This window comes from Strigops habroptila, chromosome 3, assembly GCF_004027225.2.
Source record: "Strigops habroptila isolate Jane chromosome 3, bStrHab1.2.pri, whole genome shotgun sequence".
NCBI lineage: Eukaryota > Metazoa > Chordata > Aves > Psittaciformes > Psittacidae > Strigops > Strigops habroptila.
The window spans coordinates 3917910-3978857 of record NC_044279.2 but is presented as its reverse complement, the minus strand read 5'-3'; the positions used below and the strand labels follow the sequence as shown (position 1 = coordinate 3978857).

Below are 60948 nucleotides of genomic sequence, written 5' to 3'. Positions count from 1 at the left end.
CAGACCTGGTGGCATGGCCTGTTGGGCTTCCTTCTAGCAACTGGAACCACTTAGAGCTGCTGGTTTCTTCCCTGCCCCTGGAGAACATGGCAGGATAGGCCAGGGCTGGATCTCTGCCCAGGCAAATGGAGCAGGCAACCATTTCCATGGGGAAAAATCATCCAGAAATGGAATTTCTCAGGATATTTGAATCCTGATTGGTTTGTATTGACCTTTCCCAGCCGTGTCTTGTTAGAAGCTGTCTCTAAAATAAAAGCATAATAATAACATTTTAGACAAATCATATTTTAGAGCAGTTGCCCAGTTACAACTGACCCGGCAGAGAGTCCTTTTACTGTTCTCCCAGGTTTAAACCCCTATTTTATGGCTGAGATGCTGTGACTGCAGCCCTCAGCCTCATCCCTAACCCCAGAAAACCCCTCTTTGCCCAGGATGGAGATTTAACTTGCCTGGCACTGAATCAATAGGGGTGCACAACCAGGCTTTGTATCAAGGGGTACAGGAGAGGACCCACATGGCTCAGCACTTCTATATGTACCTAAGGGGAGGCATCTATATCTATACAGAGAGGAATGGATCTTCTTGTCAGTGATTGCCCAGCCAGGAAATCAGTATTGAACTGACCTCCCTTTCCAGTTAGTGGTGAGATAATGGGTGGTAGCAGTCTGTGAGACTGGGATGCTTTGCTTGGGCTGGAGCCAGTGAGTCCTTTCAGCCTGAGCATCACTCACGGGATCTCCTTCACTACAAGCAAACCATAATGCAAACAGCTCATTTCAAATATTTATAACCTTCTGAATGGCTTGCATGGCACAAGCCCAAGAAGGGCAAGGATGCTGGTAACTGCTGGTGCTGGGATGTCGTGGGACACGCTCACACCATCGATCCAGCTTGCATAATCCTGGCTTGTCCTTTATAAGATGTTTGAGTGCTCAGGCAGGCTCTGAGTCTCACCCCTGGGTCACACGTTGCAGGAAGGTGCTGCTCCCCCAGCCAGCATCATGCCCTTAACCCACTGCTCGGCTCTTTTCTTGCTGAGATGATGCGGTTACAACTAAGCCAGTCTCTCAAGGCTGCACTTCAGTGACCATCAGCAAGTTGTTTATAGCCCTGAGGCTTCTGTTTTGAGCTCATGGCCACCTTTCCAAGGCCTTTGCTAACCCTCCCACAGCCCGAGACACCCGGTACCCAGCTCTACGTGTTGATCACCAGGCTGATGCTTCAGTCTTGCAAATGTAGAAGGGAAAGTTGGTTTGGAGCCTCTTGTTTGCAGTGGCAATGCTGTTTCTGCTGGGAGAGCAGGCAGCGCAACCAGGTCATCAGGGCTTAAGATGTAGCAAGGACTGGGAATGATAAGCTTTTGGAAGCTATAGCCAACCTCTATGACCTAGACAGATTACTTTTCACTAACCTCTGGTATTAGAGCTGGAGTCTTCGTATCACAGAGATTAAGTGCTGTATGAAGGTGTCAAGATGAAATTGGATTAGAGACATGGAGGTTAAAGACTTAGAACTAGGTGCTCTTGGTCCCTTGCAGAGCTCTGGATCCTGCTCTCCTGTTTTGCTCGGGTATCAGGGTTTTGGAGAGAAAGAAGTAACCGAACAGCATTCCCTGGGAATGATCTGCACACAGTGAATACTGCAGCAGCACCACCCGCTGTCATGTACCTCAGGGGCTTTTCTACAGCAGGTTTCTAACTGTGATGTTGCTCTTTCCATCCAGAAACCTCAGTCTCCATCGATTTCCATCCTTGAACTTTTGAATACACCCACTTGGCACTGAGGGGGAAATATCACATTTGGAGAAACATCTCCATCCTCCTTCTGATGCATCCAGAATGACAATCAATCAATGCTATTTCACACTGGCAAATCCTTGCCATGTAGTTAAACCCTTTTCTTTTAAATCAGAAAAAAACCCAACAATGTATGTATTGATTTTATGATGCCATAAATTCATTCTTATGGTGTCCCTCCTCTGGACTTGCTTGAAGTGGGAAGATGCTTAAAAACTGCTTTGGAAAAAACCCACATTCTTCCTACAGAAGGAATAAGAATCAGGAGAGAAGCAAGGAAAGGGTTATTCATTCTCCTGGAAAAGATCCTGTTTTCCATATAGCTGGGGTTGTCTTGGCCTTTAAGCATGTGCTGCTGGAAGCATCCTTGCAAAATCTCTGGTGCTTGCTTTAGGCATCCCCAACATCAGCTGGGTTATCTTGTAAAGCAAATGCAGTGCTGGAGAGATGGGCAGGCAGGCACCAGCCTTCAGGCCTGCCACAGCAAGGCAGTGAGGTGTCCCGCACAGGAGATATGGTCCGGTGGGAGCAGAGCTCCGGTCCTCTGTCCCCTACTGCCCACATCTATGGGGCTGAAAGCTTAAGGTCTGTTAATGCTGCTTGGACATAAGACATGAGGCTGAGCTCTTAAATTTCTGTACTAGCAAGAATGAAACGCAGCTTGAATCCCTGTGCTTTGGGATTTCCCTATTTCCTGATGCTAAGAAGAAAAGGAAAAGAAAGGAAATTCCATAAAGCCACAATCATGAGCTCAGCAGGGATCAGAAAACACAGAGATGAGAGGAAAACTGTGCAGAAGTAACACACCATCCCTTCTCCAACTAACGGCAATGCTTTCTTTGGCTCTCACTTCTCTTCCATTGCAGCTTTTCCACCTCGATGTCTACTTCCCCCCCATACAAATAGGACTTTGCTCACTGCTATGGAAAGCTGTGGCTTTGCTCCTGTGCACAGAAAGCCACGAGCAACTCTCAGTCCCACCACATACAGAGAGATCACTCCTGGAGCACAGCTCACTGCAGAGTCACCTTTGTATTTCTTATCAACCACTGCATAGCTCTGGGTAAGCTATCGAGCACATATGGACTTTGGCATCCATTTCTCTTATAAAAGTGGAAGACTTTAGCATTGCCCACCTTTGTTTTCCAGCAGTTAAGTCCTGCACTTTCCTGCATTTTCTCCTCTTTGCCACTAACTTATTGAGTTGATACAATAGGTTTTTTTCACAGCAAATAGGAGGTAAAATCACAGCACATCCAACCCTCTGACCTGCAGGAAGAGAAGGGTGACCTTACCAACCTAAGTGCTCATTTAAAGTAAGTCTCAGAGTTCAGAGATACTTTGTTGAGGAGGAGAAAGGAGCAGCTCCTCATTTGGACACAAGACATGAATATCTATAATAACATCTAGAGCTGCCCAGGGGTTAAGGCCCATAGGCTGTGGAGCTGGCTGACGTTAGGAGCAATTCCTATAATTGCCAGGTTTTGCATCCTTGGAAGATCCCATCATCCTCTATGAGGTATGGAATGTCACCACAGTCCTTTGAGGAAAAGGTTCATTTTCCAGCTCACTCTGCAGTGTGTGATAAGAGCCTTCCCACAAGGTCTGTTCCTCTCACACACAGACCAGTTATTAACACCTCAAAATACCCACAATCATTTCTCACGCACTACTCTGAGCACCAGCACCCCTACACCTCCTTAGCTCAAACTCAAGGACACTGCAGTGAGCAGACATTCAGAGAAAGAAAAAGCAAGTGTTTTCATCCACTAAAGTACATTGCAGGTGAAAACCACCTGCCTGAAATGCAGTTTTGGACCAAAGGAGGACAGAGATGATGTTCACATACTAAACACACAATCAAGTATCATGGGGCCTTCCAGGAGCTGCCTGACCTTCTCCAGCTGGACTTTATGAAGTCTCTTCTACAGCCATAACTAGAAGTCAGTGGTTGTGTGTGAGCAATGTTCTGTAGGAATTGCTTTGTTCATCCATGGTCACACAGCACCAGGGTTGCCCATGCTTTGTCCCACTATATGAATAAGCACAGAACATTCATGTTTGAAGATAACTCTCCCCACGACATCTGGATCTGGTGTACAGGGTTCAGGAGAAACCAGTGCTGGAGTCTTGAAGAGCAGAAGCCTCTATTCACAAAGCAGATAGAAGGATCAGCCTGTGTTTCTGCTGCCTTGTAGTCTCCGTCATACTCTGGAGGAACAAGCTGCCCATCAGTGCCTCCCTGCCAATGGGTTTAGCACTAACCTCAAAGTCTTCACAGTTCTGAAAGTCCCCGGGGGGATTTCAAAGGAGAGCACAGGCCCTGAGGACATTGGGAAATAATGACGTTCCTCATAAACTAAACTGATCAGATGATGAAGGCTTTGGGATGCTCTTTAACTGCTACGCAGCTAGAGTAATATCTTTAGCATCACAGGGCAAGAGGGAAGTTCTGTATTACCAAGGCCACGTTCTACTCACAAACCCATCTGTGCAAACCCCACTTTTCACAGCACAGCAGAAAGCCACATCTCCTGGCTGACAGATCCAGAATTCCACAGAAGCTCCATTCTTCCTTCTGGCACAGAGTGAAGCTTAAACTCAGGCACTGATTGCCAAAGAGCAGTAGCTGGAGCCTGGCCAGTGGGCGGTTCTAGGAGCAGTGGTGTGACAACGCACCAGACGCCTGTCTCTTGAAGGGTCTCCTTCCTTATAGAGATGCTAATGGAGGTTTGGAAATCCAGACAGCACCTGAAAAACCACGAGGGTTTTCAAAGCAGCAAATAAAGCCTCCAGCTGCAGACAGGCTGCATCCTTTCATTGCTCAGCTGACAGCACATTAGCAGACAGAGCTCTGCTAACACAATCAATCCCTCTTCCTCTCTTCAGGACAACTGCCTCAGCACCTAAAGGCATGGATTCTCTGAAGGAGTCAACCATTACCTCACAGTACTGCAGCCACTGGTACAGAAAGTACTTGTAAGCAATATACTAAGTTCTCTTTGATTACAAGCTCTTTATTGGGAAATGGAACAGGGTTGCAGTTGCACCCAGTCAGGAACACATCATCAGTGCTAGATGCATCTATAAGCTGTCCTCAGCTGGATGAATACTCTTGGTCTTTTCCAGTCTTTAGAGAGCTTTGGTTTATTTCTATGATTCTGGAGCAGCTCATCCTGGAACCTGTTTTTATGAAGGACAAGAGTATCACCAGTAGTAGTCAGCATGGATTCACCAAGGGGAAGTCATGCTTGATCAACTTGATAACCTTCCACAATGGAATGACTGGCATGGTAGACAATGACAGAGCAGCAGATAATGTCTACCTGGACTTCACAAAGCTTTCAATCATTGTCTCCTGCAAGATCCTTCTCATAAAGAAGCTGTTGAAGTATGGGCTGGATGAGCAGACACCAAGGTAGACTGAAAACCAGCTGGTCCCAGAGGGTGATGGTTAGCAGCACAAAGTCTAGTTGAAGGCCAGTAACTAGTGGTGTACCTCAGGGGTCTATACTGGGTCCAGTCCTGTTTAACACCTTCATTAATGACGTGGATGATGGGGCAGTGTAATCCTCAGCTGGTTTGCACATGACACCAACATGGGAGGAGTGACTGATATTCCAGAGGGACCTTGACAGCCTGGAGAAATGGGCTAGCAGGAACGTGGTAAAGCTCAAGGAGAAGTGCCAAATCCTGCACCTGGAGAAGAATAACCCCAGGAATGGGATTTGATTTAATTTAACATGAGATGAATCCGTGTCTTGCTCAGGGCCTCTTGCACCAAGTGCTGTAAGGACAGAAAGTACTCCCTCATTAGACTTTTGCTTGAGAAGCAAGACAGATTTAAGAGGTTTAAGAACCTCTCTGAAGGTTCTTTGAAGGTTTGAACCCTTCCACATTTTTCCTTCTTTATGAAAACTGCATAGGTTTACAATGCACATTTCTTCCTGCGAAGGGTAAAATACCCCAACACATTCAGACAAACCTACCACAGGAGCCTGTTTTCAGATAAGCACCTCAAAAGCCAAGTGCTTACAGACTGCAGCACACAAATTACATCTCCTTCCTCTCAGCTGAATCTGCTTCAGAATCAAAAATTCAAGGCCAAGAGCACATTGTCTATGGTTAAAAATAAAAGCAACTCCTTGAGGAATGTGGGTTTTGGTTGCATAGTTTCAAGTATGGGGCAATAGGGTGTAATCCCAACTCTCCAATCAACCTTCTGCATGACCTTGGGCAAGATAGATACTTTCTTGTACCTGCCTCCCTCCCTCTTTCGCTACTCAGACAGCAAGGTTTTTGGAGCAACAGCTCTCACTTTTCATTCAACATTGGCTAAGCAAGCTTAGATTTTAACAGTAGTGATGTTAACTTGCCCAGAGAAGCTGTGGCTGCCCCATCCCCGGCAGTGTTCAAGGCCAGGTTGGACACAGGGGCTTGGAGCAACCTGCTCTAGTGGAAGGTGTCCCTGCCCGTGGCAGGGGGTTGGAACTGGAGGAGCTTTAAGGTCCCTTCCAACCCAAACCAGTCTGGGATTCTATGATTAAAAACGTCCCCTGCGAGCTCCATCTCATCAGATTTCTTTAGTCTGACATTGAGCAGGCAAGTGAGAAACTGACATCTGAAATTCAACACAGGTTATGTGCAGAACAGCATATGTACAAAAATACACTTATAACCTATGTATGTAACGATGGGCTCCGAAATAGCTGCTACCATTCAGGAATGGAACCCTGGGATTGTAACAGTAACAAAAGCAAAGTCAATATTTCCCTACTGTTAAAATAGCAGCCAGTGTTATGAATTAGGAAGAAAACAAGGCAGCAAATGGTTATGCCACTACGCAAATCCCAGTTCCAAGAGACCAGGGTTAGTAACGCACTAGGGACACCTCATTCAGCTCAGGCTGACACGTCCTACACATCCCTCTCAGCTTGCTGTTAGCTTCAGGACACTTTCAAATCTCTCCTAAGTACGCATCTAATCTAGATTCCCAGAAGTAATGAACAGCTCATACTTAGCTCAACAGTAGACTCAGGTATTCAGAGAACCAGAGTATTTATGTGGGTCCTTAAAACACGGAATTAAAGCTTAACGTTAGGAAATCAGGCTTGAAAAATACCAAGAGCTTTGTCTGAAGCAGTATAACCAATCCTGTACTGCCAATAAGGCAAATTTATCTTAAGAGGCCACCATCCTCTTCATTTCCTTCACTTTTTAAGGCAGCACACAAAAAGAGAAACTAAAATATTATTGCTTCAGGCCACAGTTACAAGTACAAACCTTACAGAAAAAGGTGGCTGCACAGTATCAAGTATGAAAAGACAAAGAAACAAGTAAAACTTTGTAGCTGCAATGAAGAACTCCAAATTAAGAGCTGCTGAGCCTTTTGAGAGGGCGCCAATGAATCATGGAAGGGGGAAAGAAAAGGATGTGTAAGCAGGAAGAGCTGGAGGTGTTAATTTGAGAATCTACTAGAAATAGATATAAGTCAGTGACAAGATTCCAGAGGAGGGAGGAAGTAGAGAAGTAAATTCAGAACTCGCTTTTCAAGGCATGCAAGATACAGCCATACCCAAGAAAGTCTGAGCCAACACATCAACACAGGCCAAGTGGAAGAATGTGCATCTGCAGAACCATACTTCCCAACTACATTATCCATGACATAAAAGGTCTGACTAAAGACCTCAGCCAGTATGTCTGATCCTTTCCAGGTTTCCACATCCCTTATGTGTTGGCATGTCCTGTGGAAAAACCTAAGGATAACTGTTCACAAACCTCCAACTGCCATGTACAGCACCCACAAAGAGATGAAAAGTACAGCAGTGTATGTCTACTAACACTTCCGCTGTCCTAGTGAGCCCATGGTACAGAGAAATACTTTATTTATAGCATGAATCTCCTACACAAAACACTAAATGAACCAGTCTTCTCTCCTACATTCCCAGGGGTAAACTTTACCTGTAAGTCTTCAACCACAGTATGGGGTTTTAGAACTAAATGGTTTAAAACTTGCAGGTAGAGCAATTCTCAGCAAATGGAAGAGCTCCATCTCATCAAACTGGAAGCTCAGAGGCTGGATTACAGAGAAAACTGCAGGAACAGCTGGTTAGGAGACAAAAAAGTAGCCTGTATACATCAGGAAATGCTTATAGTTAGTCATTCAGAACAGAGGTATTCACTGAAATAAGAGCCATAAATAAATCATGTTGCTTAAAGCTGAGTTATATTTCAAGCTAAGTTCAGATCACACTAAATCTGTTATCAGTGCTTAATTTTCTACAGCATGCCACCCAAGTTATTTGACTCTTACAAGTACATCTATGCTAATTTATACTAGGTAATTTCTTTGTTTTACTACATAGAAGAAGTTCTTTACTGTGAGGGTGCTGAGGCACTGGAACAGGTTGCTCAAAGAGGTGGTAAATGCTCCATCCCTGGCAGTGTTCAAGGCCAGGCTGACAGAGCCTTGGGCGACATAGTCTAGTGTGAGGTGTCCTTGCCCACGGCAGGGGGTTGGAACTGGATGATCTTAACGTCCTTTCCAACCCAAACCATTCTCTGATTTTATGATAGTAGCAAAGGCTTTAAAATGTTGCTCAAAGTCGAACAGAAAACTAACAACAGAGCTAATAACAGAACTGAGATTCTGTTATTGCCAAGTCCTGTGGTTTTAGTATTAGTCAGGCTGGTTCTTCCCCTCTGCTGCAGTGAGGTTGTCTAACGGTGGATCACAGCGATTGCCAACAGCAGCAGCGAGTGACTCTGTGGAGAGGCCCTGTGCAACACAAGAGGGTAGTAAGGGAGCCAACACACAGTAAGTAAAATACAAGGTTTTTTTTAAAAACTGATTTCTGTTTTACAAGCAAATGTTTGTACAGAGGTTGGTGGAACACAAGCAGACAAAATAAGTGAAACACAAGACCAAGGGTTTCTCATATAGATCTGCAGCCCAAACTTAATAAAAAGGCCAATAACTGGAGATATTCACAGCATTGATCAACTACAGGTCTATACCCCCTCCCCCCAATACATGTGTATAACAGGAAGAAGACATCAGCATCAGCTTTCAAACAGCTAAAATGCCCTCAGAGCTCACTTCCATCTCAATATCTGCACAATCCTAGGTGCAATGGAGCACAGAGACAACTGCCATCATTGCATAGCCACCCCTTGCCAACTCTTTGTCACATACTGTTCCCAAACAAAAAGCAAACATCAATCAGGAGCAGAGTGCTAGGTATGATTTTACATTAGATTATCAAAAACTAGTGTTTAGTAGTTTAGTTTGTACTCTTCAGATTTACATATGAGAACTCTCCTCCATCACCTCCTCCTTTGAAATGTTCCACTGGCACTCCTCAGAAGAAAAAAAACTAACTCTGGTCTTATTTGACCTCACATATAGAAATATAGAGAGATAGCAATGGCCAGGTTAGAAGCAATGAAACAAATAGTTAGTTATGTGTGATGTTAGAGGAACTGAGAATCTGAGACACAAGAATGAGTTTCCCTCAGTTCTACCTATGGGATTTCAATAACAACCTGTAATCAGTTAACCCTGGATATTTCTTCAAAGACTGACAGCACAAAGCTCCTGCTAACAGTCCAGTCATTCAGATTCAAATGGCTAAGCAGTTTAAATTCCTTCCTCCTTCCATTTCCCTGGGTTAAACGTGTATATTCTTTGGATTTGGGAAGAAAAACAGACTCATTCCTTGTTACTTTAGTCTCCATAGAAAGTATTGTCCTGGAGTCAGATAAGAACAAACTAGCTGCCAACTGTCCAACGACCCCAAATCACTGGTGTGCAGAGGACTTAGAAGAGCAAGGCTGTAATGCAACTCAGAGAGATACCATCAGGGAAGAGAAGCATGACAGCACATAGTCCTTTTCCAAAGCTTCCCACTTATTGTGGAGGCAGCACAGGGACTCCGTGATGAAGCACCAGAACAAGGAAAGCAGGAATACAGACAAAGCATCTCCTCAGCAGTGGGTTTTCAAAAGAACCACGTCGTCTGAAAGCTCCAAAAAAATCCAGATCCCCAGAGCAATAAGCAGAATTGTGCAATTCAAAACCACACAGACGTGAATCTGACTTTCAAAGGGCTTTATATTACAAAAAAGAAAAATGTTAAGTCACAACGAATGTGAAAAATCCATTCAATGAGGCTTGTTTCCAGTTTGCTAGGAAAGCTACTTTGCTCTTCCTTATTCCCAGCCTACTGCTGAAAACATGATTGCCAAAACAGTGCCACCTCGAGCTAGGTTTTTAAAATCAAACTTGCTCTGCCAGATCCAGTACTCGGAACTTGTCCAGGTTGTAGAAACAAGCCTTCACAACTCTGCCTCCAAAGTATCTTCCATTTAGATCCACAACAGCTAAAAGTGAAACCAACGACAGGTCAGCAAGCAGCAATTCAGTAAAATCACCACTTTAATCAGTGAGAGTATTCAATGTCTCTACAGGAGTTAACTCTGAGGTTCACAGGACACAATTCAGTAGCCTACCTTTGATGGCAGATTCAACCCGTTCAAACTCGAGGAATATTCTTACAGCTTCATCATCAGGGGCACCAGGAATCTGAAACAAACCAGTAAACAAACAGAACAACCCAAGATCAGAATTAGAACAGTAGCAAAAATACTGTTATAAATTGCTGTTCACAGAAGCAGTGGAAAGAAAACACTAAAAAGGTTCCAAAAGCACAATACCCACAGATTTTTGCCCAGTTTCTGACACTAAGTTTGTATTTTACAGACACAGAAAATGCAGGCTCACAACACGGGAAAGGACTCTGTGAGATCTCCTAATCTACACCCCTTCTCCTAGGCAGTAACAAGCCAGTTGTGAGGGACAAGAGCCCAGTTTGCTTTCAGGGCAGCCAAAAAGAGACAGATTATCTCTTACCTCAAAGATGACACATTTCCCAACCTTGCCATACTTCTCGCATTCCTCCTTAGTCTCCACTTCTAGGTCTTCATCCACCTCCCCAGCACCTACCATGTTCTGAAAGTTAAAAGAACAAACCCAACTCACTGGATGTAGTCAGTACAGACCATTATGTAGACAAACCACAGATGCATGCAACTGTGACCATAAATACTTTAAGCTTCTGTTTACCAGTCAAGAGCCTCAGAAGCAGGAAGTTCCCTACTACTAAGACAAGGTAACTGTATAATCTAAAGCACTATTGATTTACAGTCACAGGTTGTATCTCTGAAAGACACATATTTTCTCCAGAACACAAAGTACTGTGTAGATGCTGCCCGAAACCACTTCAACTGTACAGAGTCATTGTAACAGGAACACAGACTTAAAACAGTTCAACCAAGGATGCTGCGAGCACCAAGATATGTTCTCTTACTCCCAACTTACCCTTAGTAAGACCACTTTAGTTGGGCATTTCAGTATCTCAGTCAACGGGTTAGAATCCGCTTTCTTGCCCGTTTCTATGAAGATAGAACAGTGAATCAGGGAATAACTGAAGATTAAAGCTCACTTAAACTTATAGGGGGGATTTTATCAGAATCTGTTATCAAACAATGGAATAAAAGCCACAAGATGTAGTTTCATTAGTGAGGAATAGTCATTCAGAACTTGTAGCTACTTGGAAGGACAATAAGCAGAAAAATCACTTCTGCAGAGTGTGAATTAAGCTGAACATTGACAATGTATTATTTCATAATAATTCATTAGTTCAGAATTGTATCAGATTCACTAAGAACTAAAAATCAGATCTCCTGACTTCCAACACTTGTGCTTAGGCAGAGCTGCTGTTCTAATAAGCCTAGATGTTGTCTTGTCTCTAGATCAGACAAGGGAATGAGAGCAGTATCTAAAGCGTGTGACAGGGAGGAAGCCAGGAGGAACAGAGCAGGATCACCTCTTGAAGAGAACACTAAACTTCCAAACACTAAAGGAGGACAACTGATGGAGGAAGGGGAGGATGAGCTAAAAAAATGAATAGAGGAATACATTAAAAAAGATTAATTCCCACAAGAAGGAATATGAGTCATTCTTCCAACTCTATAACCAGTATTTTCTGCAAGGACAGATGGTAAACTAATAAATCCAGGAGCTTGCACTGAGCCTGAACTATTCTTTTTCCCCTGACCATTTCTCACAAACTTATTGGTGTAGGACAAAATTACCTTTCTCTGTAGAATCGCCAACAATGATCTTGCCACCCCTCTTGCTTGTTTTCTCTACGGAGAGTGCTGTGCTCAGCCCCTGTTCATGCTTTCCCAGCCCCTGGCCCTCTCTGAAACCATACTTCTGCATGATTTTATGAGCCACTGTCCCACTGCAAAGAGAAAAAGCATCAGTTAGGAAAGGTTTCTTCCACAAAACATTAACACTGCTTTTTTCCCAAGTGCTTGAAGATTCTACCTCCTAAAAATCTCATTACACAGAGACTGAAAACATAAGAGGTTCTATAGGACTTTACAACCTAACAATTTGACAGCACCCTGTGAGGATGAAAAGTGTTTCCTCTGAATTGGATGGAAGAGTTGTCAGAGAAATTGACTAAAGAAAATTGTTCATTTTATTACAGATACAACCCAGCTTCCATTTACGGTGCAAGTCAGCATCATACACTCAATACAATGGTTTGGGTGGGAAGAGATGTTTAAACACCATCTAGTCCAACCCCACTGCCATGGGCAGGGACACCTTCCACTAGATCAGGCTGCTGACAATAGATCACAAATCAGATTAGATGAAGGTCTATTTACTCCAGTTTCTTATCTTTTTCAGTGGCTGGTATCAAAAGCTTGAGAGAAAAGGCAGATGTGGAACAATCTAATTCCCACATTGATCAGATTCCACTGTTAGTTCCAAGTTGGCGTTAGCTCCAGAAGACATAGCTTTGCCAGCCCTTCCTATAACAAATCTGGATATCCTCAGTATTAATTTAAACACATCTCATCTTTATGAATTTTCAGGAATATATCGAGGCAGTAAAATCGCAGAGTGGTTTGGGTTGGAAGGGAGCTTAAAGCTCATCCAACTCCAACCCCCTGCCACGGGCAGGGACACCTTCCACTAGAGCAGGTTGCTCCAAGGCCCTGTGTCCAACCTGGCCTTGAACACTGCCAGGGATGGGGCAGCCACAGCTTCTCTGGGCAACCTGTGCCAGCACCTCAGCACCCTCACAGGGAAGAATTTCTTCCCAATATCCTATCTGAATCTTCGCTCTTTTAGTTTAAAACCATTCCCCCTTAAGTACCTTACAAAAAGCATCTCCACTAACAGGTTTTGAAACTCCCACTGAATGAATGTTCAGAATCAAAATATACCTACACATGTTGACATTTCTTTGGAGACCATAGCTAAAGACACAAAAAGCATGCCATGGTTTACTAGTTTAAACCACAGTAAATATTCTATGCTCAGTCACCCCCATTTTATCAATAGGCACATAAGACTGCACAGACAAAGCAGGATCAGTGACTACATGACTATTTTCCAAGCATACCACATGAAACATACAAAGACACATTAAAAAAGGCCACAAAGTCTGGCTATGTAATGCTGAAAGGTTAAGACACTGAGTCACAGAACTAACAGTAGCCAATTGTGTGATCAAAGTAAGGCAGTTTAGGTCTTATATTTAGCACTTCCTTCCATGAAGTGAAGGTATGAAGGTCCCAGGGTATTGTTAACTAGAGGTGGTAACAATGCATAAAGTGGTCCAACAGTCCTGACTTTGGTAATCCTTTTGCTGCACAAAGTGTTTCTATTAAAAAATGCATTAAAAATCATCTCCAAAATGGAAATGCAGTGTAATAACCTTTGATTACACTGAGGCTGCATTTCCACAGCACCCAATGCAACTGTTGAGAGTACCACAGCTAACCGCTCCACCTTTCAAATGAGATCTCAAGATGCTTTTAGCTATAAATTCGACTTCTCCTTGTTGCCACAGTGGTAACACAAAAATGACACATGATGCTAATTCAAGGCAGCAAAGTAACTGGACAGATTTGCAGCCACAGCTGCTACATTCCTGCAAATATGCTCTGAATTTTTGAACAAACAAAGCAGAGCTGAAATGATTTGCCCCCTGGTATGTAGCATATTTAAGACAAAGCTGGAAAAGAAACCTAGAGGAACTAACATGCCATCTGTGATTTCCTGTGTACTGTATTAGCTTGGCTTGTAAAAGCCATAAACACTTTATACCAGAGTGTGGCTCCAGAACTCGCTTAAAAGCAAAGCCTTGAACACAACCACCTCAAATGCATTTCTCTCCATCAAGTAAATCCACAGCTTTTCCTGTATCGTGCCAGTTAGGACTATATGCACTCTGACTTGTGGTGGGATGTGTTCTTCTCTATTGACAAACTATTTTAACTTTTGGTTTCCACCACCTTTTTCCACAAAATGAGCATAAGTCAATCATTTACCCCATGTTAGCAAGGAAAGAGTTGCTAGGTCCTGTGGGGGAACGAGGTCTTTCTGGCTCATCATACACTGGAGGAGGAATAGCTGCTTTGGAAGATGGTGGCCGTGGTCTCGACTCCTCTTCATATGGAAATGATGATACAGCTGAAGAAAACAGAGACATTTGGGTTTTCAGTAAAATACTTTGCATGAACTACTTTACTTGTTATGAATACTGGAGTACTGTGCCTTCAGTTTAACACATTTACAGACAGCTCTTCATCTGCAAGTTGTACTTTCTTCTGCTTTAATACTAACAAACAAGAAAAGTCTTCTACATAAATCCACATCAGAAGAATGTTTGCTTTGCACATATTGCTTTAACATCCCCTCACCTCTCTCTTTCTCAGAAACAAAAGTTATCCCAATTCTCCTCATTGGATATAAAGTGAGTTTGTATCCACAGGTCTATAATGCATTTATTAACCTCTTATCAAATGGAGAAAAAAGAAACATTAAGAGGCCACCTGCACTATGAGTTTATCCAGACGGAGGGCAAGCAGACTTAAAAGCCTCATCCATCAGGAACAGAATTACAACAAAAATGGATCAATGCACACAGCTTGGGGCCTTAGGACTGTGAAGAAAAGTGCACTGGAGATGTACACAAAAGAGAAAGCAGTCTTAAAAAGAATGAATGTAACTCAAAGCAAAGTATTTATATAATCTTAAGAGATCTGTCAATTTCTGAACTGAAACTTCTATGATGTTGGGATGACTATATATATATATATGCATCTCTACACAGGTATCTCAATCATACTGATGAGATTATTAAACTACCTTCCACTGACAAGTCACATGTAAAGAGAAAAACCAGGAAATATCAGGAGCACACTTCTGAAAGTACTTATGGACTTTATACTGACATCATTTCAGATTATTTTCTGCTGATCCAGTAGTTGTCCCTTACCAAATACAATGTCAGATGTAACATTTGGGGATGTTGTATGAGCAAAATCCAATCCCTGTTTAAGCAGCAGATCCACTGGACTATGGGACTTCTGCTACAGCAGGATTTTCCTCAGGTTTTTCCAGCCCAGCTTTGAGCATCAAGTAACAAACTGCACAAAGGATTCCTTGTGAGATCATGTCAGATTTTTAAAAGCTCTCTCCCTCAGGATACTTCTACCATTTCCAGCCTCTATTTACTTTTCCTTGACACCACTCAATTGCTCTTAATTATTTATTCAAAACAACCTCTTTCTGTTTTGAATGTTTGCACACTTCAAATGCTTTCACTATTCTATCATTCGCTCACGCTGCCAAGCTTCGTTTTTGGTAAACTTGAATCTTCCCATAAATAAAAGCAGGACTCCCAAAGGAAAGTTTGTGTGCACAAGATTCTTTTTCCTCATTATTTCTTAACGCACGTCACATACTGTTCCATATTTTAATTGACAAATTTAAGACCATTAAGCAAGCGAAAAGAGGGAATGGGTTTGTTCTTACAGCGAGATTATGCCATCTAGTGGTTAAGAGAAACCTGGTGCACACACATCTTTAGCAAATACTGTGTCCCTCAAAAACTTACAAAGTTCTGTCTGTGGTGTGTAACCCCTTCAGAAAAGATATTCATAAAGTACCTCCTAAAGCAAAAGGTAACAGAAAAAATCCCTCTCCATGCTGTGGAGGTTTCTAGTCTACCCAGAGGAACCTGTCTGCAACGTTTCTTCTTTCACATCTGAAATGAGTAACTGAGCATGGTTAGAACAGACCAGCTTGCCAAACCACTTCTCTAGCAATACAGAAGGAATCCTTTGGAACAGAGATGTGAAGCACAGTAGCGTTGCAGGTTTCCCACAGCTTCCCCCATCAACAAAGAACTCTGCCACAAAGAATTGTGTGGGAAGAACATCAGGATGACTGAACAGAATAAACACTAAGTTTTAGAGAACAGGATTCTGATGTACTCACGTTCTTTGTCCTTCTCAACAAGAGAAGTGGGTGGTGCAATGGCAGCTCCTCCCATACCTATAAGCAAAATGGAAGATAACACCATTTGTATGATTATGTTCTACTGCTCGAAATAGCTTCACCGAATCTCAAGACAGCTGCTGGCTCCTGACCAGCCAATTCTTAACACACATCTCTATCAAAAGAAAAGCAGCAAGAGACCAGTCTGAGAAGCTTCAACGCTGGTGAGCTAGAACTGAATGAAAAGCACATCAAGGGAGACAACATCAGACTGCAGTGATGTACTACTACATGTGGTGCCTATCATAAACACATTTCACAGGATTTCAAAATTAAAGACTACAGTGAAACAAACCTTCAGTTCTAAAACTGTTCAAACCAAATGAGAAAGATGCTCTGTTCAAGATTGACTACACTTTCAAAACAATAAAGTATAAAGCCTCTTCTATATCTTAATGAGCAATATTCTAATGTAGTCCCATAACTTTCGAGGCAGAGCAAATGTTTTTCATGTCCCCTGTCAGAAATTTTCTTTTTTAGAATAACACCAGACCTGAATTATTTACTGTAATTTTGCTGCTGAAAGAGAATAGAATTTAATTTTGTTTATAGAATCACAGAATGATTTGGGTTGGAAAAGAGCTTAAGATCATCCAGTTCCAACCGCGTGCCATGGGCAGGAACACCTCACACTAGACCATGTCACCCAAGGCTCTGTCCAACCTGGCCTTGAACACTGCCAGGGATGGAGCATTTACCACTTCTTTGGGCAACCCATTCCAGTGCCTCACCACCCTCACAGTAAAGAACTTCTTCCTTCTATCTAACCTGAACTTCCCCTGTTTCTGTTTGAACCCATCACCCCTTGTCCTATCGCTCCAGTCCCTGATGAAGAGTCCCTCTCCAGCATCCTCGTAGTCCCCTTCAGACCCTGGAAGCTGCTCTGAGGTCTCCACGCAGCTTCTCTTCTCCAGGCTGAACAAATATGCAAAGACACATCTCATCACCCAGATCCACATCATCTAACTAGTTCTAAGGGCACTGAAATAACAAATGCAGGAACAGTCAGCTTTAGTAGTAGATTAACAATGATCCTCACAGCCTGATTTTCTCTCATGCCTCACCCCCTTCCTGGAACCTACACCATGCAGAAACTTAAACCAGGTTATCTACAAACTAATGTAAAAAGAGGTCTTTCCACAAGTAATTTAGCCTCCATGGAAAGAACAGTTTTCTGCATAACAACAGTTATGGTTGTAATAAAATGCAAGGGTTATTCTAAAGGCTCAGAAATAACAGTACACTCCTCAGCTGAGAACAGAGACACAAACAATCCATGGAACAGGACTGTGAATTCCCCCCATCTCTTTTTCTCCTCTTTCCCCATCAAAAACCCAAACAGCTCCCTTACTTCTTTTTCGTCTCTCCCTTTCATAATCTTCATCTTCATCAGAATCTGGATCTGGTCGTCTTGAAAAGCCACTGGCTTCATGTCTGTCTTTACGTCTTCTAGGAAACACAGTAAGTTAGAAACCATCAAAGTTAACTCTTTGCTTTCATTTGTGATACCACCTTTGCAGTGTGAATTATACTGCTCCATTTCAATGGGCATTTTATAATGTTTTCGCTTACACCTTCACGGAAAACCTTCACTTTTTGTTTCTTTGCTTTTATCCTCATGGAGTACTTGCTGTAAAATTAAGATAGATCCAAAGCAAGATCATTTTCCACTTGCAAGTCAGCCAAGAAGAATGTATGGAAATGAGGAAGCATCTGAATAAATCTAGTCCAAAGTGACTATGGTGACTGAATGACTACAATGGAAGAGGTGTTGGATGGAATAGATTACAAGGTAAGAGACATTAATTAATCACTCTGCTTTGAACAGAATCCCTTTTACATTCCCCATCACAGGCTATACAGATCATTTACTCAGTCAATTGAAGAAAACCAAAACAATCAGGTTATTGAGTAGCTTGGTGATTAAATAAGATTCCAGCAAGTCTATTAAAACATATTTAACATTAGGTGAGAAATGCTTCAAGAATCCTTTGCACGTCAGCTGTTATTTATTGTGATCGTGAAATTACTCACTTTGATACTTCAGGAAAAGGAAAAGTAGTTTTCCCAAACTGTTAGGAGCACAGTGTGGAGCATAAATCAGATCTCATTGCCAGCACAGCCACCAAAACTGTGCTACAGGATGCTAAAAACAGCTCTACTATTCTGAATCTCTGCACTGTGAATTTAAACCAAACCTACACTCTAACACCCAAGTTATTACAAAGCATCCAGCTGACGCAGCCTTGGCTAAGATTGTTTCCCCAATTTCAAATCAGAGTGTATGATGTGTTTTTCACTTCCTCTCTCTAATGTTATATATAAAGATTACCCTTTTGGCCCACATACAACAAGCACGAGCATGACTGAAGAGCGATCAACATGGAAGCTGTGGAAATGACAGCTCGGATTTACTGACATCCTGACAGAGCCTGAGGCATTCCTCCTCCACCAGATCAACAAAGATAGAACCAAGAGAGAACAGAGAAGGCCAAATGGCTAAAAATATCAATTTCCATGATCTAAAAAGGGTGACAGAATAACCCTCTTGTAATTCCATAGACTTGAGATGAATCATACCACGATGAAGCTGGCTTATTTATTTCACTTAAAATAGGCAAATATAATCTCACTGCCTGGCTGGCAGATGTTTTCCCACCTATTTCAATAGGACACTGAACCTGCATTCAACTTCTTTAATATGATTAGACAGATTTCTTATTCCGTGGAAATGGTATTAAAGTAATTAAAAGTGAGTAGTGTTTTCCTTTGTACAGAGACAAAGAGGTAATAAATACACAATTAACTCACTTGAAGTGAATGCAGACTGTTAATAAAGTGTAACTATGCCTCTCGTAGGCTGTGCTAGCCACATCTTTAAAACTGGATGCATTATGTATCATTTTGTAGTATTTAAACACAGAAGTGATGGTTCATCACTGAATGTTGGAAGGTATTTCTGTAGCCAAGTTATACTGACAATACTCTAAAGGTCAAAGTCTGATAATGATGCATTAAGTATTCAAATCCTACTGCTACTGTCAAAATAAAGAAGATATAGAGAAAGTTGACATATATCTTTCAGCCAAAGAGGCTGTTAACATGATAAATGTTGTAATTTTTGCACTGCCAGTCGATTCAGCAAGAGTATTACAACATACAACGCACTAAAACATTGTGCTTGTTTCTAAAAGCACAGTTTTCTTCACAAAAGCTTTAAGAATTTCCCTGTTTAGAGGGATAAAAATAAACAAATTGATGCGTCAGTTCTTTATGTAACTGTCAATATGTCATGAGTTTAAACAAAAGTCTTACTTTTCTCTTTCTTCAATCTCCTTCTGCCTCTCCAGCTCACGCTGCCTCTGTCGTTCCTCTCTTTGACGTTTTACCACTTTTTCATAGTCATTTGGGAACATGGGATCATATTCATCAGCCAAAGGAATCAACACATCTCCTGCAGAAAAACCGCTGGGTACAGGATCCTTAAAGAAAGAAAAAGGACTTTTTCAGCTGAGATCTGAAAGCATCCAGTTGGAAACCAGTAATTTAACACTTCCTTCTCACTCTCAACACCACAAACCTCAGTTCCTGACTTTAATAATGGCAGGTAATACCCTAATCCCACTGGTACCAGAAGAAATCTTTGCTTCACTTAAAATTAAGATTCCACCCAGGCTTTCACTATCTCAAATTTTTCCATGAAGAAAGAATTGCCCCCACCTCTTCCCCTACCAAATACAACGCAGCAGCACATCAGCATGGACAAGAATTTTTCAAACCTCCATAATTCACTACTAGAAGTATCAGGGCAACTTGCTCTTGCAACCAACTGCAAGGGGTCTTCCCACACAACCTCATCAGTCTTTTTCATCACCTGCTATTAATATAACACAGATAGAGGTTCACACACTGTTCCACCCTCATCTGAAAGAACTATTTAGTGCCATGAGGATGATCAGGGGCTGGAGCACCTCCCCTATGAAGACAGGCTGAGAGCACTGGGGGTGTTCAGCCTGGAGAAGAGAAGCTGCGTGGAGACCTCAGAGCAGCTTCCAGTGTCTGAAGGGTGCTACAAGGATGCTGGAGAGGGACTCTTCATCAGGGACTGGACTGATACGACAAGGGGTGATGGGTTCAAACATGAAAGAGGGGAAGTTCAGGTTAGATATAAGGGAGAAGTTCTTCCCTGTGAGGGTGCTGAGGCGCTGGCACAGGGTGCCCAGAGAAGCTGTGGCTGCCCCATCCCTGGCAGTGTTCAAGGCCAGGTTGGACACAGGGGCTTGGAGCAACCTGCTCTAGTGGAAGGCTGCCCCTTGGCATGGGTTTGGAACTAGATGATCTTAAGGTCCTTTCCAACCCAAACCATTCTACAGTTCTGTTTCAGAACCACCATGTTTGAAAAAGTTTCAAGGAGAAAGTTTCTTTTGATTCCTTACCATGAGAAATCCATTTTAAAAGGTTAGGTGGCTTTTCTTTTTAAGTTGATTGATACACAGGTCCAGTTCCAACACTGGTGCAATCACAATTACATTCATTATTTACCTGACCAAACTTGCAAAGTACCTTCAAGCTCATCAGGGGAAATATACCAGGGACACTGTTTTATTTTAACTGCACCTTAATATTGGTAATTCCATGTTGTAGCACATGGAAAGTCTGTATGAAGCTGAAATGTTAACTAATTAATGATGCTCTGAGCAGAGGAAATCAATTTCAGAACTAGGAAAGATGATGAAAAATAAAAATACAGACTGCAGCCAAATAATTCAAATTCTAAACCATTAGTTAACAGATGGACTTTTTAGCTGCCTTGGTCTTACCTTTAAGCCAGCTGCTACATGAGGTGGTGTATCCACAATCTGTCTCTCATCAGAAGAGCCTCCTCGTTTCAGGTCAATCACTGGAGCAAGGACTGTGCTTTGTTTTGTTCTCTGACTCTGAAAAACATCACCAAAACACAAAATGTCTCAAACAGATAAATCAGCAGCTAGTTTTATATATTTGTAGCTGGTATCTCTGATTTTTTTGGTAAAAGTATGAAAACCACTGTCTCAAATTCTTCACTGTGCAAAGCTCAATAAATCATTTCTCTTCAGTTTACCAAAATACAGTAATTCTCAACATTTCTGCTCTTTTGAGACCCCACTTGGACAATGTGTGCAGTTCTGGTGTCCTCAGCATAAGAAGGACATGGAGTTGTTGGAGCAAGTCCAGAGGAGGCTATGAGGATGACCAGGGGCCGGAGCACCTCCCGTATGGAGACAGGCTGAGAGAGTTGGGGCTGTTCAGCCTGGAGAAGAGAAGCTGTGTGGAGACCTCAGAGCAGCTTCCAGTGTCTGAAGGGGGCTACGAGGATGCTGGAGAGGGACTGTTCATCAGGGACTGGAGTGATAGGACAAGGGGTGATGGGTTCAAACGGAAACAGGGGAAGTTCAGGTTAGATATAAGGAAGGAGTTCTTTACTGTGAGCATGGTGAGGCACTGGAATAAGTTGCCCAAAGAAGTGTTAAATGCTCCATCCCTGGCAGTGTTCAAGGCCAGGTTGGACAGAACTTTGGGCAACATGGTCTAGTGGAAGGTATCCCTGCTCATGGCAGGGGGTTGGAACTAGGTGATCTTCAGGTCCTTTCCATTCTATGGAAACCATTCTGTGATTCTATGATTTCTAATGGACCTTGACGTGGATAACTAAGTTTATGTCATGTTTTAGTGGTGGCAAAGGCTCTCAGTTCCGAGTCAGATTCTTGCCAACTATGGTTGAAGAGCTGCTACACAAATACAGATCTGATGGAATATTTCAAAGAAAGCTTCCATGAAACCAGTGTCTATCTTCCTCTTTTCAAGCGAGATCAAACTTTGCTTGTGTGTGCACTTGAACGTACAATGGTAGGTGAATGCTTCTAGGTTTGGACTAGGACCAGAAAGACACCTTAAAAATTCAGACAACCTTTTCAGATGAGTTTGAACCAAATGGTTTTTTTAAGAAGGGGCTGAGACTTATTCCAAAAATACACTGGTTTTCATATTCTATCATCTGATAAAATGTCTTAATCTATTCTGAACTCTGAGTTTTCAAATCTTATTCTATTCTTCTATTAGTTTATGCACACACTGCATATAAGTTGAGACAAAGAACAGAATATATCTAATAGTCATTTAGATTTCATTCATGCAGGTTGTTCCAGTTATCAACTAAATCCTGCTCTCAATTTCAGCAGCATAAACCAGGAGGAATTCCAGGGAAAAAATGCTGTGCCTACTGAAGTGTTCAGTACCTATGCTGCTACTTATTTTTAATCAAGTAATCTCACTCTAGAAGCTGCACACCACAAAGAACACATGTGTCCTGCCTGAATCAACACTGCTTGAAGAAAAGAGGATGAAATAGTATAGGAATAAAAAGAGAAAATGGCTCTGTCACAGTTTAGGCTCAAGGAATTAGTTTGCACTCTTTCTCCCTTTTATGTATATTGGAAATACTTTCTGCAGACATTTCTAATGCAAAACGATTTGCACTTTAGAACCAAAACCTTTAAATAGCATAAAAAGCATAAAACGATGGAGTATGGCCAACCATCAAGCACAGCATGACCCTTACTTTAAAAAACCCCAACTTAATATCATTATCTTTAAAGTCAGATCTGAATTTCAGCTTTTAGCTCTGCTACTTAAAAGATCTGCATCACTTCTTCATTCAATTTTAATGTTAATTTTGCAATTTGCCTCTAACAGACTTTAAGAAATTTGCATCTTGCCTCTCCTCCCCTCAGTTTTGCAAGGCTCCTTGCTACAAACTCATAGCCAAATCGCAGCAAAAGTACCCCAAACTGGTATTCTAAGGTGACAAACCTTCTTCAGCGCTCCAAACAGAAAAGAAGTTTGAATAACAGAAAGCAAAAAATACACAGGGACTATACCTTTGCTTGTGTGAGAGCTGCTTTCTTCACCTGCAACTGAGACTGTAGTAGTTTGAAGTTTTTGGACCAGCCTTCTGTTTTAGAATCACTGGTCTCAACTCCCAAGTCATCGTAAAGTGACATTTTCTCTTCAATTGAAAACTAGAAGACAAAAAGACAAATTCCAGATGACACAACAAACTCACGCCAGGGCTTATTTGCTACTAGTTTGTTTGTACACCATATTCTGATATTTATTTGTTTTTCAAGCCAGAGAAAATCTGAAGTAATCAAATCTTACTTAGGCTAGTAGCAAATACACGTAACTACAGTAAGGCTGCTTAAAAGTAACTGTTTGAAAAGTAATGAATATTGTTTAAGCATTACAAATGTTGGGAAGTTCCTAAAATTACATTTGTAGCATTAGATATCCGTAATTTCAGGCTTTAGAGAAGTGACACTCTGTGCACCACACAAGCCTCAGGACTTCAGAATCAGACACAAAGGAATTATTGTCTCTGCTGACCTTAAAAACGTATCAACATTCCAATCATCTTATTAAATGTCACTAATTTTTGCATCACTGTAAAGGAAGAGCTTTCTTATACCAAATACCCTTGTCATAATATTATTAAGCCATTATTTCCATGTATTTGAGAGGCCCATTTAAAGGCCTCTCAAACACATAAAACTTACATCTGCATATACACACACATCCCACACATATATATATATATATAAAATTAGCTAGATAACTACATCAGAAACATGACATGAAATGCATCATTTTGATACTGCACCTTAGGTGAACAGAAAAAGAGAAGATGCGACTGCAATGAGAGGTCTATCACTTGTGGAACAAGCTCACTTACGGGGTTTAAAGCCCCTTTTTAAAGCTCTTTATTTAATCTCCGATAGGCCTGGATTACAGTATCCTTACCCCAAAACTAACCTCTTAATTTACTGCAGGATCAAACAGGACTTATCAATAGTCTTGCAATGAAAGCTTATAGATTCATCAGCAAGATCTTGATCCCACAGGTTTGACAGACACACATATTTGAGGGAACCTGCCTCACGTATTGGAGATGATGATTGCTGCACATATAACTTACACCCATTTAAGCATTCTGTAGAAAAAAATCTTAATTGCAGCAACTATATCATAACTCCAAACTTAAAAAAACCCAACAATTTAATCCTGCAGTGGGATATAACAACCAGGACTCAGCAGAACAGAGTTCACTGCAATAAAACGGAGGCTGCACTTGTTGATTATTAAACATAGGGGCACACGGGTGAAACATGCAGAGGCACGTTATAACAACATGGGCACAGGATGAGAACAAGACACGGCACAAGGAATATAAAGTTAACGCGGTGGGAATGGTGTTATTCCAGGGGAGATACGCTGCACTCGGGGTACATGATGCTGCGCGCATGGATATAGGGAATACAGGGGGGATGCTGCCACCGCGGGAAAGGGACTTTGTGCCTCAGCGCCTGCAAGGGTGCAGCGGGGGGGACACACACAGCGAAGGGACTGTCCCCGCACCGACACAGCGACGGGCTCTTATGTCCCCCCTCAAGCGCGGCCGGAGGCGCCCGAGGCCTGGGTCGCTGAGCGGCCCCGACCACCCCCTGCAGGCCCCGACCCCTCGGAGGTGGGCAGCCGCACTGCCGAGCCCGCTGCACAGGGGCCAGCCGCGCTCCTCCCGCTCCGCCCTGCCTCCGCACACCCTCCCGGAGCCCGGGGCACCCTCCCCGGGCTGGCACCCCCGGCCGCGGCCCGGGACCCGCCACTCACCCGTCACCGCGCCGCCGCCGCCATGAGCCGGCCGCTGAGGCAGCCGGGAAGGAGCCGCACCTGCGCATTGCCGCCCGCACGCCCCCTCTCGACCAATAGGAGCTGAGAGACAGAGCCGCTATTGTACTGCCCCCTGGCGGCGGGCGCAGCACAAGCTCTCTCCCTCCTCCCTCCCTCCCGCTCCGCCCAGTGCGCACCAGTATGGGGCGGGGGAAGGGGGGGGGGCTCTCGGTGGGAGCTGTGGGGTGGGAGAAGGCGCTCTAAGCCCCAAAAGAAGGGAATGGAGGAAGCATTCGGAGTGCTGACCTCCCCCTGCAGCACTATTTAAGGTGTCAGACCCACAGCAGAGCCCTGGCTGCTGCTCCTCACGCTCCGTACAGCTCAACTTCCTAATGCAGCAAAGCAGGGTATGGGGGTGAATTCGGTCAGTGCGGAAAGATGACAGCTAGTTGCACACACGGCTTTTCACCTTGGGTAGGAGGTTTGGGCTCCTGGCTTCCTTAGTCCCAAAGAAATCCGAATTCCTTTTGGTTTTCACAACGCATGTCGAGTGTAATCGGCACTTTGAGCTTTATTTCCTTCCTCATGCCTGGAATCCAGTCCCTGATGTGAGCTGGGGGTCGTGCAATGAGGCAATACAGTGATGATGTGGGGTCTGGGGTCTCCCGCAATGGATAACCCCCCCCCCAGTTCTGAGTCCTGTGTGGTGGTTGGGGAACACAGACCCACTCTTGAAAAGATGATGTGAATCACTCATTTCATGGTCTGAATGTGATATTTGGCTCTATAATGACCCCCTGCAATAACCTTTTTTGAAGGTGCATGTGACCATGGAAATAGAGACAAACAGCAATAAACGCAAAGTAAACTTTATTTTGGCAGGATGGTTTAACACCAAACAGCAAACACTATCGGATGATCCATGTAGCTCACATAAAGAAAGCCACTTTAAATCCCAGTGGCAACAGCAATACCAAATCCCCACGTTAATTCTGCACTCACAATTTGATCATTAAGAAGTTATTCAGGTTTAAGAGCCTTTGTCACTGATCAGGAGAGAAGAAACTATCATTATAGCTGAATCGTGAGGGGTTTGGGAAAGAGAGTTATGTCGCTGCAATATGATGAGCTGCCACTGACTCTTGTTTAGTTGGAGCTAGGCTGGAGTTTGAAGCAGATTTAGGAATTCGATCGGCAGAGGGCAGGACTGTATTTCTGCCCAACACTATTTTCCCTGTATATCACAATTCTCTATGCTGTATTTCTAACTCATTAAGAAATTGTGATAACTTACTCAATGAGAGCTCAAGCTTGCCTCCTTCAACATTTCCAATTACCTAACAAGCGCACCTTAATTTTGGGAGAAAAAATGGACAGAATAATATGAGACTCTCCCGAGTTTGACAACACAGTCATAGTGAAAAGTTAGGAACAAAGAAAACTTATAGTCATTTCACATCAAGTGTATTCCAGACGTCCCCATCTATTATTCAGGCATGCTTGTTACTATTGCACTGTACCATCACTGAGGTCACTGGGTAATCATGTTATTGCAAAGTGTCTGGCTATTAGAAGTATTTACCCATTATGTCATTTGGGCCTAAAGTGGGCTGGATTGGTTGATTTTTCTGATCATTTAGTTGCAGAAATTAGTTTTGTTTTCCAAAATAATCCCTAATAATCTGTATCTGCCTGAACCTGGATTTTACCCAACCACTCCAATTTCCCATCTCTCCCAGGTAGCTCACCCCAAAGGCTTGCACTAATTATTCTGTGTTTTCTCTTTGACAGTGGCAAGAGTGGCTTTTCTTTTTTGCTTTTATGGGCAGGTGTATCTCCAGCTCATACCAGTGTCAAATTGGATGAGCTGTGATTTCTAAGAATTCTGGCCACTTCAACCACGTGATAAAGCAGTGGAAATAAACATGTGACACTGTCTGAAAAGCAAAACACAACCTCCAACCCCAAAACAGATAGCATTGTCACTTCAACCTCCAAGCACTGCAAGAACTATCTTTGTGTGAATCAGAAAGTCCTTATCTCTAGCTTTGCTTTTGACAGTGCTACTATGCAGTTTCCTCATGGCTAGCTAGCTGAAAAGTGCTGCTAGTAGATAAAGCTACTACTTAAAAACGATCTGATTTAAAGTTCTGGGCTATACCAGAATCTTCCCCTCCTAGTTATGCTGCTTTGTACTAAGGCAACCTTTCTAGGCAGTGCATTTAGAGATGGGTCTATATTCATAATAACAGTGAAAGCTTCTTAAAGGAGGTGATCCTGCCCCTCTACTCTACTCTTGTGAGACCCCACTTGGAGCACTCTGTGCAGTTCTGGTGTCCTCAGCATAAGAAGGACATGGAGTTGTTGGAGCAAGTCCAGAGGAGGCCACGAGGATGAGCAGAGGCTGGAGCACCTCCCATATGAAGACAGGCTGAGAACAGTGAGGCTGTTCAGCCTGGAGAAGAGAAGGCTGCGTGGAGGCCTCAGAGCAGCTTCCAGTGTCTGAAGGGGGCTACGAGGATGCTGGAGAGGGACTCTTCATCAGGGACTGTAGCAATAGGACAAGGGGTGATGGGTTCAAACTGAAAGAGGGGAGGTTTAGGTTAGATATAAGGAAGAAGTTCTTTACTGTGAGCATGGTGAGGCACTGGAATGGGTTACCCAAGGAAGCTGTGAATGCTCCATCCCTGGCAGTGTTCAAGGCCAGGCTGGACAGAGCCCTGGGTGACACGGTTTAGTGCGAGGTGTCCCTGCCCATGGCAGGGGGGTTGGAACTAATTGATCTTAAGGTCCTTTCCAATCCAAACCATTCTATGATTCTGTGATTCTGTAAGAATGAATTGTCTTCACATTATTTATGAAGGATCTTCCATGTATCTTCCTTTGCTCTCTTGACATAGCAATGCCTGCATTTTTAAAGGAAGGATTTATACTATGTGTATATATATATATATATGTAACTTTGTGGAAGAAAAAGTCAGCAGGACACTTGAATACTAATTCTACAGTGACAGAAGAATTAGTATTCTAATTCTGTTTTCTCAACAGAATCCTGTTGAGAAAAAAAATGGTATCCTATGTTAAAGGAAAGAATCAAATAGTTAATTGCATCAAAAAGTACTGAGAGAAATCACTGTGGATTGAAATGTCACAGAGCAATAGCACAGCATGACAGACATTGGGAAAAACTAAAAGGAGGTTAGAGTCTGCAAAGGTGGAAAACATCATAACAATGGGAGATTGCAGTTCCTCCTAGGAACAAGTCACAACAGGGAAGGCAAAGGCTAAATTATTAGACCTATAAATAACTGCTTATTAAGGAAATGAATCAGATAATTCACAAGTAGAGAAGCACATCTTGGTTGAGTCTGGAAAGGGCGTTAGGCATGGATCAAAATTTATCCACCACAGCAATAATAACCATAATATACTTGTACACACCCATATAGGAGCAATGAAGCCAACAAAATCCATCTCATTAAATTCAGGAAGGCTGCAGGCAGGTAGAGAAATCTCACCCAGCTGCCAAGTGTAGAGGTCCCATACAGGCTGGAAAAGGGGGAAGACATTTGTGGAGTCATCCCCAGCGCTACGCATACTGGTAGGTAATAACTGGCTGAAATCTCCTTTTTCAGCTATATCTGAAAAGGTGGGGAAGCATTGGCCAGCACTGTGCCCTCCAACAGACCCCCAATGATGCTGAAGCTGGATCTTTCAACTATCTTTATTTCTTCTTTTAGGATTTTAAACCTTTCCATGTTGGTGTTTTTCCTTTTGAATCCCACCAATGATCACTGCTTCAATAGTCCTACCTCTATACCTTCTTTCTTATCTCATCTGGCTCTGCTCTGTACCTTTTCTTGCAGCTCTTTCTCCCAGCTTGGCAATTTTCTCAGCAGTTTGGTGCAGCTGGGTCTCCTGAACTCCTGGGAGAGGAGAGGAGGGGGATTATGGAGATGGGGTTATGAGCAGAACCAAGAAGCTGTGAATAAACTCCTGATTTTCACACTGTGAAAAGAGCCACCAGCCTTGGTCGGGACCCCCTTGTGGCAACCTGGAAAAGGTGGACAGCCAAGGTGATAAAACTTGCTGTGGATTCCATCATTATTCAGAGTAATCAGCCAAAAGCTGAAAGCAGAAAGTTGCAGAAGGATGGCATAACGCTGGCTGGGTGATGAGATGGCAGATGGGACCCAGTGTTAATGAATGCAAAGCAATGCACACAAGAGAAAATAGCACTAACAAAACACACACACAGCGGCAAGCTCTAAATCAGCTGCTTCCATTAAGGAAAGAGATGCTGCATTCATTGTGGATCATTTTCTAGAAGTGCCTACTCAGTGCTCTGAAGGAGGCAAGAAAGCAATGCTAGGAAGCATTAAAATTTAAAAGAAAAGGAGAAAACCTACTCATAAATCTAACATTCATATGAACCTTTTGGTGGCCATCTGCACTCCTGGGCATCTCATCCCCTCCAAGAAGCAGAAATGTAATACAGAAACTTAAAGAAATCAGATGTGTTGAGTGAAAAGAGACAGCTGAAGGGGACCTCAAAAGCATCGAGCATCCAAAATGGAATAGAGAAGGTAAATAGGGAGCTCTTATTTTTCTCCCTGATCATGACCTCTAAGAAGGTGTAAAAAGAAGCAATGCTGGAGAAGAAAAAACAGCCTGTAGAAATGCCTTATTTCTTATAATTTCCCTTAAGCATTGATAGCAATTTTTGCTGGATGTGAGTCATTTCCACTACATATTACAGATCTCTGCTGAGGATGAGGGTTGCTAATATGCCAAAAAGGCATTAGAGGGCAGTGCATTGCAACCTAAGTGGAGGTCTTTGGGGTGGCAATCGTGATTGCAGAAACCCCCCCCAAAACCACTGGGGATCAGGAGAGCAGAGCACTTCCAACCCACGCAGGTGGGAAATGGTGGAGACCACAATGGGGCACAAAAGCAACACATCAGGGCTGCTCAAAGAAGTGTTGATTGGGTTAAAAAGTGGTTAAATTCCATGGGATGGTGGTTTCCAGTCAGTGGTGTTGATCCCAAGCAAAGATCCAACCCTCCTGCACACCACATATATTGTGGTGGCCCTGGCAGCACCTTCAAACCTTGCTGGACTGTTTTTTTGAGACAATACCTGTTTGATTATCACTGCCTTCTTCCCAATGACCTTCAGCATTGCCTATGTGGCAAAATGAAATGTAAAGAGGAAAGTGCCAAAACAAAATTTATCCTGGCTTGAGAAGATTGGCTTAGGTTTGCTGGCTCGAAAATACCCCAAAACTTGAAGGAGTAGCAACCTAAAAGAGTTGAATATAGTTAGAAAGGCATTTGAAATATTCCTTCTTCTGCTAAGGGAACAGCTGAAAATGCAACTATGAAAGCAATGAAGAAAACGGTATATTTTGCCATATATAGAATGACCCCAAGCCCCAGCAAACTGCGGGTTTTTTTCACCTAGTTTTTATTTACTTCACGTTGTTACCTAGTTTCATATTTTGGCTGAGTTCCATAATGAAAATGAGTAAGAAATGTCTCAGAACAGAAATATTTCATCACAGATGAAGTTTCCGACACCCATATTTCAATATTTTTAATCCGAACTAAAGAAAGCTCCGTTGCTATTGACACTGCACCATGGAGTGTTTTTTGTTTGGCCAGCAGTGGGGAATAGAAATGCTATAAATGAGGAAATGACCGTTTTGTCCCACCGTCACTGTCTCAAGCTTGTTTGAAGAACTGAGAAAACATGTTGAAAATGTAACAGTGAAAATATTACACATGACTAGACTTGGTACAGATGGAATGTCTGTCGTCACCAAGGGAAAAAAAGGGTTGTGCTGCTCTGCTAGAGGAAGGATTTGGATGAGAAGTTATTCCGATCCCCCTGCGTTAGCCATAAAGAGGGTCTTTGTGCCAAAAAGGCTGGTTTCTTACATGCTTAAAATCCCATTGTTTGGGGCATCAATAAATTGAAGGGATTTCAGGATGTTTATGTTTGCTGGGAGTTGGACTTGACAATCCTTATGGGTCCCTTCCAATTTGAGATATTCTGTGATTTTCTGATGAAGAGAGGAGGAAGGAAAACTTAAACCTCCATCGCATTGGTCATCAGCTTTAAAACTAATAGCTTTGAGGAAGATTTTGGAAGCCAAGGCAAACAGTGAGGGAGGATTTGGAAGAGAAGGAGAAAATCAGCTTTACGAGCTGGCTCGCCTGCTTTCCCAACAATTACTGTGCATGCCTGCAGTGAAAGCTTTCACTCTAGTGTTAACACCTTCCTTTTAGCTTTCTCTTATATCAGAGCCAAACCTTGGCTGAACCATTATTGGTTTACCCCCAGATTTCAATAGCTTCCATTCCTTTTTGAATATCGTGATGATCCTTTTTAAGGATCAAATGATCCTTTTTAAAGATCAAGTGGAGATCCTTCGCTATTAGACTTGTGTCCAGGTTTGAAGATTTTATGCCAGGAAAGACCATTGGTTAAATTCACTGAACATTTTGCCATCTAAAAGAGCTGGTTCCCTTTAGAATCATTTAACCCCTTCGATTGTCCTCCCTAATGCATTTCCTATGGTTGTGAGAGCCCAGTTTAAGACCGTTTGAAGGATTCCAGGCATCTGTTCTCTGTAAATGAAAATATCTTGAGTACTCAAAACAGAAGGAGTCTCAGACAGCAATTTTCACTGTCAGTTAAAACAGCTGAATGAAAGCTCCTCTCGTATTTACAGGTACAGTTTTTGAACTGAAACACAGTTCTGGATTTGAAATTAAATTCTGGGAACTGTGGGTTGTTACCGAGTGATACAACATCTCTCTGGAAATGCATCTCTACTGATGATTTACAGATAGGCAAGGTTACCCTTTCACTTGCTGCAGGTTTACATCAAATTCTTATGAACAACCTTAGACCTAGGGCATCACTTGTCATGCAGAGTTGTAGGCATAACATAGCCTAACCTATTTGAATTCTGTTCTTGACTAGCCTAGTGTAGTCTGTTCCATTCTGTTCTGTTCCATTCCATTCCCTACGCTCACCCAAAGCTGAATAACAATGAGACTGATTTCTCTGCAACGTCAGGGGGTTTCAGCTCCAAAAACACTTTCAAGGACACGAATCACAAAGCTTTCAAGTGGAAACAAGATTTTATTTTATATTATTATTCCATTTGATTTTGGTTTGGTTTCTTATATTTTGTGTTATTTTAGAATCATTAAATCCTAGAGTTATAGAATGGTTTGGGTTGGAAAGGACCTTAAGACCATCTAGTTCCAACCCCCTGCCATTGGCAGGGACACCTCACACTAGACCACGTTGCCCAAGGCTCTGTCCAACCTGGTCTTGAACATCTAGAAGCTAAGATGAAGCTGTGATATTCAGAGCCTGCTGAATGAAGAACTGCTGGTTTAGAGTAGTCCTAGAGGACTTACACATCAGCCCTACAAGATTGTCTCTACCACAGAGCTGCTCGATGCAGAGACAGGTATATTGGAACATCCTCATCCTTGCTGTTCCGAATGGACCAGTCTGGTCTAAATGGTATGACTCTGGTTTAGGATTCTGACCTTCAGCAAGCCCCAGGCAGCATTTTCCAGCTGTTTAGCAATGATACTTACCATGTCAGAATAGGACTCTGTATACTGGATATATGAATATATAAGATCAAGTAAGATGTTTTATACAATTCTAATACAGTTAACTTCATCCAATTTTAGCTGTCTAAAACTGAGGTGCCTAGCAAGCTTTCAAGCATGAGCTATGACCAGGTGGTGAATCATCTCTAGGCAACAGTTCAGGGAACAGCACTTTCTTAATTTATTGGGGCAATTTCAATATTCTCTCTTATGTCCTAGGAGATATTTTTGTTCATAGTTTTAATTTCACAAAAAAATTTGTCTCTCTTGAGGTTTTTGGTAACTCTAAATTCACAACATACTGCTGTAGTAAGAAACAAGGAGCTGTGTGTTTATTCAGACTATGCCATCTCCTGCAAGAGAGAAAAACCTTTATCCTGTATGCTATAAACCAACCCAATGACTGGAAGTTAAGACAAGATTAAGGACAAGGTATGATTAATCTGCATTGGTCTAGATAGGATTTCTTGCCTCTTCCTTTGGAAACAGAGTCCTGATTATTGAAGGGCCTGATACGGAACTAAATTAGTGGGTAATCTAGTCCATAGAACCATAGAATGGTTTGGATTGGAATGGAGCTTAAAGCTCATCCAGTTCCAACCCCCTGCCATGGACAGGGACATCTTCCACTAGAGCAGGTTGCTCCAAGCCCCTGTGTCCAACCTGGCCTTGAACACTGCCAGGGATGGGGCAGCCACAGCTTCTCTGGGCACCCTGTGCCAGCGCCTCACCACTCAAGTCCAGTCTGTCAACTCCTGTCTTTCTTATGAAAGAACACTATAGCCAGAGATGAGTATCCCAAAGTCCTTAATGACCTGGCCCTATAGCTTCATGGAAGGCACATGAAGAAAACTGAACACTGAGCTCTCATCTGTTTAAATATGACAATGTTCACCACCTCTCTTGTTTTCCCTTCTACAATCTTTCCAAGTGTCTTTCCAAGGCCTTAACTGTAAGTGAGATATGGCCAGGTGTGAGCATAGTCCGTCCTTCTGTTCCTGAAAAACAAGGAAGACATCATTAAAAAAGCACCAAGCTCTCTTCAGGTAACAGCCTTGTAAACAGCATTATCTCCACCGTCAGAGCAGACCACATGCGCATAAAAGGATGTGTTATCAAAAATATCTATAATGGTGACCTTAAAAAAGTACAAGAGGTGCTAATGAACTTCTTGTTATTTCAGAACGGGACTTTCTTCTCCGGTACGGAGAGCTTCCTGAAGCAAAAACAAATGAAGCTCTTGTCTCTTTCTTTTTAAAGATAAGGTTGAAAACTAAGCTTCTGCTCAGTTGTTTTCTAGCTGTTCAGCATTAGGAGGTGATGGCCTGAATGAAGACTTTTAAAGTACTGTCTTTACTCAAAGGCTGCATGACATTAAGCAGGAGAACATAGAGACATCTCTGCAGTTGCAATCCTAGAATCATAGAATAGTTAGGGTTGGAAAGGACCTTAAGATCATCTCAAGATTGTTATCAACAATTTATTGTTATCAAGAGCTTACAGGTGTTAGGCGGGGAGGAAGCAGGGAAGTGACATCCTCAGGCCACATTTGGAGTTAGTGGAGGAGCCAAAATGAGGATGAGGTGCTCTTAGCTGTACTCTCTGGGCTCATCCTTCTGTTACTTGGTGCCTTCAGCAGCAGGTCCTTCTCATGAAGCTCTCCCTCTCTTGGCTTATCTGGTTTCTCAGTTATGTTTATTGGTTATGATTTTAAAGCCTCGTGTTGAAGCTTGAAGTTGCTGGGATGGAGCCTTTCAAGGGCAGAGCCAGGCAGTGCCACCATGGGGAGCTCACGGCAATGCTTGTGGTGATGACTCCATACCAGCAGCTCTGCTTTGACCATGTCACTTTTTAGGGAGCATAAGAAGCTGAGGTTTGGCTGTGCATGGCCATTTGGGATGCCACAACAACCAGAGTGCAAACCCAATTGCATACAAGAAGTGCGGTTGCTTCCTCCCTCCTGAAACACAAAGAATTCTTTTCTTCCGAGTTTCTTCTGCTAAAAATTACACCTTATGTTAACACTGGCTGACACTGCTGGTCACACTGAGCCACAGTGAGAAGAGGTGCTGGTTTTGTGCCAAAGCAAAGCAAGCCATATCTTTGGTACTTGTCCAGTTTCACCATGTAATCTTCTTTCTTATCCCTCTATGATTGATTTAGCAAAGCTCTAAGTCAGTGCCCATTGGAGACACAGCAGAAAGACTCTGTCACACTGCAAAACTTGATAAAGTAAAAATAGGAGCAAGCTATACATAACAACATGCAGGCCAAGAACTGGGAAAGAAAATATTCTTTTTTAATGTCTTCATGCAAACCTTGGATTTCTTAATCTTTATTCCCCTGAAGAGAGATGATACAATCATCTTGGTGGACATGGTTGGAACACTAAACAGCCAAGCAGGTAGATACTATCCTTCTATTATAAGTTATATTATCATGTTATCCTTTATCTCTTTCTATAGCATCTGAGCTGCACATATCTGACATAGCATCTGGAGTACTTTCCTCTTCTAACTTTAAATGAGCTGACAAAACACTCCAAATTGAGGAGGATCAGTGTCTGGCTTTTATTAGTCATATCAAATATTTCAGGCTTTCCACTTGCTTACCATGAAAACAGCTAATGAGGTTTTGGGGGGTTTTGAGGATTTTTTTTATGAGTGCTGCCCTTTGTATCATCAGATGTGATGAAGATGATCATGAGGGCATCTGAGTGAGGGGCAATTAGAGCCTGACTGATAGGAAGTAAATCAGCCCTGTGAGGTTTTGTCCTCTCTTCACTGCTTCAGCTCAAGTGACATCAGCCTCTGTGTAACATGAGGCCATGTTACACCCTCCCAAATCCTCATTTTTACAGAATTCTTACTTCTACCTTGAATAAAAGAATTTTGAATAATTTCCTATATTAAAAGAAAGTTGCAGTTGCAAGTCAGGATCCCCAGATAGGAAATGTTGATCTTTGGAAATTAGAAATGAAGAAATTTAGGAGCTTGGAAGCATGAAACTTAGGACAGAGCTTGTAATTGTAAGACTGTTTAATACTTTCTTCATAGGACCCTGTTCTCTTATAGGGCTGTCTGCAGTTATCAACATGCAGTGATCAAAATCAATAGGACTTCAGAAGGGCTGAACTGTGATGATCAGAGGTATCAATAGAGAAGAGAGTGTGTCTATGTCCGGAAGAGATAAAAAAGATCCCACATGTTGCTTTTCCATCCAATTTCTTGCCTGCAGTAGGTGTCAACATACCTTTTGAAGCGGGAGACCATCCCACACGTGATGGGATTATGTGGGATGAAAGTGGTCTCCAGCAAAGTTTGCACATCTCTTGTGTGGTTGGGTAATGCAATCAGATTCAAAGCCAGTCGCAATTGCTCTCTGAGCCTGGAGTTGGGGGGTGAGGACCCTTTTTCAGCACTGAATGCTCTCTAATTACAATGAGCTGTGTCCTGGCCTCAGGGAGAAAGTTTGAGACCATTTGCCCCACTTGAATGATACCTCTGCAACCTCCAAAGCCAACCACCAGGCAGCTGGTTGGATGGATGCAGATGATGAATTAGGGTGTGGTTATAAAGTGTGGACAGTTCAATTTATGAGGATCAGAGGAGAACTTCCTCAGGGTAAGCGTAATTCTGTTGAGCAGCCTGATGAATAGTTGCTGTTTTATTGGAAGAACAGCTATAGGGCATGAAATATGAACTGCTTTATGGAGATAACTCCTGCACTTCATTACCATGTTTTACAGTCAGCCGCATCTTGTCTAGGTCACCTTTCTCCTTCCTTCTCCTCCCAAGCACAGGAGAGGCACTGACCATCAGAGGCCCTGAACAGCACAACTATTAGGTCTGGTGTGGACATTTTGGTCCTTTCAATGCTACAGATTTGCCAGCTGCAGTTCATTGCTTTCACCTTTAACTACATTCAGCTTCAATAGTGAAGTTGCCCAGAGCTCAGCCCCAAAACTTGTGCTCCCATGTTTATAACCTGTGCACAACATCACAGAGAGATGGCGGGGTTGGTGGTAGGGTCTGGATCCAGGACAAATATGTTAGCTCATCTGAGTGAAGGGGATAAATCTGATGGTATGGAGGTGAATTTTGCCAAGGTCCCTAAGCACTGGGGAGCAGTTATAGACACCAAGGCAATGAAGGGCAATTTTCACTGCTAATTACAGGTTGTGGAGTGTGTTTGTGACACTCTTAAACGAGGTGGGAGGTTTAGTGGGTATCCTCAGACCAAAAGTGCTATCTGCAGCATCTGGGCATTTGGCTTGTTTGTACCCAGGGCAGAGAAGCAGACACTTCTGTGGTGGAGTTCATCTCACCCATATGCAGGCATCTAAAATAGATGTATTTACATGTAGGCACATCTCAGCTGTGCCTACCCCTCTCTGTTGACTGTGATGGCAGATGAGTGACTAGCTCCAGAGTCTGCATCTATACCAACACCTAATATTAAATGAGAAAAGGTGAAAACCACCTTGTTGATCCCAAAGTGTTTTCTTGTCTGGCAGTCACGCTTCCCTCTAAAGAAAAAGATGGAGTGTTCTGAAATCCTCAAGGTCTTTTGGGTTACTCAGAGCTTTGCACCTCATACACCCACCATTGCATGGTCATTTGCTAATCCCAAGGTCTCCATCCCAACCCCACCTTTCTCCGCTGCATGAATAATGCTTGGTCCATGCAAACAGTACTAGGGTAACAGCAACAAAATAGGTCATGGAGATCTAACCCAATGGAAAGGATACCCACCAATATATGCTATTTATTTAATATTTCACCCATAAGTTTCTCTCTTCCAGCTCTGTTGACTGGCATCAGTGCTCCCTTCTTAGCCGTTGCCCCATTTTAGATGGCCTTTGTCTACAATCTTTGGTTGCTGATTGCTACAATCCTTGATTTGAGAACAACTGAATGTGTGTTAGAAAAACGCCTTACAGAGAAAATCCTAGAGCAACCACAGGAAATTAGGATCTTCACATCATGTCCCAATTCATGAGGTCTGACTTTCGTAGCATAAGCCCAGCCTGAGTTACTCTGGCAATAATTTGAAGGATTGGTCTGATACTGCAAGAAAAGGCTTGGCGACTCATCGAAAAGATGTTGTGGAGCCTCATTAGGAGCACAAAACAAGGCATGAACCCTTATTCTGCAGGGAATGGAAGGGTCAGATTTAATAATTTATGCTCAAGGAGGAATAACTGTTTCTTTAGCCTGGCTGATGCAAAATGCATCCTGAGCTTTCTACGTTCAGCTTTTCATTTTTTCACTCTCTATTTCCTTCCTGAAGACCACACCGATTTTCTCACTCACACACTAACATTTCTTGGTTAGTGGTTAGATTTAGAAACCTCCAAGTTACTCCAGCTCAAGAGCTTTTCTAATATTTCCTACCACTACTATTTGCATTTAGAAATTCCCCTTTTTCCATTTCTGTAAGGAATCCTCAAAATCTGCACAGTTCAGATGGGTTTCTCTTTTTCACTCCCAGGGAAAAGGCACTAGATTAAGATCATCTAAGAACTGAAACGCAACCGTTAACATTTAGTTCTGCGGCAGAGTATTTAGCCCCAGTTCTTGGAACATCTACAACAGCTTCCTATGAGGTGGTAAATTGAGAGCTGACTCAACAAACTTCATACATTTGAGATGAACTCTGCCTTCACTGAAGTAAAGGAACATGCTGAACTGTGCGTTCCTAAACAGAAGCATCTACCCAGCTCCTAAAACTAATGAAGATGTAGAAAGATGCCTTATGAAATGCAGTAAAAAGATTTCTAATGGTCGTCTTCAATCATGGAAAGTTCACTTGGTAACATAAGATTAAAGGTGGAATGGGAATGGTTTAATATGCTTTAAAACTTGCTGGAAGTCAGGCTTATCTCCTCTGAATTTAGATGCCTGTAATAAAGGGTATTTATGCCTGAATTTATCATCTAGATCCTCTTTATTTTCAACAGGGAAAACCAAACACTTACAGGACATGTCCCACCTATTTAAAACACCTTTTTTAAGATACAGCCCTACCCTACTTGAGTCTACTTATGTTCATTGATGGTGAAAGGAGTCTAGACAGCCAGCTCTGGTGTTTGTCTCCCATGTGAGTCTCTAAAGGTGTTATGACTCCCACCTTTGGTGTCTAGTTATTGGACAGGGGAGAAAGGTGCTTCCTTGGTTAGACAAAGGCAGGTATTACATACCCAATGTCCAAGATGAATATTATGTAGAGTTTCTGTCTGACTTTTATGGCAACGATGCCATTATGTTATGCAAAATGTGCATTTGTTCATTTAGTCATAGACCTCTTTAAAACTGAAGGTCTGGCTCTTTTCTGGGCTAAAGACGATAGAATTGGTACAAAAATCAGTCAGATTCTGAGTGCCTGGAGATGGGTTAGATGGCAAATAAGAGCTAAGGATAACACAGAAGGACTCTCTCTGACTATAAATTACAGGGTTAAAGCACTGGCTGCAGCTTGCTGGGCTGTGAGTCTAGAAAGTGAGGAGGAAGAGCACAGTCTTTACCAGACCCTGGAACTTGAGGGGTCATCTAGTCCCTGCCTATCAACTCCGCCTCTGTCACTGCTGAAGACTGTTATCTTGTCCTTTTCACCATCACCATTCCTCAGAAAGCCTCAAGTTACTCAGTCTTTCATTTTAGGAAATGTTTTCTAGATCCTCTTGTCATTCTCATTGCTTCCGTCTGATTCTCTTCTGCTGGTCCATGTTTTTCTCAATGTGTAGTGCCCACAACTGGGCACAGCATCCTATGCATGGCTTTATTGTCACAGCATAAAACGAGGGATTGCTTTGCACATGTTACACATTTCAGAATTAGATATACACTCTTTATGAGTGACATTGACAGTTGGTCTTCCCCATATAAGCTCTGATTCATTTCTGGAAGAACACTTATTGAATAGGTGATGCCACCACTTCATTTCATAGACTGTTTTATTCTGCCTGTGTATAAAACTTGAACTTATTCCTTAAATTGCATCCTAATTTTCTTTGTCCAGTGTATTGAGGTCACTTGGAATTTCTTTTCTGCACTCTAATATATGCATGGTCTCTCTGGCAAATGTAGTAATGATTGTCTATATTCATCATCCAGATAACTGTTGAAAATACCAAATAGCCTACACTACAACCTGGGAAACACCTTTCAATACATCCTTCTGCAGTTAATCGGTGCCACTCAATATGCTCTTCCATTTGACACAGTTGTGAACTATAAAGGACACTTTATTTTCAGGGATTTTCCAATCAATTTTTTATTTACCTTATAATCCACGTAGGTTGTATTTCTGTAACTTGACAGAGAGTGTACAAATTCTTATTAAAGTCAAGCAGAGTGACAGGGTGTCTCACTACACCTGAGTAAGGAGCTCACTACAGAGGCTGGTTTAAGACTCGTGCACCTTACAGGATTAAGCATACTTGATTAACTATAACTTGATGGTAATAAAAAGGAGAAGGGAAGGAACAAGTATGATCATGCAATAATATGCTTCATTTATGAGTTTCTTTTAAGGTCCCGAAATTTTTGTGCTCAGGCCACAGGAATGATGATTGCAAACATGAATATCTAGAGAAGAAACTTATCTGTGCTACGCAGCTGTATTTGCATGGGGAAGTATTAAAGAACCCAATGTAGGCATCGCTGTGTTCATGAAGTTGTGGCAGTGCTCACTACAAGGAAACTAAATATATCAAGAATTTTTAAGCTGGAAGCTCAGCCAGACACTCAGTCTGAGGAGAATAAGTTTACAAACTAAATGTCCTTCAGATCTGCTCGTTAGACACCATTTTATTGTAACAATAATGTGCTTGGTGTTTGATTCCCACAGGGAAATACCAGAGGATGTTTGGGGTTGCTGCAGAGTAAACTGATGATTTTGGAGAATGGCACCAGCAGCCAAAAAAGCCAACACAACGTTGGGTGTCGTTGCTAGGAATGGGGCAGAGAAGATCATTTTGCTGTCATATAAAATCTTGGTGGACCTACATGTAGGGGAGATGCTGCCGTTGTGGTCTCTGCATCTCAAGAAGGATGTAGTGGAGTTGGAGAAAGTCCACAGAAAGGCAACTGAAATAATCATGGGGCACAATCAAGGAGCAGAGGCCTTACAGAACAGACTGCAAAGGTCTAGGACTATTCAACGTGGAGAGGATGAGGGTGTGCGTAAGTTAACTGTATCATGGAGGTGAGGGATTGCAGACCATTAGCCACCAAATCCCACAATAACAGAACTAGGAGACATTTGGTAGAACATCAGTTAAAAACAGATAAAAGGAGTCCCTTGTTTGCACAGTGGGTCCTTTAGCTTGCTGCCAGAGGAGGTTGTGGAGGCCAATAGTATTGGCAGGTTGTCATAGTTTAAACCCCAGCCAGAAACGAAGCACCACAAGCTGCTCACTCACTCCTCCTCAGTGAGATGAAGGGGGAGAATTGGAAGGGTAAAAGTGAGAAAACTCATGGGTTGAGATAAAAACAGTTTAATAAATGAAAACAAACAAGCAAACAAAAACCAGAATCATATCATAGAATCCCAGACTGGTTTGGGTTGAAGGGAGCACGGGCAGGGACACCTTCCACTAGAGCAGGTTGCTCCAAGCCCCTGTGTCCAACCTGGCCTTGAACACTGCCAGGGATGGGGCAGCCACAGCTTCTCTGGGCACCCTGTGCCAGCGCCTCAGCACCCTCACAGGGAAGAACGTCTTCCTCATTGGATCAGTAAAATAAGGAATGCCCAATTGGAAATATAATACCACTTGGTTTTATTTGATGCAAAGGGGCCAAGTCTCCAAATTCTCTATGAATTTCTGTTTGCTCCCCAGCTTCTGAATGATTCTGCTTTTTTTCCACAAGATAAAACTGCACCAGTTACACTGCACAATCAGCTTACAGCCTCCGCTACTCAGACGTCCAGATGAACTGAGTTTGTGCACTAAGAGTTTTAAAAGCACTTGCAGGATTTCAGAAGGCCCTTGTTAAACGTAGACCTAAAGGAAGCTGGAGCTGTGTCTGTTTTAATTCCTGGCATTTCCATTTCTGCCTTTTTCTTGGCGTTGTATAAAAGTAATCTTCATCATCTCATCTGTGGTGACCTGGGCTGTGTGACAGGCTCTTTTCCTCCCTCTACTAAAAGAGAGGACTTCTCTGAGCAGCAGAACTCTAGTGATCAATGAAAGAAAGTCAATAAGCAATAGGGACCATCTTTTCCCCCTACATCTTCCCAGATGCTCAAGATGCTCCTGTTTCTCTCCATCGCTTTGCAGTTTCCACTGAGTTTTCAGAGCACCTCCCCTCCTTTACTGCCACACACCTCTGTTGCTAACAACTAATGTTCACCATCTAAATTATAATGCTAATTATGGGGCTTTTTTTCTCACAATCCCCTGTTTTTCCTGTGCCTGGATAACTTTCCCCCTTGCTGGTTCTCTCTGTTCTCACCTTCCCCTTCTCTGCCTCACTCTGCTTTGGGTCAGTCGCTTGCAGAAGCAGCACTGGTTTTTCCTGGAATCATTCAGCAAGCTGACCTGTTTCACAGAGCTGACCTAACTAATTGCTCTCACAAGCAGTAACCTATTTTTTTCCCCTCCCCTAACCTTTGAAAGGTCTAAATGCCAAGTTTCAGGACTTCCTCATGCAAGCTGTGCTTGTAGCAATTAGCCACCTGGGGTCACCGTTCCTTCCAGTACAACTGGCTGTACATCGTGTGTTCTTGCTAGGATAAAAACTCCCCATTTCTAATATAATCTTAGTGGCTATTATCCACCTACGCTGAGATTTGCTGCTTGAAAGCAAATGGCTGTGAAAGAGGGAGCATGTCTCAGCTCATCTGCCAAAAAAAGACGTTTTTCAGCAAAAGGACAAATTCAGCATGTTGAGAATCATAGAATCATAGAATGGTTTGGGTTGGAAAGGACCTTAAGATCATCCAGTTCCAACCCCCTGCCACGGGCAGGGACACCTTCCACTAGAGCAGGTTGCTCCGAGCCCCTGTGTCCAACCTGGCCTTGAACACTGCCAGGGATGGCGCAGCTACAGCTTCTCTGGGCAATGAAGAGTCCCTTTCCAGCATCCTTGTAGGCTCCCTTCAGATCGCAGATGGTTCATGGAATCATAGAATGGTTTGGGTTGGAAGAGACCTTAAAGGTCATAGAATCTGTGTGTGCAGTACAAGCTGCTGCCCTCTGCTCAGAGTTTGCAATCATTAACTGACCAGCAGGATTTTGAATAGCTGAGAGAAGCAGATTGAGCTGAAGGGCTGCAGTAAACATCCCCCATCTCTATTTCCATCATGTAAATAGCTATGAAATGAAATAGTTAGACCAAGCAAGAAATAGAAGGGGTTGTTGGGAAGTAAACCCCTGCACCTCCAAAGAACAGACCCCATGTTGAATAGGAGAAGGAGAAATTGTGCTTAAAAGTCTGTGATTTCTTTCTGGGCAGCCTAACATATACATTTTACCAACCCAGATGGCTGCAGTTCTGCATATGCAGTTGTGCCTCTCTAGGTATCTTGGAAAAAGGTGAAGAATTGGTGTCTAAGACTTGCAGACAGGACTTTCAAGAGCAAATTTCTCAAAGTCCTTCAGTGGGCTTTGGCATGAGTGTTTCCTGTTACGCTATTAAATATGGAAAGTGATTTGATACTAAAGCAAAGGCAGTAAGTATCTGTGGAGCATGGAGCAGCCCCAGGGTGAGCAAAGCATTTTGCCCACAGAAGTTTCTCCATAAGCCTTACATGTTCTCTGTGTCCTGTTGCATTTGGGTTTGGGCAGTAATCTCCTGGCCAAAGCCTCGTTCAACCCTATGAGAGGACTTGTCACTTGCATCAGTGAAGCTGCACAAAAGCTTTTATGGAAAGGGTGAAGGGAGAATCATAAAGAGAGAGGTAACAGGGGCTTCAACATCTCTTCTGTCTGCTGCTCTTATGAGCACTGCTTAAAGTCTTGTTTGCACCTTTTCTCATGCTAGGGGAGAAGATGCAGATTGGTGCTACCCCTCCATAGATATCACATTATTCACCCCTCAAAAAGGCCTGTTTTTGGTCTCCCTTATGTCAGCTGCATTTCACAGGACCATCACCCTGATGAATGTAAGGACAGGAGAGTCTCTAAACAGAGATACTAACGCAGCATCCTCTGTATCTATGTCTATGTCTGATGGATGCAGCAACAGCAGCATTTAAAAACATATCACGTCTATTTCTTATCATGCCTGTTAGGAAGACTTCATTCCTTGAGGATTTATAAAGGAGAAGTAAATGTCCAGCATGTAATAATCATGATAGAATACCACAGATAGTTTAAATGTGTTTTTCAATAGTCCATCACAACTATTTCTCTAGCTACTAACAAACAGTAATTCCTGTGGAAACGACTGAAGGAAAACTACATAAAGCATGCAACTTCCTTGATCATTTCCAGTTTTCCACTGACATTTGCAAGAACAGTTTTCACTGAAGCAAGGAACAAGAGAAACCCTTTCCAAACCTGCCAGCCTCATCCTCATCGATTGTTTTTGATCAAACTGTCCATCCTTCAGAGGCTCAGCTGTCACTCAGAGAAACTGCAAACATGCATACATCAAAAAACAAGTGTGGCTTTATAATTACTTGTATCGTTAGCAAAAGACCTCCAAAAAACCAAAACAATACCCCGTGGGACCTTTTCTTTGTAAGTAGAGCCCACAGATGGTGTCTGAGGTCCACTGTCATACACCAGGCAACTATACTCCAGCAATGGTCCCTCCCAAATGCCTGCCCAGCCACAGATTTGGGGTTGAGTGGCTCCACAAGCCCAATAAAATCTTGCCCCCTTCTACTGACCTCAGCTGTAGTGGAACAGCTCTGAAGTCAGTAGCTCTGATGTGTCAAACCACTTCCTACACACAACAGCACGCACCACCACACTGAGCATTAAGTTTGATTTCCTGGATTAAAGCTACTAATACCTGAACAGAGAGCAGACTTTATTGCCTCTTGCAGAGCCAGCCCGGCGAAATGACGATTTGCTGACCAAAGAGCAAAGTCCTTGCTGTGCACACAGGGTGATGATGCTCCCCACCGGTCTAACCAGGCAGTAGAAGGCTCCTTGGCTCGGCTGGCACCAGCCCATCGCTTCTAAGAAACTTCACCATCCTCAGTGTTGCGGAGAAAAGATGTGAACAAGTCCCATGGAGCTCTTGTGCCTTTTGATGTGGCTCTTGTTTGGATCCGTCAAGGGGAACAGGCCAGGTAAAAGTCTATTTCTGCCTTTTGGGGAGGGAAAATATGATTCGCTTTCTTGTGGTCGCTGCTGGAGGATGTTCGCAACATCTTGACTCCTTTCAGGTAAGGAAAGATGTTAAAAGCTTAAGGAATTTATTATTCTAAGGAAATGAGAGAAATGGGGTTTGTGCCCACAAGCCATCAACTGCAGACAATCCAGAGCACTACAGGATGCTTTTTGTCTGAGTAATGCATGTATCCTCCAACCCACCATTGGAACAGTGGGCAGATCAAAGCGACCTTGTGCACCTTAGGTAGCTCTTTGAATTTGTGGGGTTTTTTCCATTCTGCATGTAACTTTAGGAAATACAAAAATAGACACTGAAATGTCAGTACCTCTGTAGGTAAAACTGACGGCAGTGCTATTAGTTAGAAGGTGCCATCCAAGTTTGCTATGGGTACTATAGATAACCATGTATTCTTTCAGCCACACCTCCCAACCAGTAGTGCCTATAAACTGTGAACGGAGGCAGCTAATCCATTCAGCATAATTTTACACATTTATAAATTGTGATACTGCTTATATTTGGCTTATTTATTGTGAAAAGTGTGTGCTATGAGAAATGGTCTGGTGATATATCAGCGTATTTGAATTTAAATTGCTTTGTTCAAAGGGGAAGAAAAAAATCTTACATTCTCAGCACTCTATAAATGTGATTATTTAATAGACTCACAGAGTCATAGAATAGTTTGGGTTGGAAGGTCATCTAGTCCAATCCCTGTACAATGTGTAATCCTTCTATATCTGATGATGATGCCAAGGTTGAGAGGTATGAGCAGATACAGCCTAAGGCAGGTTCTCAGATATGCTGGTACTATACCTGCTGATGGATCATCTCTAGCTTAGAGGCTGGGCATCTCAAGGGAACATTGTGCTGCTACAACCAAGCTCATTAATGCAGGAAGTACCTCCACAAATATTTAACCTGGAGGTGAGTTTATTCTCATTAAAGTATTTTGTCAGTAAACCCTGTACCTTTTCCTCCATGGGGTGTTTTTATTGCCAAATGAAGTGCCAGTGCCCACGGCAAGCGTTTCAGTGCTGTGTGCAAGAGCATCACTGCAAGACGTTCAGCCAGAGATATGTAAATAGGATTCGGTTCTGGGATGAGTCAGGTCCCCTATATCACGCTTTCCATATTACTATGCATGAGATTTCTTGCTGGCAAGTCTCGTTTATCAGAAATCTTTCTGGTTTTTGGAAAAAATGGAGGGGTGTCAGAGCAGTTGCATTTTGTGCTATTCAATGTGATTTAATTCTCTGATGAGCGAATAAATGCATAGCTTTGCATTCTTCACTGTATCACTAAGCTCTTCTTTCCTCAGCTTCCTGTGTTTATTTTCAATGTCTCACCCAATGTTTAAACATAGTATTTATCCATATATATATATGTTTTAGTTTCTCCATGCAAATAATATGCTAAGGTAGTATCCTGGTTTCAGCCACCTTTTGCTCTTTTTTATTGTAGAGATGCCTGAAGTGTTGTGGCTCTAAGACCTATAGTGTTTAATTCCTTAGGGGGATCAACAAGGAGACCTGGGAACAAACATAAGCAAAGAAAAGGGAAAGAGGCTAGGTCAAACTGGTCAAAAATCAACTATGCCTCAGTACACACAGTGCTATTTGTATTATTTTGCCTTGTCCTTTTCAGCTCTGCAAGTTCAGTTTTGTAAATAGATCCTGCTATAGAGGCTGTTTGGAAGAGGGGTTTTGGCAAAATGCACTGTCAGGTATAAATATAATTAGGGGGAATAGAAAATAAAAAGCCTTTGTTTTACAGAACAGTTTCACTGTTGGATCTCAATGTGCTTTGAGAGGGAAAAGTCTTCTGATATATATCCAGGGAAACTAAGGCATGGGATGATTATTTAGTATCAATTAAACTACACCTTAATGCTAACGAATATAAGAGAAATGCTGTTTTGCTCAGAAAGAGCATCACGTTTATCTCATTTACTCTGCACAGCAGCAGTGCCTAGAAGCTGCAGGCATGAGTGAGGCTTGAAGTATGCTAGGTGAGGGTCAAATACAACATAAAAGCTGGTCTGTGCTCCTCCAACCTTTCCATCTTGCTATTCATCTTACAGGAATACACTGAATAGATTTGCAAGTTAAACCTGGAAAGGATTAAATCTCACAAAAGAAAGAATTTCATTCAGCTGAATTTCATTCACACAAGATGGGTACCAGATCTCAGTCATTTAAATGAGAGGAATTTCTTTCCCATTATACTTGCATATTAGCACTCGCTCCCATGGATTTGAAATGCAATGCGGAATAAATTAAAGTTGTCAAACACATACAAGTGTTTCTCCTAAGGTCAACCAGAGAGCAAATACCTTTATAAACCTTCCAGCTACAGTGGACCTCAGCAGCAAAGTGCCCAATATACAGCTACAATTAAAAAGAAGTTGTTAAAAGATTGTGATCCTGCTGAGGAAAAGCAGATATTATGGACAGAGATCCTGCAGTATCTGCTTCTGCCTTCAGATGGAGAAATCTTCTCCCTACCTCATAAGATATGTTATGTCCTTCCCTTTTACTACAGCAAAAAATCCACCCTTCAGCTACTTTTAGAAAGCCACTAGCTTTGGTTTTGCTTTGAGTTTTGCCTTCAGAGGGTTGCAGTATTGGTCTCCCTGCTTTTTACCTCAATCATTATATCATAGAATCATAGAATAGTTACTGTTGGAAAGGACCTTAAGATCATCCAGTTCCAGCCCCCTGCCATGGGCAGGGACACCTCACACTAGACCATGTCACTCAAGGCTCTGTCCAATCTGACCTTGAGCACTTCCAGGGATAGAGCATTTACAACTTCTTTGGGCAACCTGTGCCAGCGCCTCACCACCCTCACAGTAAACAATTTCTTCCTTACATCTAACCTGTTCAGCTTTGTCTCTCCTGTTTTTCCCATTGCATTAATTGCATCTCCAAAGCGCAGGTTTTGGATGGTTTCCACCCATGGTTTCCATCTCCTCACCCTGGTCCTGAATCTTGTAACAACCTGGCTTACCGCGTCTTTGCTTCATCTCCTCCAATGCTTCTGCAAGTCTCACATTTCCAAAGTGCTTCCATGACTTTCTTCACTTGACAACCTGTTCCTCAGCCCTGCCAGGGTAGCAGCATTCTGTCATCTGCTGCTTTTTCTTTATGCTCTCCATTTGTAAAGCTAAAGAATATACAGCCCTCTCGATTTGGAAAAACACTTCATACATTACAAGGTCAGAAAAATCAGCAACACTAACAAATAATTTCCAGCCCACTCATAAGAGCTCCAGAAAAAAGCTTGATGACCATGATACTGCCATAAGTCAAATGAGACACATTTGAAATCAAAGGAGTCCCACCAGACGTTTTTTCACTGTTATTCAAGACTGGGACATGTGCTTGTCAGCCAGTCCAGTTATTTTCAGAGAGGGTCTTCTCTGTGGCCCTTCCAGTGCAACAAAAGGCAAAGCTGAGAATGTTCCAGTCAAAGAAAGGGATCTGAATTTCTGCTGCTGTTTTTAAAAGCTGATTTTCTTTCTCAGGAATGTGTTTTTCCCTTTAGATGAAAACACCGAAGAGGCGGGTGTTGCTGAAGTCACAGATTTAAGCAAAAATGTAGCCAAACCTGTTCAAAACTCAAATGTCACACTCCAAAACAAGGCTTTCACGTATGATGTTCTCAAAACCAGACTCTCTGTTCTGCTACCATACCATGTGCAGTGGTTGCCTTTAAAGAGTTTGAGCTCTGTAGCTTTACCACAGAACCAAGAAGGGTATAAACACCCAGAAACAAAAGAAGAAGAAAAGCAAATGTTCCCCATTCTTCAGTATGCGGTGCACTGTGCTTGTCCCTCTCCCTGCCTTAGGAAACTCTCTCCCTCTTTCTTAATACTCCAGTTCCACATTTGCAGTCCAAGTCCCCACCTCCTTGCCAGGGCAGGCGTGAGATTCATCTTGCTTAACTTCAGCCATCTGCACCAACTTCTCCATTGAGGTGGACATGTGGATCCCCTTCATAACCAGGGGAGAGAACACAGCACTTTCAGGGCACGGTTCATCCGCCAGATTGCAGATAAGGTGCCGTGTGTCATGTCCTGTGTCTTTCTAGTGGCTACACATAGAATTGATATGTCTGCTTTTTGTTGGCTGGGTGGCACTCAGTCAGAGCCTTAAAACAGGAGTGAGTTGGTGATGAAGGGGGAATAATTGTGTTTAGGAAGAGGGGAGGCAGATATTCAGTTGAGAAACAGCTGGATCAGCAGAAGACACAACAGCATCTGCAGGCTGCTTTGCTGGGAACTCACAGTGAAGTGAGCTTTAAAATGTTATCAATGCATTAGATAAACCGCACTATTTATCAATGTGAGCCTGTAAAAGTGTTCTTCCACCACTGTAGCTGATAAAAAGAGAGAAGCACCTTTAAGCATTGCTTTGGAGAGTTTAAGTTAGGTGTTTGCTGTTATCTAGAGAGGTCTGCCTGGTTCCACTTGTTACAGAAGGAGCTAAAAAAGCTGGTTCCTGAGGCTAAGTTATGCTTAGCATGAGAAAAGTTAGTCCACAGTCAAACCAAATCTAGCCTTCCTGTATATGGAAATATTTTTGCATTAGATTCCACTGCCTAGGTCAGTGGCAAACAGCTGGTTAGCATGAGTAAGCCAAGAGAGAAGTGCATATCTCTCAAATCTAATTTTCTATGGTCCTACAAAGAGTTAATGGACAGCTCCTGCCAGTTCACTTTCCAGTTCATTTTACACTGTCTTTCCAACAGAGCCATCTTCTAGTACAGCAGACTCAGCAGGCATAGTCCTTACAATATAACATGCCTCTTCTCCACTGCTAAGAATATTAAAACCCATTTCCTGCCCCATATGCCAATGATCTCCATTGCCTTTTGCGTTAAAACTTGTGCCTACTGACTTCGTCTGCATTGTCTTTCTGCCCTTTACACTGCAGACTCATTACTACTCAGATGACTTTGTAGGATAATCTCTGTGCAACCGACAGTATAGCTAAACAAAATCTCACAGGCGAATTACCATAAACTTCAGATCTGCACCCCATCCCACAGCTGGGATCTATTGCCAGCTTATAAATCCACATAGCTAATAAATGACATTCATTAGCAGGGAAAGAAGAAGGCAGAGCTGTAGCTAGCTTGCTAACGGACCCTTTGGGAATAAGGTTTGAAGTTAGAAAAGGTTTGTTACCATTTCAGTCCAGTTGCTGGTATCAATTCCTTCTCTTCACCCAAATCAGTTTCATCTTCAAGAGACTCGGTCTGTTTGGAAAGCACGTAGTTTCAGACAGCATATGAACCCCCAGGGCTGCATTAGCTTTTCAGGCACATATGGGGAGATGTCTTCATTTTGGCATGGTTTGATTTCTTGGTATCTCTGGGGAGAGGTTCTCTTCATCTCTGGACTGGGCAAGTGTGTGAAGTGCCTGGTTTCTTCCGCTGCTTCTATCCAGCTCTTCAGAACAGCCAGTTTCCTACTGATCCCATTTTACTGCCTTTGTGTTTAGGGGAAAATTGTCCTTTTTTTGCACCTGATGTTTTAACTTGACATCAGAATAATAACGTCAGCTCTGGTGACACACAGCTATGTGACAGAGGAAATTCTGAGTTCAGGTTATCATTGCATGACTCACTGTCTGTGTTTACCTAATACTAAAAGTACCTGTTATACATTACGTTTTCCCCATTCACTTCTTCTGGACAAAAGATGTTGTTCTAATGCTTTCTCTACCACTGCTTTGCCAACTCAGACATGAGAGAGAAATAGGCAGGAGAGCTTCATAAATCCTAATCCAGTATGTCTACTGTAAGCAGTTTTGTGTTGGGTCAGTAGCATATTTGAATGGGAAACCTCAGGGAAGAAACTCAAGCATTGAAAGAACTGATGGTGATTTAGCTACTGGGTATCTTTCCCCTGAGCCTACATAATGATGCTAGATGCTGAGGGCAGCCAAAAGCTAGATGCTGAGGGTAGCCAAAGACAGTTAAGCTTTATTTAGCACATGGTAGGGTATTCTGCCCAGCATCAGCCTTCGGTAACTCCTGTCTGATATCTGGCAGCTTATGTGGATTCCCAGATGCCTTAAGACACCTCAAATGGCATCGAGCACTGGAATAGCAGGAATCCCACCTATCTTGTGGCTCAGAGGACAATGCTTGCTCAGGAAACTTACCAAACTTGATTCTGGAGCACACCAGGAGATGCAATAACTACTTTTTAATTTTTAAGTTTCATGGATGTGTATCACCTGAATTCACCATTATCCTTTTAATTCCAAGGGCATGTCTCCATCCCCTATATGATAATATTTGAAACCAGTTCCATAAATGCTGTAGGCACCAAAACCCCACTAATAGGGGGAGAAATGTGAATTCCCAGCTGCCTTAGGAGAGCTACGTGTTCTAGCAATTCTGCAACCTGTAGCAGTGCTAAATCCCATGAATGCAATTACACTAACCTCTCTGTTTGCCCATTTCAACATGTCATGTTAGTGCCTCTAAGTGCAAAGAAATGGAGTCACAGGGAACTTTTGGGGTGTAGGAGATGTGAATGGTAGGTGGGGGCTGATGAAGCTTGTGGAAAAGGAGGACAGAGGACATCGGGACTGGAAGAGAAGGAAATAGGGACACACAGCACCTTGTCATGGGGATGGAGAACTGGAGAACTGTCAGGAGGGGAAATAAGGAGAGATTTAAAGGTGATGTGAGGGCAGTCTTTTAAACCAGTACTAGAGGTAGTATAGCCCTGCAACAGCTGTGGAGGGATGCAGAATCCAGTGGAAAGCTGGGCTGCGCAGATCTGGGCCACAAGAGTCTCTGAGGCAGGTTACATCTAGATGTGCTGGCCTTTTATAGGATTTATATTTCATATCATCAACTCAAATGAATCAGCAAATTCCCAACCAGGTGCAAAAAAGCAAAGTTAATCTCCCCTAAAAATGCAAAAACATCTACACTGCCATTCCCTAGTTCCCTGGTGGTGTGGTTTAACCCCAGCAGGCACATAAGTACCATGCAGCTGCTTGCTTACTCCCCTCTCTGGTGAAAAAAGGTGAAACTTGTGGGTTTAATAATGGAAATAATTTTAATAATAATAATAGGAAATAAAGAGAGAGAGAGGAACAAAATCCAAGACAGGCAAGTGATGCACAATGCAGTTGCTCACCACACACTGACTGATGCCCAGCCTGTCCCTGAGCAGTGATTGGCAGCTCTTGGCCAACTGCCCCCAGTTTCTATACTGGGCATGATGTGCTGTGGTATGGAATACCCCTTTGGCTAGTTTGGGTCAGGTGTCCTGTTTCTGCTTTCTTCTGGCTTCTTGTGCTCCTCCTCACTGGCAGAGCATGAGACTGGAAAGTCCTTGATCAGGGTAAGTGCTACTGAGCAACAGCTAAAACATCAGCATGTTATCAGCATTGTTCTCACACTAAATCCAACACACAACACTGCACCAGCTGCTAGGGAGATAATTAACTCTATCCCAGGTAAACAAGGACACCTGGCTTCTTCCCATCCCTTGGCTCTTTTATCACCCATATGGCAGGGATGTTGACTTTTTAGGGACAAACCGTGCAGTTTCTTCAAGCACAAGGACTGACTGAAGTTCTAGGCCAGGCTGGATGTGGTTCTGGACAATCTGATCTAGTTGAAGATGTCCCTGCTCATTGCAGGAGGGTTGGACTGGATGAGCTTTGAAGGTCTCCTGTAACCCAAACTATTCTATGTTTGGGCAGAGAAGAGATTCAGAGCAGCCCTGTGGAGAAGGACTTGGGGGTGTTGGTTGATGAGAAGCTTAACATGAGCCAGCAGTGTGCGCTTGCAGCCCAGAAAGCCAACCGTATCCTGGGCTGCACCAAAAGAAGCATGACCAGCAGGTCGAAGGAGGTGATCCTGCCCCTCTACTCTGCTCTCGTGAGACCTCACTTGGAGTACTGCGTACAGTTCTGGTGTCCTCAACATAAAAAGGACATGGAGCTGTTGGAGCAAGTCCAGAGGAGGCCACAAGGATGATAAGAGGGCTGGAGCACCTCCCGTATGAAGACAGGCTGAGAGAGTTGGGGCTGTTCAGCCTGGAGAAGAGAAGGCTGCGTGGCGACCTCAGAGCAGCCTTCCAGTATCTGAAGAGGGTCTATAAGGATGCTGGGGAGGGACTCTTCCTTAGGGACTGTAGTGGTAGGACAAGGGGTAATGGCTTCAAGCTTAAACAGAGGAAGTTTAGATCAGATATAAGGAAGAAGTTCTTTACAGTGAGGGTGGTGAGGCACTGGAATGGGTTGCCCAAGGAAGTTGTGAATGCTCCATCCCGGCGGTGTTCAAGGTCAGGTTGGACAGAGCCTTGGGCGACATGGTTTAGTGCGAGGTGTCCCTGCCCATGGCAGGGGAGTTGGAACTAGATGATCTTAAGGTCCTTTCCAGCCCTAACTATTCTATGATTCTATGATTCTATAATAAACCCAAATGCTGATGATTTTAATATCAAAGATGTTGTTGAGGAGGTCTAGCATGGGAAGAGAAGCCAATGTTTTGAAAGGTTATGATGGCTGATAAGGGGAAGGTTCTTGAAAATGGAAGCAAAATATTTGGCATGACATTGAAGCAGTTAGAAATCAACAGAGGGAAGCAAGCAGAAGGTCACAATGAGAGCTAGGAAATTCATCTTTCCAAATGCTTTCTGGACCAGAGACAGGAATATATTTGTAAAGGCCAAAGAAGTGGATATTGCGGACTTACTTGATGTGAGAAGACAAGAGTTTGAGTGATGTGGATGAAATGACAAGGCTGGATCCTAGAAGTGTTGTGTGAGGTCCAGCTGCAACATGGATGAGTTGATCCAAAAGCACCAGCCTGATGGGTATTGCTCACCATCACCCATGTGCACTATTGCACATTCCTTATCTGATGTATGCAAGTTCAGAAGAACCCAAACTTCATCTGTTCATAGGTTAAGACAACAGGTGCCCTTTATGATGAATAGACTCAATGCTGTGGGTTTTCTTAAGAAGAGATTTGAGTGCCTGGTGCTAAGATTCAGATCTGCAGTCTGCTTCAAAGAGGCTTTTGAAGTCTTGAGGGAAACATGCTTTTAGCTTTCAGGGAAAGTGAGAGTACATGATCTCAATGTGCTGCTAATCTGATAACTCTTTAATTTTAATCACCCTGACAGTCTGTGGTAAACCATGTGGTTAACTATTTCGGGTACAGTCACTTCTCTCGAAGCCACAGTCTGATGTATTTTACAAGGCAAATCCTTTGATAACACCAAGGTACAAGGGGATTAACATACCCCTTACACAGCTTAGCTGTTTAGCTGCTCAAAATTGTTGCCTTCGTCAAACTTTGTGACTTTTACTAAGCAGCAAGATGATGAAAAGTAAAAAGGGTAGAAAATATCAAAGTGAGAAAATGATGGGTGGCTCTGGAAGAAAAGGGCATTGAACGACTGGGTCTGGGAGGCACTGATTGGGTTGCTGTCAGCAAGGCATAGCTTTCTTTCAAGGAGAAGGCACTTCAGGAGTCAAGGGCAGATGCCAAATGGTGAACAACTATTAGGGATTCAAGGCCCTTTTGCACTCATTCTTGCTGGTTGCTAAGGCTGCATTAATTATGGCTGTAGAAGATGTGAAAACATGATGACCAAGAAATTTTACTCCTAATAGCTGTTACGATTATGCATAAGCATAAAGGGCCACAGATCATGCACTCAAAGATCCCTAATGCCAGCCCTAATGCAACCAGCCTGTTTTATCTTTTAATTTCTCAGCTTCTAGGCCCTAAATAATCATTAAGTAGTGCCTTTATCAACTTCTGGGTCTCCAGCTCAGCTTCAGCGGGCTTTTCAAGTGCACTGAAATGATCTCACTTAATTCATTCCAACTGATTGAGAAATATATTTAGATGTGATTTGCTGATGACACAGCACTTCACGTCCTTGTTTTGGGACAAGTTATATTTAGGTTTGCAAACTTCTTTCACAGTAAGCTGCTCTTTGGCGTGCTCAGACTAAACTGAGAGTCTATTCCCCTCTCCGATGTTTGCTTATAGATGATTGCAAGTTTTAATGACTTAGTTTTCCTTATTATGCCTCCCTACGATGACTGTTCATTAAGAAAATGTTGGTAGTGTTTCATGTTGCCCATTTGCTGGGTTCAGAAAGGGAGGGATCAACAGCCTGCTTCATGCAGGGGGGCAGGAGCAGGCAGATAGACCTGATGCATCCTACCACCACTCCCAATTGCTGCAGAGCATCCCTGTTCCAGCACCCTTTCTCCTTTAGAAGAAACACAAGGGAGTCAAATCAGTGCCTCTTAACTAAAGAAGTGTGGACAAATACAGGCTTTGTGTTACTTGGTGGAGACACTCCCAAGGGGGTTTTCTGCAGCTTGAACAAATCTATACTTAGAAAAATCAATGGCAGCAACTCACTCCAATGTGAGGAGTCTTTGAATGGTGGGATTTTTCTAAATTTAAAATATAAAATGTTCACTTAATATAACTAACAGTTTCACCAGACATTTAGAGCCACTCTTTGGCTTAGAGACAACCAAAGAAACAATGCTTTGCTACCTTCATGTTCCATTCGCAACATCCAGTTTCATCCCTCTGCTGTGATTTCAGCTCTGTGGCTGTGAGCAGAATTAGGCTTAGTTCACTGAGCTCTGGGCATGATCTGGTATTGATAAGACAGAAGAAAGTGGGAAGTCCTCAGTGAATAGAGTAAATGCACAAGCTGTCCTGATTCTCAGCTTTCTGTTTGCAGAAGCATGCCCAACTCTTCCAACAACTGAATTTGCTGATGTTACTGCTGAAACGTATCCACTGGGGACCAGACTGTATTATGAATGTGACAGTGGCTACACCAGAAGAAGTGGGCAGTACTTGGGAATTCGGTGTCAGAGTATACAGCAGGTTGCTTCTTGGGTCTACAAGGAATTTGAATGCATTGGTAAGTAAGTGATGATTGTCCTTTTCCTACACTTGTAGAGGTGTGTTTCCAATGAGTTGGTGTAAGACATCTGGGCATTGCTCTAACAAATGATGCTTACCTTTGCTGATTAGAACTTGCAACAACTCTATATTGTCTCTAAAAGTTTGCGTGCTGTGGCTTTGCTCTGCTATTCATCCTAGTGTAATTCAGCAAACATAACCTCTCCCACAGATGAGAAATTTTTGTTGTCAACGGCTCCCACAATGGAGTTAGATGTTACACAGAAGCCAGAAAGAGAAACACAGAAGAGCCCTGCACTCCAGAAGCAAGTAAACCTTTCAGAGTCTGACCAGAAAGGTGAGTAAGAACCCATTCATTACTGTAACACTTTTCTCACTGATTTCTATGGAAGCAGTGTAAGAATAATGAGTAATTTTTAATTATGACATGGTTTAGTGTATGGTGTCCTGCCCATGCAGAGGGGTTGGAACTAGATGATCTTAAGGTCCTTTCCAACCCTAACTATTCTGTGATTCTATTTTGACAGACAAAGAAACAATTGCTATAATATTTTTGCTGAACAAGTGATATGGTGTAAGCAAATGAGTGTTCTATATCCTAATAAAGAATTAGGAAGGCTTGGTATATCCTACTTGTCTATATTTTGTAAGATCACAAATCATTTGTTTCAAGAACAAAAGCAGTAGGTAAAATGTATCTGCTTTAACCATGTGCTGCCTTGTGATCCCACCAGATTTCTGTGGTCCTCCCAAGACTATTCCACATGCCTCTTTAAGCCTGAGCAAACAGTATTACGTGGGACAAGTATTACATTTCAAATGCCAGAGTGGATATGATAAGCGACCTCCCATCTCTGGCACCCGTGAGTGCAAGAAGGTGAATGGCAAGATCAACTGGACCCCCCTTGACTTGCGATGCACCAATGACAGCAACGAGTGGCTGCCACAGACTGTTGAGCCAGGTAAGGTGGTTGCTTTGGCATCATATTGGTGTCATGACGTGTTCATGCAGACCCCCCAACTCAGCACATCAGTCCTAGGGAACAAAATGCTTGGGGTTTGGGATGGAGAAATCAAGGACATCATGGCTCTGATACTGATGGAGATGTCATTTCTGACTGATGAGGATGACTCCAGGGATGATATAGCTGCATCCTACTTTGTCTTGGGCATCCTTTCATACTAACTACAAAACTGCAGGAATCTGGAGCAGATAGAGCCACACTGTCACATACTTGGAAGAAAATAGTATAATAAGCCTTTCTCTTTCTCCTCCCTCCTGGCAGCTGTAGGTTGTCTATTGTCGCTTCACAGTAAGGTACTCCAAAAGGCATCCTTCACGACTGCTTAAGGCTCTGGGATCCAGAGTTTAGCTAGTCCATAGCTAAACCTCAGTAATGTGTCTCGGTTCTTAATTTAACACCCAGGATGCTATTCTGAACAAAGAAACAGCAAGAAGCCCACCAATATCGCACTGTAGTCTTTATGGACCCAAATTCAGCACAACACATGCCATTGTGGGCTGGCATCTTGAGTTTTCACTGTTCAAGGATCCTCACAAGTGAGGCTGCAGAACCTCTGCCCTTTGCTTTTATGCCTTTAGATGTATTAATGAAAAAAAAAACAAACCCAAACCAGACCTTCATATGGCCTGTACTCCACCCAAATTATCTATCTTTTCTGAAGGCATCTCTCCTAACTCTGCAATGCAGGAGTTCAATATGCAGAGAGCAAACACAACCCCTTTCCCAAGTGTCTGTGATAGTGCTGAGGGTCTGGGGCTCCCTTTGGGTGTCAGGCAGAGCTGTTGATGGTGAAAAGACCCAGATACACATCACCTCTATGGTCCTCAGCCTTTCATTACCTTCCCAAGCAGGGTAGTGCGATGGGCTGAGTTGTAAAGAGGTGGGAGCCGATGGAAGGTTAATACAACAGAACTTTTCCTGTCAGCAGAGAATGGAAAAAGCTGTTTTCCACCAGTACTTGGGACTTTAAGGGCAAATAAATCTTGCAGAACTGTTGACATGTACTGGATAGATGCCTACATCTGAATTGGGCTGCCTTTATAACCAACAGAGGGGACTGTAAGAATGAATCACCTTACTCACTGGACACACTATTTCAGCATTAACCCAGGACTTTCTCTCCTTCATAGGTCCATCTGTTTCCCTGTGGTGCCCAGTTCAGAGTGTTCCAGGTACAGCAGTCATAATTTCTTGTTTGGTCTTGAGTGGTCACCACACTCATTTTTTCCCCATTGATCATTTCACTTGGTACTATCAGGATAAAGAAAATTCTTGCTATGATGGAAATAACCCATCAACATTCCAGTCCTAGAAAATGACACAACCTATTGAACAGTCAGAAATAGCAAATACTTCAGATTTTAAAATTAGGTTTATGAAGAACATGAAACTGGATGATGAAATTGCCCTTTAATTCAACAGAACAAGAATTCAATTTCCCTGCGAAAGTACATCAAACCTGAGCAAGGTCAGGTCTTTGTGATCAGTGCATCAAATATTTATACCCCTGAAATGTTGCCTTTCTCATTACGATGATGTGATTGTTGCCTGTAATGGAGCTGGATAAGGGATATCCTCCCCTTTCTCAGTTATCCCCCCCATAATTCACCACAAAGAAAGTTATCAAGAGACATCTCTTATAGGATCTCTTGTAAACAAACTGTCCATATCTCATAGTAGCTCAAGTTCAGAGCTTCCTTTCAGGATAAGGGAGAAATACAATGAAATAGATAAGGGAGAAACACATATTTCTTACACCAGGGAATTTTGGCTTATATTCTAGGGAAAAAGAGGTCCTGTTTGCAGCTATGCTTTCAAATCCTAGCTTGGCACCTTGAAAGTCATCCTCCCTGACCTCATACGAAATAAAGATCTTAGCTGGATCCCATTCCCAGAAAGATACAATTCACTTCATACCCATTATTAACAGATATCAGATCAGTGTATATGTTGATATCCAGGCTAGAAACATATATTGATGGCCAAGAAACAAACATGGCAATTATTAAGTCTTCTGTGCAGAGGGAGAAGAGCTGTCACTGTCTACCCTCCTCACTGCTTCCATGCTGGAGCGAGCTGGCTCTTGCCTGACTCTGTCCTCATCACTGCTTTGGTGCTCTTCACCAGAAGAACAAATCAATACAAAAATCAAGGATTTCTCTCTCTTCGTAGGTTCGAATCATCCACCCTTTTCCTCATCTGTGATACTGCCAGTGACAGGTATGGCATTTTGTTAATTGGACTCAGACTTCACTCCGTCCCCCACAGCAGTTACTTTGCCTTTCAATTGGCTGTTCTACTGAAGAGATCCATCTTGGCCCTAAGAGCTAATAAATACACTGCAAGACATATCTGTGTCCATGTATTCAGTGAGAAGTCAGTAAAGAAAGTGTAAACAGACACTGTTTAAGCAGTAAAGCTTTTTATAAAGGAGTTTTCAAAGGCTCATAAGGGATGTAACCCTAACAATTCTGATTCTATGATTCTATGTAAAAGAAAATAGATCACCCAAAAGTCTAGTTTCTAAATGAAGCAATTTGCAGATTCTTTCTCTGAGGCTTTCTGTGAATTCAGTGAATAACTTCAGCTGGGAAAAAAAATTTCAATATTTAAATGATGTGTTTCTTTCACATTTTCAAAGGAGTAAAAAAGGATGGGCAAATAAAATATTTCCTCGCAGCTAAACTGCTGCATTTAGATCAGTCTGAAGAGATTTTATCCTTCCCCTTTCCTATCTTCTATTCAGCCATTAGCTGCTAAAATAGAAATTGTCTCATACTGTGCATATGCTCAAGACTTTGTACAAGGGCTCTTGATTCCAGCTGGAGTCTGATGGCAACTGTAGTGTGCAGTATAATAAGGAGGAATAATGGAGTGGGATAAAGGAAGGGAAGGAGGAATATTGCAAACTATGCCAGAGACCACAGCATCAGTAGTCGCTGGTTATTTGGCTGTGGTCGATCTCTAGTTGCCCAGATCCCCTCTGGCTGGGTCCTGTTTGTCCCAGGGAGCAAAGCAATGGAGCAATATGGAAGAACTCTTGCCTCTGGGCATAGGGGCAAGATGAGACCCTATCCCAGCCTTGCCTGTTTCTCCCAGTTGGAGTGACTGCAATAAGATAACACCTTAGAATCACAGAATGGTTTGGGTTGGAAAGGATCTTAAGATCACCCAGTTCCAACCCCCTGCCATGGGCAGGGACATGGGTGCTAAGCATGTTGTTTTTCTGTTTCAACAGCTATCTTTTTTGTTCTGCTTATCATTCCTGCTGTTTTCATGTGACTCACCAAGCAGAGAATACGGTAAGTGGGATGGGACCAGGAAAATGTGAAATCTCAAATGAAATTCCCTAGGAGTGGAAGAGCTGCCAAACGGATCAGCCATCTCACTAGTGCGCTGCTTAGATTTCTGAATACCTTCATTGGTGTTAAATGACCCTTTATTTCGGGTTGTCTGGTTCAGCTATTAAATACTGGCACAAGAAAAGGAGGAATCAGAGCTTTTGAGATCAAAAAAGCACACTTGGTCCCTGCCAGTGTGGAACTGAGAATGGCAGCTCAGATAACAGGTGGAAAATGAATGCCGTGGGGAAATTAAGGTTAATCATGCAAATATGCTGCTTTCAGATAGATTACACAATCAGTCTTGTTCTCCCTGGCTAACCTGTGGGAAGGCTGGTGGAGCATCTGCCACCACGACCACATAATTTTTCTTCCTTCATCCCCCTGACTTCTCAGTCGTGTCATGACAGCTTTGTGCCTCAGACTTATTTTAGTCTCCTCACTGTTTCTATTACTACACTGAGACACACCAAGGCTGTTCCTTTTCACAGACTCCCCAGCCTACTTAATACAAGATGTCTCTGACATTTGGGAGTTCTTTGCTAGTCCTCATCCCTATTACTTTTCATGTTCCTTACTAATTACCGATGGGGTCTGCTTCTGAGTTGAATGGGGATTTTGCTTGAAAAGGAGGAAGAGAGACCTTGTAAAACCACATCTGTGGTGTTCTTATTCCAGTTCACGATATGATAAAGCCATAGAAAGTGTAGACAGCAGTTTGAAACATGTTTTAGTGAAGATGGTCAACCATGGGGCAGATTGCTTGGGCCATTGTAG

At 42.7% G+C, this 60948-nt stretch overlaps 2 protein-coding genes across 5 annotated transcripts in view; one reads left to right on the top strand and one right to left on the bottom strand.

The window, feature by feature from the left end:
* Positions 1-8618: 8618 nt before the first annotated feature.
* RBM17 (RNA binding motif protein 17) lies at positions 8619-24993 on the bottom strand. Of its 4 annotated transcripts, none has more exons than XM_030479884.1 (12): positions 24928-24993; positions 23142-23282; positions 21045-21161; positions 19540-19706; positions 17576-17673; positions 16165-16221; positions 14211-14352; positions 11952-12103; positions 11176-11249; positions 10708-10806; positions 10308-10380; positions 8619-10178 (listed from the first exon to the last, which is right to left on the bottom strand). In XM_030479884.1, the coding sequence occupies exons 2-12, from the start codon at positions 23262-23264 to the stop codon at positions 10075-10077; spliced, it is 1206 nt and encodes a 401-aa protein (XP_030335744.1). In that variant the 5' UTR covers positions 23265-23282; positions 24928-24993; the 3' UTR covers positions 8619-10074. The 4 variants fall into 4 exon arrangements, with proteins under 4 accessions (XP_030335744.1, XP_030335748.1, XP_030335745.1 ...); XM_030479888.1 differs by having other exon boundaries at positions 17576-17670; positions 24928-24988; XM_030479885.1 differs by lacking the exon at positions 24928-24993 and adding an exon at positions 24073-24230.
* Positions 24994-44478: 19485 nt separating this feature from the next.
* LOC115605162 (interleukin-2 receptor subunit alpha-like) overlaps positions 44479-60948 on the top strand; it is a 17729-nt gene continuing 1259 nt past the window's right edge. The window contains exons 1-6 of the mRNA XM_030479175.1: positions 44479-44817; positions 55618-55803; positions 56017-56142; positions 56540-56767; positions 59003-59050; positions 60069-60132. Of these exons, the coding sequence (XP_030335035.1) occupies positions 44757-44817; positions 55618-55803; positions 56017-56142; positions 56540-56767; positions 59003-59050; positions 60069-60112 (693 nt within the window). The 5' untranslated portion in view covers positions 44479-44756 and the 3' untranslated portion in view covers positions 60113-60132. The remainder of the gene's footprint in view (positions 44818-55617; positions 55804-56016; positions 56143-56539; positions 56768-59002; positions 59051-60068; positions 60133-60948) is intronic.

Excerpts from the sequence above, each read along its gene's own strand:
- RBM17 (XM_030479884.1), bottom strand. The coding sequence starts at position 23,264 with ATGTCACTTTACGATGACTTGGGAGTTGAGACCAGTGATTCTAAAACA. Across the intron at positions 14,353-16,164 it reads TGTTGAGAAGGACAAAGAAC|CTGTATCATCATTTCCATAT; the intron begins GTGAGTACATCA and ends TGTTTTCTTCAG. Across the intron at positions 10,381-10,707 it reads GGAAATGTGTCATCTTTGAG|ATTCCTGGTGCCCCTGATGA; the intron begins GTAAGAGATAAT and ends GGTTTGTTTCAG.